At 30.5% G+C, this 72089-nt stretch overlaps 2 protein-coding genes across 2 annotated transcripts in view; both read right to left on the bottom strand.

Moving 5' to 3' along the window:
* Positions 1-9989, bottom strand: part of LOC107450544 (solute carrier family 2, facilitated glucose transporter member 12) — a 49154-nt gene extending 39165 nt beyond the window's left edge. Inside the window, exon 1 of the mRNA XM_043041244.2 lies at positions 9867-9989. Within this exon, the coding sequence (XP_042897178.1) occupies positions 9867-9882 (16 nt within the window). The 5' untranslated portion in view covers positions 9883-9989. The remainder of the gene's footprint in view (positions 1-9866) is intronic.
* A 16137-nt stretch (positions 9990-26126) lies between these two features.
* Positions 26127-68817, bottom strand: LOC107441251 (uro-adherence factor A). Its single transcript, XM_071183741.1, has 10 exons — positions 68662-68817; positions 64052-67515; positions 43069-43116; positions 42762-42789; positions 39899-40285; positions 37940-37995; positions 37684-37781; positions 36597-36726; positions 35154-35326; positions 26127-27400 (listed from the first exon to the last, which is right to left on the bottom strand). The coding sequence occupies exons 1-10, from the start codon at positions 68667-68669 to the stop codon at positions 26180-26182; spliced, it is 5613 nt and encodes a 1870-aa protein (XP_071039842.1). The 5' UTR covers positions 68670-68817; the 3' UTR covers positions 26127-26179.
* Positions 68818-72089: the final 3272 nt, after the last annotated feature.

The following is a 72089-nucleotide window of genomic DNA, read 5'->3' as shown; positions in this document are numbered from 1 at the left end:
TGAAATATAACAAATTAATAAAGAAATATGTGGCTTCATATGCTATCCATTAAAGTATTTTCATATTTTCCTTCAATCATATCTATATAGTCGAATATATATTAACCGCTACTAATTTTATGAGTCGCATTGTCAGAAAGTTCTCCATTATTTTTAAAAGAAAATATTCGTTTTTTTTCATTTTCAACTTCTAACTATACAACTGCGCAATCACCAAATTTAGTGTTTATTTTTCTCAATGATATCAGATCATAGATTCCAGGCTTCAAATATTTTGCATTTGGTTGTTTTTTCTGAGTCTATTAAAGTCTGCCATTTATTAGAGAACATTTTTGTAAATATTTATAAAATTATTCTCTAATAGAGCCTTTTTCGTATACCTGCCACGTCAAAACAAGCCTATTAATTATTATCGTTAAGAGGGTAAAACATTTTACAAAATCTGTATAAGTTGTGTATAAAATATACAAAATTTCATCGCGTATGTGGTAAGCAATATACGCACAAACAAAAGCATTTTATAAGTGAATTTCATACAGAACACTTAATATTAAATTTGTTTCATAAAAGTTTATTTTTATGAGGATAAAAGTGTTTAAAAGAATTTCCCCTTATAAATGGAGAGAATTTAATTCAAAAACTGTCATTGAACTTAGAAGTTTTTGAAAGAATTTAATTGTTTCATAAAAGTTTATTTTTATGAGGATGAAAGTGTTTAAAAGAATTTTCCCTTATAAATGGAGAATATTCAATTCAAAAACTGTCATTGAACTTAGAAGTTTTTGAAGGAATTTAATTGTTTCATAAAAGTTTATTTTTATGCGGATAAAGGTATATAAAAGAATTTTCCCTTATAAATGGAGAGTATTTAATTCAAAAACAGTCTTTTAACTTAGAAGTTTTTGGAAGAATTGAATATGAAAGTGAAAAAAGGAAGTAAAAAGAAATTGACTTGATTAAACTAATAGCAAAATATGTAAGAACAACACATGAATATAAACCAGTTTTAGTTGATTTATGACATTTAAATGTATCAAATTATTTAGGAGAGAAAGAAAAAAATATTTATAAGCGAACCAATGAAGCTAAATGAAATGAAAGAAATATTTGATTCTTTTGATAAAAAATTCTATGATAATGGTTTTAAAAATAAAATTTAAAAAAAAAATTACTCAAGTAAATCTTGAACATTTCTTTATTCCAGATTATGAAATGGTTCAAACAAAATTTCAATATATCAAAAAAAAAATAAAAGGTGCATCGAAAGTATTATAAATTTTGATTGGAACAATGTTACAAAAGACTTAAAGCCATTGGAAATATTGCTGGAAAAGAAGACATTATTGTACACAACTCATTATTAAATAAACCCTTTTATGTCCACAAAAGAAGCTTTTGAAGATTATTTAGAAATATTAAGGAATAATATAGAATATAAAGTTTGTTTTTAATGTCATAAAATTGGCAAAAGGAGGTAAGCATCTAAAAATAGTAATTATGAAACAGTTTCAAAAAAACATTATTCAAATCAAAAATGACGATAATATATGCTTAGCTAGATCTATAATAATCCCTTTCAAAATCTGATTTGTTAAGTGATAAATTAAATTATAAAAAAAAATTGACGAAAAATGATTTAAAAAGTATCAAGGATAGCAGAAAATTACAAAAAACATTGGTAGAGAAATTACATGAATGTGATATTCCTTTAGAAATTTGTAAATTAGAGCAAGTGAAGAAGTTAGAAATTTTTTTAGATATTTAAATTAATATATTGTGCAGAGAAAATTTTAATGAAATAATATATAGTGGCACTAATAAACCTAGCTGTATTTACTTATTGAAAAATTGAAATAATTTTTATGTTATAACTACTAAAAAGTATTTTTTAGATTATTATTATTTATTATATATTATACTATTTCTATCTATTATATTTTATCTTATCTGCTATATTATCCATTGCTAAATTTTTAGATTATTATTATCTATCTATTATTATTGCCCATTACTAGAGATATTCAAATTAACATATTGGGTAGATAAAATTTTAATGCAAGAATATATAGTGGTACTAATAAATCTGCTTGCATTTACATATTGAAAAATTTAAATCATTTTGATGTTATAACTACTATCAAAGATTTTAGATCAAATCTGCATAAATGTTTGTTAAAATGCGATAAATATTTTGTAAAAAATTCCGATTCTGAAGGTGTTTTGTAAGAAATGCTTTAGGCAATTTAAAGCTAAAAAATGCTTAGAATATGCCAGATAAAGAAAAGAAAAGTGTGTGTGTTCGAAATGTAAAGGTAACATAAGTAGAAAACTACTGAAAAACATAAATGCGGAGAAATCAGTTGTAAAAAACGGGTAATGATTGATTATAAATGTTTTATGACAGCAAAAAGACATGTTTGTAATAGAAAAGAAAGTGTGATGCTTGTAAAAATAATCCATTAATTTTATAAATAACTGCTTTATAAATAACTGTTAAAAATGATAGAAATCTAAGAATCAAGACTAATCAAGAAACAATCAATTTGGTTATAAGTCAGGATTACAAAACAAAGGTATATTTAGTAATGAAAATGAATTTTGTATTTGGTTATTTCATTCATATGGACTACACAGTTCATCTTGGCAAAGATTTTCAATTTCTAACTAAATATTGTTATAACAATAAGATTAAAGCGTTCACAATTTATCAAGGAAACAAATTGATTTATATAGAATTATTATTTTATTTTATATTAATATAACCCTCGTTGAACAGTCGACCCAATTTTTTGGTTCTACTAAAGTTCTACTCCGTAGCCTTGTAATTTTGAACCCAATCCAGAAGACCAGGAAACTCCTGGATTAAGTATTGGGAGAAATTTGCATTCGTGGAGGACTTTTTTTGATGGAACTAACCAGAATTTCTGTTAGATGGAGAGAAAGACCACGAGAACCTCCCACAGTTAGCCTGACGGCAAGGGGACTTAAACTCATGATCCGTCTATCACTGAGGATATTTTATGTCAGCACTGTGGTCAGTGCAAGCCGGAAGCGGAGTTCGTATCGACCAGCCATCGCTGGGATTCGAACCCGGTTCACCTCATTGGAAGGAGAAGGCTCTATCCCCTGAGCCATCACGGCTCTAGGGATTATTACAATCCCTGATCAAATTCTTAGATGCACTATAAGATGCTATATAAAATCTTAATCATCAGGAGATACTATAAAGCTTTATTGTTTTTATGCGGCTGAAACCGGTTTGCACTTATTAACGTTTGTGTCTCATTTGGTTAACATTGTAATGAAATACGCTAAAAATAATACAAATATGAAATGTATAAAAAAATCTCCCAAAGCCCATTGCATGTATATTTGAATAGAAAAGTATCGGATATAAACTCGTGCAAAGAATGCAATTATCAAAACACTGCAGTGCGTCTGATAATTAGGTCTATATATTATAATATACTAATATAATAAATATCCTATATTTATATAAATATCGTCTCATTTATCCAATCGTCGAATATATACTATATATCGTCTAATTTAACCAATTGATGCACGAGCGTAAACAGGTGCAAACCGGTTTCTGCGGAGTAAAAGCAATAAAGTTTTATAGTATCACCTGATAGTTAAGATTTTACGTAGAATGTTATAGTACGTCTAATAATTTGGTCAGGGACTATATGTATGGTTATTTATCGACTTAAATTTCTTTGAACAATAGCTATTGATGGAGATATTATTATTCAAAAAGATCAATAAAGTAAAAAGGCTTTGTTCGATTATTTGTTTAAATAATGCAACATATGCTTTAAATGGGGGGAAGAAATTAGATAAAAAAATATTAGAGGAAAACACCGTATATCAATTTAACTGCGAGCATGAATGTAAAAAATTTTATAGAGATTCAACAAGCAATATTCAAAGTAATGTATGCATGAAAGATTTATATGATAATACACAAAAAATTAATAAGAAAATAATGGATTCAAATTAATAAAGATGATGGAATGTGATTTTAATGATGATAAAAATGTTATAAAATATATTAAAACTTGGAAAAGAGATGTTTTAGAATATTTAAACCCTAAAGATGCTTTCAATGGTAGAAAATGCGAATCAACCAAATTAAAATGTGAAATGAAAGATAAAGAAAAAGGTAAATATATAGATGTATATTCTTAATATTCTACTGTAAATTATTTTGTTGACTATCCAAAAGATAATTCTATCAAAATATATAATTCTGAAAAATACGATGAAAACTGGTATGGATTAATCATCATCTAGAAAATTATATGATCCTGTACTACCATACTAGGAAGAAACATTTAGTTTTGTGAATCATGTTCTAAAACAATACAATTTTAGCAGTGTAATGAAAAAGAAAAAATTTAAAGAATGATATGAAATAGGAAATAAATATCGTAACTAATTATTTTTATTTTTTGAAGCGAAGGCAATTCGCCTTAATTTATTTGAATATTTCTGTATAAACATTTCGATATTTATAATAAAACTTTTTATCGTATTATTTTCAGACATCGAACTCTTGATAAGATTAAAAACGTCACGTTGAATCGGTAGTGTTACGTTGAAAAACTTTATGAATTAACAATTACGTCATTCATGAATGAAATAGTAAAAACAGAAAAATTATTTTACAACTCAGAAACAACCTTGAAAAGAGTTTTGTTTTGAATAACTTTATCAGTTTCGCACTATCAGTGAGACGAGCAATTAAATTTCAAAGTGGCGCGTTATTGGTCCACATCATTACATATTCCGTGGCATTTACGTAACTTCGACTAAGGATTTCATTGTGCTTATTGCATTTTTGTAAATACCAGTATTAAATTTTCTTTCCACGACTCTAATAGAAATTATCACAAAATTGTACGAATTGAATAATTAAAAGAAATAGTTATTTACATTATACATTTGTAACGAAAGAAAATACTGTATTTAAGTTCATCACATCTTATAAAAACCCCAGGGGCAGCCTGGTTGGCAGGGCACTGGACCCATGTCCTAGTTATCGTGGGTCCCATCACCACCGGACCGTGTAATAAATAGTGATTGATGTAAGTTAAATCTGTCGAGTTACAAAGTCCTCCATGTTCCCATAACAAATCTGGGGGTACTGATTCGGGAGTTTCCTTGTCTTCTGGATTGGTTCAAAATTGCGAGGCTACGGAGTTGAACATTAGTAGTCGTAAACCTAAAATTGGGTCGGCTGTTCACTGACGGATATAAAACAAAATAAACATAAATAAATGTAGTTATATGTCTTGAGACTCTAATAAAATCAATAATAAATTTATTAAATAGAAATTTAAAAGCTAACTTGTTTAAAGGCAAAATTTTCATTAATTATCCAAAAACATATTTTCTGATATTATCTTGCGTTGCTTTTTCTTTTTTGGAATAAGCAAGAGGAAGATTTGGATTGTAGTAGAATAATTCGGCGATATAATTTTACTTCATTTTCTGTATTTGCTGTGAAGTAGTAAAACGATAGTTTTATGATAATATGGGATGCCTTTTCACAAAAAAGTGGCACTTGACCAAAAGTAATGAAATAGATGATTATTTTAAAAGTTTGAATGTTAGATTGAACACTATTTAATGTCATATAATATTAGCTATTCATTACTATTAGAAGATAAGATTCATGAGCACGGCAGTATTATATTGCCAATTGTTAGATAATATCCTATTAGGGCTGTAAAAAAAGCTATTCTATATGAACAAAATCACGGCAATAAAAATAAATGCAAAATTTGCGTGTCAAAATGCGAACAAGAATAATGTTTTTTTGTTCCTGTAGAACCATATTTAAGAAGACGTGTAAAAAATGAAATGAATAGAATGTATATAAAGGATGGGACTGTGAACATTACACGAGACACTTTATTTATTTACTTAAAGGGTCCTAATTGCTGATTTCATTGTATGTTAATACAATGAATAAATCTTGAAAAAAACATACATTGTATTATTTGTAAATAAACAGGTCTTTTAAAAATGCCTGCCAACATTGGAGAATAAAATAACGGAGATTTTATTAGCGACATTTTTAGGCTACAAGTAAAGTTTCGATGCATAATGATGTAAGTCAAAAAGAGGAAATTGGAAATAATATAAACACTTACATTAAGCGAAGTAAAAAATATGTATATAAATCTTAATCTTAAGAAGATTTTTTAAAATCATTTATAATTACTTAGACTATTTTATTTTATAACCATCGTTGAACAGCTGACCCAATTTTTGGGTTTACGACTATTAATGTTCAGCTCCTTATCCTTTCAATTTTGAACCCAATCCAGAAGACAAGGGAACGCCTGGACCAAGTATTGGGAGAAATTTGCCTTCGTAGAGGACTTTTTGGGGGAACTAACCTGCATTTGCGTTACATAGGAAAGCCATGAAAATCTCCCTCGGTTAACCTGGCGGCAGGGGGATTCTAACTCATAATCCGTCTACCATTGAGGATAATATACGTCAGCACTGTGGTCGGTGCAAGCCGGAATTCGCATCGACCAGCCATCGCTGGGATTCGAACCCAATTCACCTTTTTGGAAGGTAAATGCCTTGAGCCATCTGTTGAGGAGTAAAAGAAGTATTTTTGCCATCAGTGGATATTTTATCACCAAATTGTTTTTTAAAAAATTTATTTAACAAATGCGGAGAAATTTGAGCAGTCAAAAAATACAGGAGGCTTTGTTAAAAAACAGGGTATATGAAAAAAAGCATGTGACACCTTGGAAATGGTTACATTTTAAAGTAGTTTTTTTTAAACTAGTAAATTTAATATTTGAATCGTAAGAAACACGGCCCATATCATGTCAAAAACTACAAAATTCGTTAATATTCAAATTTAGTAGTATTCTTCATTAATACATTCATATATTATTAATACCTCCAATGTGATTCGCGAAAGCATCTATTTGAACTAGTTGAAAGTTGTAATGAAATAAATACCTTATTTTAGCGATGTCCCTGTAATATCTAACTCAGTAATGTTTCTTCCGTCAACAATGGAAAGATTTTATTTTTAGATGCAATTCATATTTTAAAACGGTATTTACGGAACACTTTGCGCATCGACAACCTATGAAAAGAGTGTCTTATATACCAGTGAATTGCATTTTTGTAGTGGCATCCCCCACCAGAAGTATAGATTTCGATGAATGGATACCACTAGTTGATTCATTGCTGTTTTGTGTGCTGTATTCACATCACCGGGCTGTTCAAGGTTGCCATTAGTGGTTGAGTCAACGATGTGTGTGATCGAGACTGAGTAGCAACAGCATGAGGATAATGTCGCAGTAGCAAATCAACTTTTCAATGTGGACCATCCATCGAAGTAGTCGTGTTTAAATCAAAGTAGGAGTTTCAGACAAAGTAGGTGAGTTAACATCACGTCCGAAGGTCACCAATGTGGGGGATATTAGCTATCGACAATGTCAACCTTCATCTATGAAAAGGTTGGTATTCTTGTAGTGGTACTAGATGCCTACTTGAAGTAAACTAATTAAGAAGGGTGTTCTTTGGAGAAAATCGAGCATCTTGAAAAATAATAAAATGTTTTAATTTTAAACACCATCAAACTGAAATGAATGCGTTTACAACGAACAGTTAGCTTAAATATTTATAACATCTCTTGTAAATTAAATTCCCCTTTTTGGCAAATTAAAATGGTTCAAAATCAATGAATAGTTTTGTAGTTTTTGTATATCTTTATGATCATTCAGTGTTGGAAAAGTATGAAAAAATTGTTTTCATAAAACTCTTATTCATAAAGAAGTATTGATAGAGAAAATTTATTCGAACAGTCATGAATAAGGGCTTTCGAAGAGCATTATATTTGGAAACACTTCATTGTATGCAAAATGAGTGATAATTTTATCAAAGCGTTCTGCGTACATTGAATCTAAATGGGTCCTGCATTTTATATATGAAAAAGACGTAGATCAAACACAGGTATCTCACAGAAGGCTTATTTTTAGTAGACATCTTTTTCAGTGGATTTAGGTCTACAGTGGACTCTTTCTTAAAAAATAATGCTGTAACTTGTTTATATTTAGAGAGAGAACACAAAAAAAAATTATTTTATACATTCTAAAACATGAAAAATTAAATTTTTGTTTTTTAAAATTGTCCATTTATTCTGAAGTTTGAATAAGCTCCTCGCGCTAAATTTTTTCGTAAATCTAAAGATTATTTGTTAATTTACTCTTCAAATTGTAGGGAAAGAATTTACTCATTTTTGTACTAATTTCCTTACGGAGTAGAAAAAGCAAGTTTCGGCAACAACATGAAAATCGTCCCTCTATCAACGTAACATTGAGATGACTATAAAATATGCTGTGGCACCTTATTTTGAAATTTTTTCTTAACAAGTCTAGAGAGTGTGTCAAAAAGGTTTCATGGAATAGTCATCAAAATTACAACGCATGGAACTATTTCAATTTCCAGTTCGATGCAAAATTTTTGTTTTCAGAAACACTACATAAAACACTCACAATAACAAGTTTTTGTAATAAAAAGCAAAATAACACTAACACTGTCAAATTTTTTACAAATTCTTATGGTTTTAATAATTAATACGCTTTTTTATATCATTTAATTAATATAAAATGGTCAAAATTAGAAAATAGATTTTTCGAGAGATTTTCACGATTTTGGGAGTCCACTGTAGCCTTAAAGGACTTGTACTGTAGTATATCTACCACTACAAAAATGTAATTCCAATTCACTAGTATATAAGACACGTTAACTCGATTCTATGGCGGGGTACCTTTTCATATACGAAGGCTGACACTGTCGTTAATTATCATTCCCACATTGGTGACCCGGACGTAATGTGAACGCGCCAAAATTGACCGAAACTCCCACTACGATTTGAGCACACCTATTTCGATGGATGACCCACATTGAACAATTGACTTGTTACTTGTGGTTGCGACATTATCCACCTCCTCGCGGTGTTGCTACTCAGTCTCGTTCACACACAACGCATACACTCGACTGCTAAAGGCAAGATAGGAGAGACCCTAACCGTGAACATAATACAGCTCTTCTCAGAAAACAGCAATAAATCAACTAGTACATCAAATTCTATCACCGATATTATTATGCTGGGGATTGTCGCTAGTTATCATCTCCATAGACTCATAATAAAGATTTTGAAAGATCCAATCCTCAAATATGGAAACACATGTCTCCAAAGATAGGAATGAAAAGCAACTGAAATGTCTGGTGGTATAACTAACTGTAGGGGATCGCTATTAGGACAGGCGAGGTGCGTGCTATTCCTGTTTCCATAGGGGGAGTTCTTCCCCTAGACAAACTATACTTAAAATAAAAGTGTTACATTATTTGGTAGAATATTTTTGCAAATTGTTCGGGAATGTACTCTGTAAACTAACACGTGATGTCCAAAGATTTTTCGAGTCTTGTTAGACTTTGCAAAATATTTATATATATTTCATTTTTTATTCTAAAAGCGGTAAATAAGGTATATTGCTTTTAAATGTTCCGAATATTTTAGGGAAAAAATACGAGAAAAGGAAATCCTACTTGACCAGCGAATTTTGCTAAGTGAAAAAAATTTCAAAAACTACCAAAATGATGATTTAAAATAGAATTCATTAAAAATCGTTTCTTAAACAAATAATATGTTTTATTCAGAATATTATATCTTAAGAGGACAGCCAGTTGTAAATTAACAAATTTAAAATAAATTAAAACTCTTATTAGAAATTTTAATGTTCTTTTAATATATTATGTGTCTACTAAATAGGTAGAGATTAATTTATGAAGGCATTAAGAAAAATGAGAGAAAGTCTTACTTTGTTGGTCGGGCATGTTTTCTTCTAGACATGGTGTATGTACACAGCTTTCGTCTCTATCTTTTCTTGAGTAAATAACACAAACGATTTACGACGCTGATAAAGCATACAATGATAAAGCATTTTATTTTTACTCAACAATTATGGAAATCTTACTTCTTTTCGAGACAGGGAGAGAAAATTATACTTCTAATCCTTTCATTTTCAATAATAAACGAATGGAGGATCACAATTTTTCATTCTTTTTTCTAACAAAATTACACTCCCGGGCCAAATTATTAGAGGCATTATAAGATTCTATGTAAAATCTTAATTATCGGGTGATACTATACAGCTTTATTGTTTTTACTCGACTGAAACCGGTTTGCGTTTGTTTATGTTCGTGTATCAATTGGCTAAATTAGACGATATATGATATAAATTCGACGATTGCATAAATTAGACGATATATTTTATAAATATAGAATGTTTTTTATATCCGGCATTATATTAGTGTATTAAAATAATTAGACCAAATTAATAGACGCACCGTAGTGTTTTAATAATGACATGTTTTGCGCGATATTTTTATATTTAAATATTCATGTAACGGGCTTTTATTCGGGAGAATTTTTATATAATTCCCATCTGTATTTATTTTTAACATATTTCATAACAACTAGGAGGCTTCGCACAGCTCGCTGGCCCTCGCCAACCCCGGAACTTTGCAATCCGATGCTCGCTTTGCTCGCTCATTGGATACGTTCTTAACGTCTAGCTTTTGTATACTTTTTTGAACACTGAAGTTCCGAAAACTTTTCACTGTAGAAAATTCTAAACCTGTGCATTTCAATATTAATTTGAAATTGCAAACAGTTCACATATTTTTCTTAATCACACTATTCTAAATTTCAGTTGTTGAGAAAAGTAACTGTTGTAAGTTTTGTTTTAAAGTCTTTCCCACCAGAGGGCTAAAACCATGTGTTGTAAAACAATATGATATAGTACTGGGATGTAAAGCATCGGCTTCGAAGAAGATAATTTTGTGAGAATTTTTTTGATAATTCGGTGAGAATTCACCCGATTAGACATATGATGCTCACTACGTGCTCTTGCGCGCTGAAGCCCATCAATTAAAAATGAAAACTGTTGCCAACGCGAGAAAAGAAATATCATCGGTTTTATTGATACATACGTATTAGCGTTTTATATAATATAGATGTTAACCAAGTGATAGACAAACGTAAATAAGTGCAAACCAGTTTCAGCTCCGTAAAAACAATAAAAGTTTATAGTACCTGATAATTACGATTTTACATAGAATCTTATAGTGCGTCTAATAATTTGACCAGAGACATCTATACAACTCTGCTCACATCGAATATTTGTCGGTTTATAGATTTTTGAGAAATATCTTTTTGGAGTCATTCTTTACGTTTAAAAAAATTTTTTTAGCATCATCCAAATCGATTTTCATTAGTTTAAGTTGTAATAAAGTTAAATTAAGAAAATCTAAAGACAGTCAAGAATGACATCTTTTTATTGACTCAAAAACATCATTTTATTGATTTACATTTTTGGAAACCTATAGAAGTTATAAAAATAATCAGGCACCATTCTTCTTATCTAGTAAAGCAACCCTTTTATTCTCAATCTTTCTAAAATGTATTTTTCTGTAAAATATATACTAGGAATATAATATCCGTAAAGCATGGAATAACTCGAGAAATATTATCAAAATGTATATTTAGTGATCCCTAACCCCTTTAAAGTATACATTTCTATCGTAAATTTGACTGAACTTGACAGCCGTATTTAACACTATAATCCCTGCTCCACTACTGAACTACTGAAGGACTCGAGCTCAGTATTACACTACTGAAGGACTCGAGCTCAGTATTGCTTTCAAAATAATTCCTATAATAATTAAACATTTTAAATATTTTCATCGAGTAACGGGTGCTTATAGAGATTTTAAACAATTTGTAGCCCAGTTCTATTTTTATCGATGACAGCAACATTTTTTGACCTAATTGCAAAAACCCGTAGTTCATAGAGGAATACTTTTTTTTTTGTTGAACAACCAGCAATAAAAAACGGGGGGAAATAATAATCTTGAGGTGAGGTATGGGGTTTAGTATTATTATTTCATTCATTTGTTTCCTAATACGATGTTTATTTCTTGTATAACTTGACCATTTTAATGTTTTTCGGACACCCTGTATATTTAAACGAGTTTTTTCCCATTATTCGGGTTTTAATGCCGATCTTCATTAAAAAACGAGGGAACTGAAAATTGTGTTTCTGCATCAATGAAAAGTCTTTGAATTAAAATGTTGAATACTTCAAGAAACCAAATATGATTGATTAGCAAACCAGTAGTTTTCTATAAACAGAAAAATAATTTCAGTCCAAGAAATGACTTCCCATAATAAACCTCTGATGGACTCCGATTAAAACTCGTTGGGCAGCACTGGCAAGAGGAAATATTTTAATTTCTCCAGGAAATTTAACGATTTCTATTTTAGAACCGCCGTTGAACAGCTGTTTCGGGTTTACGACTACTAATGTTCAACTCCTTGTAATTTTGAACTCAATCCAGAAGACAAGGAAGCTCCTTCATTGAAAGAAAGCCTTCTTGGAGGACTTTTTGGTGGAATTAGCCCGTATTGGCGTTACATGGGGAGGAAGACCACGAGAACCTCCCATGGTTAGCCTGACGACAAAGGGACTCTAACCTCTGATCCGTCTACCACTGAGGATATTTCACGTCAGCACTGTGGTCGGTGAAAGCCGGATGCGTATCGACCAGTCATTGCCGGGGCTCGAAACCGGTTGACCTCATTGGAAGACTCTATCCCCAGAGCCATCGCGGCTCTTAACGATAGTTAAGAAATATTTTAAAATTAAAAGGGAGAAAAACATAAAGTAAAAATTTATCTAGAAGATTTAGCATTGAAGGTGAATTTTAAGCTACGTGTTCTTAAAAAAAATTTTTTTGATATGTTTTCTTAGTCAATTATACAGGGTGATTCTAAAAAGATGGGCAAAATTTTAGGAGGTGATAGTACACAGCCAAGCAAACAATTTTTAACTTTTATCAAACAATGCATGGTCGAAAGCAAAGCGCAAAGGTGCTGGCGCATTTGGAAAGTTGTTGATGCAAGCGTGAAAGCTCTATTCCCGTTGCGAGTTACTGCGCTGTGAGTTGTTATTTGCATATTATGGGAACAAGAACAGCTCGTATGCTAATTTTTCGTCACGATTCATACATAAAAGCTGCTGATTCGAGTGCTATAATGTCAAAAAATATTTAAAAAATAATTGGCTTTTTGTGGGGACAGCTGAAGGCTCTTATGTATGAGACTCCCATTGAATCTGCAGAAGAACTTGTCGCCAAGCTTTCGGCCGCTGCAGGGTAAGTTCGTGATGGTGTGTTTCAAAATGTTCGCCTATCTTTTCTTCGCCGTTGTACTGCGTGCATAGCCGCTGCCGGCCACTGTTTTGAACACTTATTGTAATCACATGCCATTAAATTTTGCTTTTATAACTTAACTTCATCGTTCTTTGTGTGTTTTTGCCTCATATAAGAACATAAACTTTGACGCCCTCTAGCGGTTTTGCGTTTTGTTTTCGACCATGCATTCTATGATAAAAATTGTTTGCTTGGGTGTGTACTATTACTTACTAAAGTTTTGCCCATCTTTTTAGAATCACCCTGTATAAGACACCGAATAGGAAAAAAGATATAAAAATTGATGATCAATGATTGAAATATCTATTTAAAGTGTTGTGATCACATTCTTCGTCAGTCTGAGTGTTCGCCATTCCAATGAGGTGAACCCAGTTCAAAACTCAGCGAAGTCTGGTCTATATGAATTCTGGCTGACCACAGTGCCGATACAAAATATCCACAGTGGTAGACGGATCATGGTAGAGAGTCCCATGTGCTCTCCGTGTAAAGCCTCCGGTTAGTTCCATCAAAAATTCTTCCACGAAGGCTCTCCCAATACTTGTCATCTCAATTGGGTTCAAGATTGTGGATATCTCTAGTCGTAAACTCGACAGAAAAAAAAGACTGCCCAACGATTCAATAAATCTAGTCTGTTTATTTCAGAGGATTGGACAGACATATAATTATTTTTACAGCATCGAAATTTTTTACACCAATACTATATGTAAATAGAGACGTCTCTATATATGATACATTAAAAAAAAAAAAGTTGTTAACTATAATTGTAATAAAGTAATTTTAGTTAACTACAAAGAAAATGTAGTTTTTCCGACACTGCTATTCATGTTGTGAAACATTACTTTGGAAGTAATTCTCAAAACAGCGTTTGTGGGGAGTGAGTAGTTAACCTATGAAAAGATACTCCACCACAGAATGTTTGATATCAGTAGGAACTCAGTATTTGGCCCGAAGTCCCACCAACTGATTCGTCGATTCTAGTAGGTCGTAAACTGTTAGTCATGTTTCCTATAAGAAATGGGATAAAAAAAGTATATCACAGCGGTGAACTGTGACGTCAGGATAGAGAAAATCCTGGGAGAGAGTGAGTCCCCATTCAGTTATGGGACTCTGGAAGTAGGGAACGTAGAAGCTTAATAAGCTCTTCGTCCTTCAAAAGTTCTTTCATCTCCTTGAAGAGCTGCAAAAATCTGGTGGCGTTGTCGGTATAGCTTTCACGGGATGAGACTTCCTTGCTTTCGGCGCTTTCCTGGGTCTTGCACCGCAGCCCGTAAAACAGGCTGGGTGCTCACCATTACAGTTGACGCAGGTGGCTGGGGTTGTCCTCGGCTTTGTACACTGGTACGCATTTCATGCAGGCGGGATTGGTTGCAGGGCAGTTTCGTTGCGTATGTCTAAATTGTTGACATCGGTAGCACTGGATCTGGTATTTTCCTCCTCTGAAGCGTTCAACTCTGACTGTGGCTTCTCCAGAACTGAGCTGATGTTAAAAATATTTCTAGAAGCACTGTTGTCCGATTGGATGACCAGAAAAATTGGGAGGGGCCTAAGCTCCTGGCCACTCCTTCTTTTAAGCTGTACTATCTTCTCTGGTAGAAGTTCAAAATTTTTGAGATCTTTTTCCAAGACTGGAATTTCCGTATCTGATTTCAGTCCTCTGATGAGAGTTTTCAGTTTTTTAGGAAAAGTGTCCATAGTTGTGGTGGGAGTAGCTGTGGTTTCTGCCGAAGCGGCATTCACCTCAGGCTCTGCCGGTACTGGGTCCGCTGGGATGGCGGGAGCTGGGCCTTGACCGGTTTGCATCGTTTCCGATGGAGTAGTAGTCTTGGTCTCCGGCTGGGTAGAGAAATCTGAAGGAGAGCAGTTGCCTTGGATCGTGAGAGTAGACTCGATAGGCTTGACTTTGGCTTTCTTCTTCTTTTTCCTCTTTTTAGCTGGAGGTTCTGTGGTGTTTTCAGTATCGGAGGCAGTGCCCACGGCACTAAGTTCCATTTTATCTGTCACTGGGGTGGGATTGGGCTCTGGGACTCGAGTGATGATATCTTGAGTTGTCTCGGGTTCCTCTTTTTCCTTCTGTTCAGGCAATGGATAGTCCTTTCGGAGTTCGTGATAGTATCTACTGGCAACTCAAATGACACATAGTATTCTTTTAAATTCGTTGTAAATATTACCATATTCACATGATTTAAGAAATTCAGTGAATAAGTCTTTTGTAGAGTTCACCTCTTCCAAACTAAATTGCATGTAGAAGCCTACAGTATCGGGATGGTTATCTGGTATGTATCTCCGAGGAATCTTACTAGCTGCAATGACTACCTCAAATGACGGGTACTCAAAAACATCGATGTATTCTCCATCCGAGTCGGCCGGTTTAGATTATGGTCGGCTAGGCGGTAACACCTTTCCGCCGCGAGCGGTTCTGTTGTAAGGCATAATTACGGAGCAGGGGAAACACATCTTTACTCGATCACGTCTTGAGCGTCTCCTCTCTCGCCACCACAGAATTGAATGTCTTATGTACTAGTAAAGTGGAATTTTATTTTTGTAGTGGTAGATTCATTTCTAAAATAAAGAAACTCTTTGAAATGAAGGTTTTTGTAAAGTTCAAGTATAATATTTGAACCAATTTTAATGTAAGATAAAATTTATGGTTATTAACGAACATTCAAAGCTTTCAGACAAAATCGGTCGATTAGCTTCTGAGAAAAAGTTCAGAACAGTTGTGACAAAGGGGGAATGAAATCATTTGTATTTTGTAATTTAAAATGACATAGTGACCCGGACGTGATGTAAACATGCCTATCTCGACAGAAACTCCCATTTTGTTTTGAACACGCCTGCTTCGATGGACGATCCATATTGAATAGTTGATATGCTTCTTGTGACTAGGACATTATCCACACTCTCGCACTGCTGCTAGCTACGAAAAATTCTTATCCTTGCTGACTTTAGGGCGGAATTCAGCTAAATTTTCGCAATTACGATGGCTCAGTTAAGCCAATCAAAAGCCCGTATTTTTTTGTAAACATATTGCATTTTGCAATACGTAAAAATAAAGGCGTTTGATTGGTCAAATTTGCACATCGTAATTGCGAAAACTTCGTAGAATTCTGCTCAAGAAAGCCATGAATTTACGAGATATAGAGTTTTTTGTGTTCATATGATAGATTAATGAAGAAGTCAACATAAAACTGACGGATTTTACACTATACTGAAATTTTGTTTTAAAAAAGTGCATTAAAGAAGGAAACGTAAAATAAACTTTCTATTCGATTTGGAGGCCCCTCTGACGTGGGGTCCCAGGGCAACTGCCCCGTATGCTCCTGCCTTAGTTAGGCTCTGGTAGTAGTAGGGAAGGATCTTTCGGTATTTCTGGTATCTTTTATCAAATTCTTCTACTGAAAATACACCCACCGAAAATTTATTTTCTAAACCCCAGGAGAATTACACAAACAGCTTTATGATTACAGAACTGCAATAAATGATGCAACTACCGAAATAATAATTGTTTATCCATGGCACTGAAACACAACTCCTAAAATGTATATTTCATGCTTGTCTAACAAACAAATACCAGCAAGAATTTTAACCTGGGAAGACTGCTATCTCATAATGTTCAAGCTAAATAAAATTTGACTTTCATGTATTTTTTACAAGTATGTTAATGTTTACCTTCAAATCTTGCATTACTTACAAATTATTATGTGTAAAACAAACAGTTTGTAAAGAAATAATTCCATACGTGGTATATTGTCAGAACTGTTTTCAAATTTGGGTTGTTTTCATAATACAATGAGATGCAGTTCCCCATAGATTTACTTGGGAATGTAATCCTAGTGAATATGTAAAGAAGTTTTACTTCTACCATGCTTTGCAAAGCATGGAAGAATCATTATTGTGAAGACAACAATCATCCAAATGACACTACAATCGAAGTGTTTCCATCTAAAAATAGTGGAAAATCTTACAACTTATCCCCATGAATTCTTAACTCGAATGCAAAAAGGGAATTATTATTTCTTATAATTTGTTCAAAAAATAGGTTGAGGGATTTCACCAGTTCTCACGCTGGGAAAATTTAAAATGTTAATTCCAGCATAAATGAAATTAAATAATTAAAATGACAGATGTAAATAATAAATTTAAGAATGCATTTCTTTTGAGTAATACATTAAGGAAGAGAATTTACTTAAAGAAATAATATAAAAAGATTTGTTATATATATTCTTCGAGATACATTGATTAGATGTTTATTGTTCTAACCTCACTTACACTATGTTTCCCAATAAGAAGAATGTAAAGTACACTTTTTTATTTACTCTCATTTAATCACTCTGTTTGAATTCTGTGTTAGTGGTTCCTTTTCAAGATTCCATTTTATTTTTAATAGCACACAAAAACATGCTTTGGACAAAGAAACTGTTTTACAGTAAGACTTTGAAAGTTTTTCAAAATTTGAAAGCTAAAATTTAATGTATTTCTTGTGGAACAGATTTAAATTTTTATCTACCCCATATTGAAGGAGAATTTATAAGAATTGATGGCTCAGGTGCAGTTTTTATAATTATATATTAATGATATTCTAATACTTATTGATGATTTGATATATGTATATATTAAATTCATTAATGTATTTACTTTGAAAATATGAATGAAATTGCCTTTCAATATTGAATTTCTTAAATGGAACCTGTTTGTTTAACCAATCCAGCATCTCAAATCTACTTCTGTGATTACCTTAAACATATGCCTAATATATATATTAAATATTCTAAAATAGTTATGGCAGATGAATTTATTACTTAAATAAATAAATGAAATAATTTTTTCCGTTTTATCGATATTTAAATATTAAACTAATATTTAAAGTTATTAAAACTGAGTTTTTTTTTTAAGCTCATTTAAATAAACCGGAACTAAAATAACTGAATAAATTAGTTATTCTGATTTAAAACTAAACTGAATAAAACAGAATGAATAAAGTATCTTTCCAAAAATAGACTTTTCATACATGCTTATTTAAATATTAATAAAAAAAATTAATATTTTATGGGTTTGCTATGGCTAACAATAATTAAAAATACCAATTATACCCTAAAGCTGTTGATAAAGCCATAATAATATTTGTTGCAGTTGTTAACAAATTATCACTCACAACTGTGTAATCAGAGGCTATGTAATAACAACTCGTGTAGATTTTCTTAATTACATCGCAACTCTAGTTTGGAATGACTAGTCAAATCCCAAATATCAGAATTTTTGGAGTAAATCTGCAGCACTATCTACGTATGTTCAAACTAGATTACAACCTCAATGCAATAAAATATTATTGTAAAAAAATCAATCTAATATACATATAGCAAAACTCGCAAGTGTGAGATCCTTAAAATTTATCCTCAAAGGCTTTATGTTGTTCAGGGGTAATTGTGAGCCCAAGTCAGAATTCCGGAAATTTTCTTGAGTTAAAAAAAAAAAAAGTTTAAATTGAAAAAAAATTTAAACAAGGTTTTTTCCTTTTTCTCAATATTTCTTAGTTTATTTAAAATATATTTAAATTTTACACATACCTATGATGACCTGGAGAAGTAATTAAAATTTACAAATATGTCTTTCTTTCTTGAGTTTATGATTATAGCAACTATTTACTGATAAAAAATGAATATTAATCATGAACATAAGCTTATAAAGTATCTCACTGGCTCTCCCTTACAAACAAATAAAATAAACTGTGTTTAAGTTCCACCTTTGAAAATTTGATTTCCGGAAACTTCTGTGATCAATGATTTTTTGAAACATCTGGATCTCCGGATCACTGTTAGCGAAAAATCTGGATTTTTTCCGGAGCACAATCAGCCCTGGTTGTTTAAATTTAAGTGAAATTTTATACACAGTGGAGTCACAGCAATTTTCCTCCATTGTTTACTTTTTAAAAATAAAACTTAAAATAATCAGTAGTGCCTGCTACTCTGCTGAAGGGTTTCTGCTTTGGGGAACAAGTGATTAATATCCCAATGTTCTTAATTAAATAAAGATGAGGGGAAAAAAAAGAAATTCTATTTCAACTTAAATCCAGTATTTAGTTTAACTTCTAAAGGAAGATCCTAAAATTAATCTTAAGAAGTAATTAGAAGCATAAAATGCATTTTAATCATTGATGTTCATATATTGAAAGGAAAAAATTTTCCTTTCAATGAATTTCCTTTCAATATATTAATATAATATTTTTTAAATGAACTTGGACCAATAAAAGTAAATTCCGTCTTATTTTATCAATAGAATAAAACTTTTTATCATGTTCTTGAATAAATAAATCAAGTATATAAAATTAGTTTATAAATTCTCTATCAATATTAGACTCACTCAATTTATCCTCTAAAAAGACTATGTTGTGAGATTTGTTAACTTATTATTGTAATTTGATTGAGTACTTTAATTTTTAATGTTTTATGTTAGTAATGATAAATAAGTTCCTACAAAAATTAATGTCTTTTTATTATTGCTATTTTTCTATTATCATGTATACGAATGAAAAATGTATGTAGAACGAGTTTTCAAATTATTTTTTTTTAAGTCCCAGTTTTTCAAGCTCTTTAGTTTTGAAAAAAAAAGCCATAATTTAATGCCTTGAATGTAAAATTAAGCTACAATAAAGTACTCGAATTATTTCATTTTCAAACTTAATATGATTTTGATATGTCTTATTATTTAAATAAGACAAATCAAATTATGGTTAAATACCTTGAGCTAATTATTTTCTTCCTATTTATATATTGGAAGAAGTGTAACAATATTTTATACTCATACTACTTTAGTGATGATTTTATCATTTAATTCAGTACTACGATGTTTCAAAAATATAATATTGATTAATACCCATGATATTTATGAACATAATACATTCTTAAAACCAAAAAAAGAAGGGTTAACTTTCTGTTATACATAAATAAAACTAGAATAGGTAGAAATAAAGTGACACCATTCATGCTTTTCAGTAGTTAAGTGTTTTAATTTTTTTTATATTCTTAACATATATTTAACCTTAACACATAAATTAATTTAAAGTTATTAACTTATAAGTCACAAATGTTTACTGAATTTGAAGACTGACTTGGCAAATTGTGGCTTATAATTTTTAGGGTTCCTATTATACAAATTTATGTACTAATAATTACTAACTGTATGCAAAATTGTTCACATAACTAAATATTATTCTTAACTTAAATCAAACACAAATGATCTAAGTGTGAAAACAATTTATTCGAATTCTTTATGAATTAAGGATGAATATAGGAACTTCTCCTAATTATAAGATAATTGAAAATAATAAGACAGTTATCATGAATACAAATCATAAAAGCAATCATTACAAAGCCATTCATATACATAAGTAGCAACATTTAAACATGTGGCAGTGAGCACATTAGGATCGAATTAACATTAACCCAACACATAAACATATATTGCAAATCTGTATTTCAATTTAACATCAAAAATTAAAACAAGCTCAAGCCTAAGTTTAGCAACATGATAAAATATTAAACATTTCAACCTTATTATTAATTTTTAAGTTAGTGCTGGCATTAAAATACTAAAACCGGAATAAAAATGAAAAAAAGCATAAAATGCACCATGAAACACAAAGTGAAAATAAATAAATTATCGGTCTTTTAGTATAGTATCCCGAAAAGGTTTTCATGACTACCTTTTTGTATTTCTTGGTGGTGGGCTACAATTAGCATGGTCTGTGGAGAAAAAGTATTTTGTCATCTACATAACTTATAATTTGAAACGGCACATGAACGTTTCTGTCTCAAAAAGTAATTTTTATTTGTGTGTAGCTCGAAAATAAAATTATTTTAATAATCTTTTTACTCGAACGCATTTCTTGTCAGTGATTAATTTCACACCCTCACTTGACCAATTGGATAATGCTTGTAGGTAAATGAAATCTATTTATAAATTCACTAAATAATTGTTTCATTTTATTTCTTGAAATGAATTCTGAAAGCTGCTAATTAATAGTTTGCTTAAACAGGTTTGAGTCATATTTTTCTTTTTATTGTTAAGGTACTTTTTTGGCTTGTGGTATAAGAAAACTCGTTCAAAATATATCAATTGCAATATCTTCTCTTTTTGAACCAGTATATTTGCTAAAAGCTGTACAGATGCCAGTTAATTTTATTTTAGAAAATTGATGACAAGAAAAACACTTTTAGATAAATTAGTAATTTATTTCTAACTTATTTTTGGGGGGCTAAGCCCTCTGTTCGCTGCTGCTCACCAATCCCAACGATTGCTTTGCAATATTGTTCCCTGGCGTAAAAAAAGTTTTTTCTACGAAAGTTTAAGAAATTATTCTCATTAAGTAATAAGAAATCAGTCTGCTTTGTCTTCACTTCTTATGTTCAAACATTTCCTTATCTTTCTATTAACATCTATTAGTGAACACAATTTTGCGTATAGCAACCATTTTTTAAAATAACATTTAAAATTAAAGGTATATTGTAATTAAAAATTTGGTGAGTGCACAATCGTAATGAAAATTTTTTATTTACCATACAGGCTGTTATATTAAATACAATTTGTGTATGCATCACATTGGGCATGACTCTTAATCATTTAACAAATCTGTGCAACTGAAATTTATAAAACTATATTGATTTAATATGCACCACAAATAATTGTAAAATGTAGACACCGGTTTAAATAAGTTTGCCTAAAAATGCATTGTATTAAGTAATATCATAGAATTACATTATAATGAAGAAACAATTCTTTCAGTTTTTAACTCTTAATTTAAAAAGCAATCAAAATAAATATTACTGGTAAATACTTTTAAATTATGAATGCAAATATATTTTATAGGAAAATGATTCTTTTATCCTGATGACAACCAAAAATATATGAAAATTAATAAGGGAAAACTGGATGTGATCTTCCGTTAAAAAAAATACAACATTAAATGGAAAACTTTGTTAGACCATTCTGTTCGTATTTTATAGAGATTTATAGCACGTTATTGAAAAGGTGTATTAAAGTAACAATTTCTGATTTAATATTGTTCCCATTTCTAATCAGATTTTTGATGCATTTGAAGCATAAGACTTTTCAACTATTTCCTCGAATTTTGTACCATCATAAGATTTTTATATATAGCTTGATATTTTCTATTCTAATTAATAGAAAGGTGTTACGTAATATAATTCAACAAAAATACTGGTATAATAAAATTTATAGTTTAAATTTTATCAAGAAATTGTTGTTACAAAAATACAGCAATACATAGTAGAGAACTTGAAAGGATAAAAGTGTGCAAGGACTTCTAAATAAAATGGAAATTTTGTGAAATATGTAAAACACGTATAGGGAATTTAGATATCTTTTTTTTTAATATAATAATTAATAAAGAGAATTGAAATACAAAAACTGTATTACACAAATATCAAAATCAAGAGCAACATTTTTCATTAAAAAAAGAAATGCAGTAGGGAACCGATTATCTGGAACGATCGAGACCATCGTTATTCCGGATAACTGATTTTTCCGGTTTTCTGAAGTCGTTTTTTTATTGTTAAACCCAACTAAGAAAAAAAAAATCGGAAATAATCTTAAAAAGAAGAAAAAACAATAAAGTAATACACTAATGATTATTTCCAAAATGATGGTAAGGTAAACATCTTTCAAAAAAGAAAGGAAAATCCTAATATCTTATGAGGAGAAAAAATTTTTTTTTTAAAAAGAGGGGAAACTTTATCGAATTTCATTCCGGTTTCCTGAATTCCGGATAATGGGTTCTGTACTGTAATAGATAAAAAAAAAAAAACTTTTTAACAAAATTGATATTTTTATTTATAAAAAATAAAATAAAATATAAGTATAATTAAAGATAGTAATTGAAGTCTCAAAATGATTGCTATAAATGAAATGGCATTTTCATTCAATTTAATTTCGAAGTGAGACATTCTCAAGTAAATGATTAGCTAAATGAAGAATCAATTTTGCTTGGAATTGTTTCAAGAGCTGTGCGAGTTGGTTGAAGTTTATCTAAAATAGAGAGAAATTAGAATTTTTGATTAAGCAAGGATCTCTGAATGTTGTGCTCTATTTGTCAGGATCTTGAATGTTATGCTGCTAGAATTGTCCTTTAAACCTACCTTATACGTTTGAATTAAGTAATAAAAGATAGTCTGTAGAACTTTGCCTTAATGACAAAGAAAGTAACTATTATTTCTTAAACATGCTATTTATCACTATAGGCCATTCAATGCAATGGCCAACCAAATAACATATAATTGACAAAAAAAAAAATAATAATAATAATAGTTTTTCGCCTACCTCTCAAAATGCAAAATAAATGTGTATTAATTAAAGTACTTATAACTGAGATAGACTTCTCAAAATTGAAACAATAAATAAAAAACTGAATCATATACATAGTGTCATACTTAATAGTGTCAATAGATAATAATGTTTCGGATTAAATTTTAATTACTCCCTCTTTTTATTTTTTAGCAGTCATATCCATAGTACACACAAACCAATGGCAGTTTCATTTTCACAGCCTATTAGTGTATATATCGAATAAACAACAAATTTACAACAGGTCAATTTACTATTTTACAGACCATTTAACATGTATATGATAAGACAAAACATTTTTTCACATAAAAATCTTGTTTTGAAATTCGATCTTTCACTTGAAATAAGAAGGCAAGTAACTTACTAACACAACAAAGATGCAAACTTTATTGTATTAATAGTGTTAGGTCATGAATTAAACATGAGAACATAGCTGCCAACCTTTCCTGAGATATCACATAGAAAATATAAATGCAGGTTATTTATTCATAACCTAATAGTTTTCTTGCAGAAAACTATTAGGTTAGACATCCTTCATGGTAATACTATAAAGAAATGGTATAAGGGATTAAAAAAAAAATGCAAAAATTTGTTAACTTTCCAAATTGGTATAGGATTAAACTATTATTGTTGATTAAACAAACATACTTAGAATACTATGAGTGTTCTATATCTTTATTTAATAAATAAAAATATAATTACAAATTTCAATTCAAATCTCCGATTGAAAAAAAACAGTTACTTATTACAAGGATTTAAACTAAATGTGTAGAAAAATTAAGAGATAACATAAATGAAAGATAAAGGCTGGGATACATAAACTAATAGCATGACTTCTTGCAGAAAACTGACCTCCTTCATGTTAATATTATAAAGAAATGGTATAGGGAAAAAAAATTTCAGAAATTTGTACATTTCCCAAATTGGTATAGGATTAATTAAACTATTATTGTTGATCAAACATATTTAGAATATTATGAGTATTCTATATCTTAATTTAATAAAATTACAAATTTCAATTCAAACCACTGATAGAAAAGAAAGGTACTCATTACAAGAGTGTAAATGTGTAGAAAATTTAATAGATGAAAAAAATTCAGAAATTTGTTCACTTCCTAAATTGATATAGGATTAATTAAATTATTATTATTGATTAAACATACTCAGAATATTATGAGTCTTCTACATCTTAAATTAATAAAATTATCATTGCAAATTTCAATTCAAATCGCTGACTGGAAAAAAAGATTCCCATTACAAGACATACAAACTTAATGTGTAGGAACATTAACAGATAATATAAATATTAAAGATAAAAGCTGGGATGTTAAAAAGCAATAAAATCAATCTTGAAAATGGACCATTTTAAATTCCCAAAAAATTATATGCTAATGATAATTTCAAACGATTGTTGTCCTATCTTTGTTGGCAGCTATGACAACATTTTTTAAAAAAAATCAAATATTCATTAATTACAAGCATTTCTTACATATAACTCATTTCTTGCATGCAGATAGACTTATAACATTTCTTCACAATACAAGTGGATTATGTATTCATATTGATATGGCAAACAGTTTACATTCATAGTGTAAATTAAGTGTTTTCTTTAAGTAAATTAAATTGTTTCAGACACAAAACACTGAATAAATTATAAGAAAGCAAAGATCTAGTAAATAGTAAATTTATAACTGTTTTACTTCTTAATCATTAGAATTTTTAACAAAAAAAAAAAATTCAAAACAATTTTTGAAATATTTTTCATAAAAGTAAAATTAATATTGTATAATAAAAACTTCAGAATAATAGTTATAAACATAACATAAATAACAATTTAACAGAATTTGAACAATGGTAATTTGCTATCAATTTTCTTGATCTAAAATAAAATTTTAGTTTCACAACAAAAAATTTCAATGAAATAATTAAAAATAGAACAAACATATTAAAGCTAAATAGTTGCAAAATATTTGAAATAAATTTTATTAACTGAAACTTATTTTGAATAAACATATTACAGCACATGTAGAATTTTTTTTTAATTTCAAAGTTCAACACAAATTTTTAACTATTAACATTGCAATTACAATACAGCTCGATATAAACACTATTATTGTTTTCACATACTTTAAAACAAGTATTGCACACAGGATTTTATGAAAACAGAAAATCTTTATAACTAAAATATATACATTCAAAATTCACAGTCATCAATAACCTTTAAATTAACTAATTTCATGACTTAAATTTTTATCTTCCTTTTAAAATATAAATATTTTAATCTCATTTCTATATTACACATAATCTAAACAAACAAAGACTATAAATTAAATTCCATAACTACTTCAACCACTGAACTAAATTATACAATCTTGTATATTACAATAAACTTTTTTCAAATATAAAAAGTCTGAAAAAATATGTACACGTGATATTAAACTCCTTAAAAAAATGTACATAATCTCAAAAGTACCTTTCCAAAACAGCTAAGAGAACTCAAGGGTTAAAGTTGTTGACTCTCTCTTTTGCAAAAGTCTTCGCTTTTCTGCTCTATGTCATCCTGTCTATCATGATTAGGCTTAACACCCATGTCAGCAGAGTAGGCACGAGGACGGCTTGCAACAAATTCTGTCAACGAAGAGCGGGCATCCTCGCTTTTCCTCCTGCTTTTTAGACAAGGTCGAGGCTGATCCTCGTTGAGCATAGGAGTTTTCTTTTTGAGGATTGGTTTCAGCTCACCATTTGGGTAACTAGCATAGCAGCACTCCTCACTGAAACTAGTCCGTTTCTTGAGAATGGGACGGGGTTTCGACGAACCCCCTCCTCCAGGAGAATCTTCATCAGTACTGACCTTCAGAATGGGACGGATATCAGGGCCACTATTGCAGCTCTCATCTTCACTCGTTGATTTCTTTAAGATGGAGTGAAGGTCAGATTGCTGCCACAGCTCCTTCTCCTCAGAACTCTCTCTGTGTTTTAATATAGAAGGCAAAGTTTTAGAGGATTTATCCTCCGGGGGTGGTTTGAGAATACTATGCAGTTCCTTCTTTTCTTCAATGTATTTCTTACGAAGTATAGAACTAGGTCGCTTTTCACCGTCGGAGCCCACGGAATCACAATTATCATCTGAGATCCTAGCAGCCTCAGAAATGTCCAAATTCTCCAATTTTATAGTACTATCAGCTACTTCTAAGTCATCCTCTCTTCTGCTATCGATGTGTTTAAGTTCAAAAGAGTCATTTAAATTCATACAGCTCAGGATGGGTTCAGCTGCCATCAGAGCACTGGAACAACCATTCTCATTTTCCTTCTCCTCCAAAGATGTATTTTGAGCTTTGTTTTCAGTTGAACTAGAGTTTTTATCACTATTTAATACGCTGCTTTGATGTTGACTAGCATCAGTGTTCTTTAGAGGTGAATTGGACCTATTCACAGGCGGAAGCTTAGACGTATATTTTTTAATTCTCGATCCAGCCAGAGTTCTGAGGCGCGAACCGAATCCAGTCAAATCTCGAGAGTCAAATTCTTGAGCAGAAAGGCATACTTTGTTGGTAGTATTTGCTTCATCTGTTAAAGATTCTAATTCCCCAGCTGAATGTGATAGTTTTTGTTGCTGCAAAGTAGCTGAATGAGCCCTTTTATGCTGTCTAAGTTTTGAATGAGGGCTGTGTGAGGATTTGGGTAGTAATCTAGCTTTAGTAAAAGGAGGGGTATTTTGAAGCACCTAAAGTGAAGAATAAGAAACAACATTAAATTTTTTCACAGGAAAAATGTTTCATGGCATGAATGTAATAACTATCAAGAAAATATTAAAATGTACAAAATGATATAACTTAGTGTTAAATGGGAATTTAACATTTAGTGTAATAACTCTTGCTAATAATATTATAACACTTTTGCACAAGAACTCACNTCTAGCTTTAGTAAAAGGAGGGGTATTTTGAAGCACCTAAAGTGAAGAATAAGAAACAACATTAAATTTTTTCACAGGAAAAATGTTTCATGGCATGAATGTGATAACTATCAAGAAAATATTAAAATGTACAAAATGATATAACTTAGTCTTGTATAATTTTACGATAAACGCACAGTGTGCAAAAAAAGGGATCAACCTGAATAACTTTTGGTCTAATGATCGGACTTTCACGTTCTAAGACTCAATCTTAAAGGCTCAAAGAGGTGACTTCAAATATGGTAATTGATATGTACAGAGAATATTTCAAGTTAAGAAATCAGACAGAAAAACGTACGTTAATCAACATAAATTTTTTTTGTCTGATTCCGATTTCTGACCCCAAAAATATAGGGAGTAGCCACAATCTGGGAAATATGGTCCCAAGTTAGGACCCCCTTAATGTTATTGTTACCTTTTGTGTATTTCACAGTATCTCGAGAACCTTGGAAAAATATTTGCATACAATTATAAAATTCATTCATCCAAAAATAATTCCTTGCAAAAAAAAATTTAGTAAATATTTATTACTTTATTTAAGAATAGTCAAAAAAAAATTTGAATTGTAAGATATACCATTTTTGCATTATTTTAAAGAGTGTAATTTTATATGGAAAAATACAACATTTGGGAGAAATCGGTCTAAAATTCAATTTCTCAGGAACCATTTGATTGATTTGGCTCAAATTTTGAAATATAAAGTTACATTCTTTAAGATGATGCAAAAAATTTTATACCTTACAATTCAAAAATTTTTGACCATTCTGAAAGAATAAAGATTTACTAAAATTTATTTTTTGCATGCCATTATCGTTGAATAAATGAATTTTATAATGATGTGCAAAAAGTTTTCAATTTGCTTAAAAAGTTCTCGAGACATAGCGAAATACACAAAAAGTAAATCTAACATGAAGGGGTCCAAACTTAGGAGCGCTCTTCTTACCAAACTGTTGGGACCATATTTTGGTGCTCAGAAATCCGAAATGGTGGGATCTTGTGATGGCAGATCAGCTGGGTTAAGAGATTTGGGAGCTAAATTCCATTTCTCTCGCAAACTTGAAACTGAGAGATCTGATTTCTTGGACTCTGACGTAAAAAAGAAAAAGGTCAACTTTCATTCCTTTTTATCTAATAAAGTGCATTTACGGAATATGACCAGAAATTTTTTTTTGAATATTTTTAAGTCAGATTTAACTCGATTTGCTAGCCTAACTCCTATTGTACAGGATAAAAGTTCAAGTATAGGTATTGTGACTGGTTTTTAAAGGAGCTGCTGGAGATCGAGCTTGAATGAGCTAACAAGACGTCAAGTTTTCGCTTTTCAGAAATACCCATGTAACACAAAAAATATGTAAACTTAAAAAATTTCTAGACTTTTAAAATCGTTCATGAGACATCTGGGAATCATAATATCTTTCGATTGATTTTGTTGTTTTTGTCATTTTCAAACATTTTTCTGATAGAAGATGGTAGTTCTGCATCCCAAGTGCATTTTAGCTTCCAGCACTGCTGATCTTCGGTCTTAATGTTACTGGGCATGTGTAACCAATGGGATTGAACACTGGGTGAACTTCAGACAGAATTTTACGCTTTCGAAGAGCCAATCAGCTGACAGTTTTCATTATGAGGGCTTGGGACAATAATAACTCAATTCATATGAGTAGGTAATTTTAATCAATTGCGCTAACCCTCAGCATATTTGTCACTTTCTAGATGACTAACTGCGTTATTATGTTAAAGCTAATGTTATTGCAATTATTACAAAGTTAATAATATCATCACAATTATTACAAAGCTAATAATGTTATTTTAATTTACAAAATTAATAATGTTCCTTAAAAATTGTAATAATAGTGTGATTTCAATTCCTCTGAAAATTTGAAGAAAAAATGGTTACATTAATCTAATTATGCAGGCTCGTTTCAACGTGTGAATGAAAAAACGTTTTACAGATGACTAACATTTTCAAGTAATGCAATATCACTGCATTTGATGATTTATAAATTATAAATCTAGTAATTTGTACAAATGTTTATTGAACACATTGAAAATTTACTGTATGTTATGATTGCCAACGATAAGAAATACATTCGAAAACATAGGTGCACAAGAATTTTAAAAGCAGAAACAATTTTCCTACGAAAAAAAATAAATTTACAAGACATTTTGTAGCTCCTAAAATAAATTCTGATACTGTAGAATTAACTGAAATAATTTTTAAAGACAATTTCCTATTTCATCTTCTCCCAGTGCTATTGGAAACTTAAAAGGATGATAAAATTTATTTATTGTGTTGATATTCATACAATTTATTAACAGTTCCCTTATTAACATATTATTTATTAACAGTTTCGTATTAACATATAATTCATTAACAAACAATTATACACCGAAAATTTCAAAAGTGCGAAAAATGTCTAAAAAATGAAACAACTCTGCTTTTAAACACACCTAGCTTCTGCCTGAATAATTCTTTGTCTCTATCACAATTGTACGAATTCCTAAGAATTATGATAAACAGTTATTAGTTGAGCGATTTGGTAGTTAGACACTGTAGAGAACGATGCTTTTTAATACAAATGTCCTTGCTTCTTTAGAAAAATTTATGTGTTTGTTGACGTTTCAATTGAGAATTTGAATTTCTCTTGAAAACAGCATTTCAAAAATATTTAAAAAAAATTTACTCTGAAATGACATTATCTCAGACTCAAGTTTTGGGATATGTAAAATCCTATCCAATATTCATCTTTTTTTAATCATTATGTGGCAATTGATAAGCCAGGATGGTATAAAGCAAGTGACTTGAAAAAAAATTATGAACTTAAATAATAAATATATTTTAACTTGATTCACTTTTTTAAACCATAAAAATCTATAACATGTTGATTGTACAGTTTTAAAAAGTATTAAAAAAATTTCACAAAATGTTCAATTTTTATAAATTTTAAATAGGAAGTGCAACCAAAAGATATTAACCTATATTAAAGTTTTTTTTATTTTTCAAAAGCCATCTTTTCCACTTTAAATATATATATACATATATATGACAGAAAAAAACTTTTAAAAAAATCAGGTTTTTAACAAGATTGAAGTCTCAAACTTGGACCCTCATCAGATATTAGGAAAAACTAAAAAAAAAAGTTTCATTGCGATATTTTGTAATTTTTAGGGTGATTAAAAGTCATGATAAATAAAAATTTGCCAAAAACAAGGAGAGGGCGTGACTTGAGAAATTCACCTGGGAATGAAACTCGGTATATTAGTAATGTGCCTTATGGGCGTTTCACGCCTTAAAATAAAGTGCACTAGCAAGCTGAATTCAAGAAAAAATCATTTGAGAATTTAAGAATACTTTACATGCCAGTTCATGTCGATAATAATGCTATAGAAAATCTGACTGACAGCAAGACGCTTCGAGTTTGAATTGTACTGTGGGCTTTTCTTTCCAATAGACATTTAATTCGTTTTAAGATAGTATTAATTTAATTTTATTTATTGTATTTTTTAGATTAGATATTTTTTGATTGAACTACAGTAATAATTTATTATTTCAATGGTATATGCTGAAGCCGGTATGTATGCTCAGGGTGGCCACTCAAATGAGGTTTCAAATTTCCAGGATTTTTTCAGGATTTCCAGTAAAAATCTTAAAATTTCCAGGTCAGCGTGTTTTTTTCCCCCCTGCTAAAGTGCAGTATAGATACATGAAAAGTGTCAACATTAGTGTATTAGTCAATATAGTGTAGTATTTCATTTAAAATTTTATTTTTTAAATATATCATCTTGAATAGATCTGGAAGAAACAATATGTTTAGCTTGCAGAAAATAACGCTTTTAATGAATAAATTTTTTTTAAGTGTTAAATAGTTTTTGCTCAAAATGTACCAAATAGCAATGATCCAAAACAACCTTGGATAAATACTGTTTAATATATTTTTATTAAGCGAAAGAAAATAATTCCAGGTGATTAGAAATCAATAAATTCTTATATTTATTTACATTTCAATATAGAACCATTTTATACTGTATTTTATACAAACAGTGTTCTTTATAAAATTCATTGAAATAATTTTCTTTAAACCAATATCATAAGTCAAATGTTTAAATAATGTTGTTTGTTTCAAATTAGCACAATTATTTTAAGTCATATTCAGTATTTGTAAACGAAAAATTTTCAATTTCTTGTTGCATATTCTATAGGAAAAAAAACTGGATACAATTCTTTAACTTTTATTCTTTTTTTCCCCGTTTCTTAATGGAAATTAGAATGTATTAAGAATTCCAATCTAACATGGTTTCCTAGTTTAGATAAGTTAATTGGTTTTGTTTTTACACCTGGGCAATTCCATGGTGTTGGAAAAAAATGAACATTAATTTCTTAGAAAAACTATCTTACAAAAACAAAACTTTGCTGAGAAAAATAATTCATTGGACAAAAGCTTTCAGAAAAAGAGTGCAAGATAAAATCTCTAAATTATAAACAATTATTTTTTTGAGAATTTTATAAAGTTAAAAATACTAAAACATTTTGAATTATTTTGTTAAAAGAAAAAAATACCCCCCAAGCAGAGGAACAAACTTCAACAATTAATTGAATTCAGCCCACAGAATAAAAAAAGACTTAAAAAAAAAAAAAANTCCAAACAGTGCTCTTTATAAAATTCATTGAAATAATTTTCTTTAAACCAATATCATAAGTCAAATGTTTAAATAATGTTGTTTGTTTCAAATTAGCACTATTATTTTAAGTCATATTCAGAATTTGTAAACGAAATTTTTTTAATTTCTTGTTGCATATTCTATAGGAAAAAAAACTAGATTCAATTCTTTAACTTTTATTCTTTTTTCCCCCGTTTCTTAATGGAAATTAGAATGTATTAAGAATTCCAATCTAACATGGCTTCCTAGTTTAGATAAGTCAATTGGTTTTGTTTTTACACATGGGCAATTCCATGGTGTTGGAAAAAAATGAACATTAATTTCTTAGAAAAACTATCTTACAAAACAAAATTTTGCTGAGAAAAATAATTCATTGGACAAAAGCTTTCAGAAAAAAAGTGCAAGATAAAATCTCTAAATTATAACCAATTATTTTTTTGAGAATTTTATAAAGTTAAAAATATTAAAACATTTTGAATTATTTTGTTAAAAGAAAAAAAATACCCCCCCCAAGCAGAGGAACAAACTTCAACAATTAATGAATTCAGCCCACAGAATAAAAAAAAGACTTAAAAAAAAAAAAAACACTTGACGTTTATGAACAGAAGCAAATATCATAATCCTTTCTTCCACATTTTTGCCTTTCTTATACTACATAGTCCCATAACCTCCAATGAGGTCAAAGATTTCTCCATTCATTTCCCAACATAAAAGAGTTAGAAATGGCATTCTAGTTTAACTGGGTAATAATAAAGAGAATTTTAATGCAAGAAAAGTATTGCTGAGTTGTTGATATTTCAACTTCTTTACGATAAATTTACGTCTAAATAAAAGTGGATATAATGGATGGTAACATAATTTAAATTAAAAGAAAAATTCCAGCTTTTCTTTGAAATTCCCTGACTTTTCCAGGTTTTTACCAGTATAAAAAAATTCCCTGATAATTCCAGGTTTTCAAGGTGGGTGGCCACCCTGATGTTGTACTAGTAGAGCCACTTACATTAATTAGAAAAAAAAATTACTTCTTTAGTGCTTCATTGTGCCTACAGAGATAAACCATGATATCTAATAAACGCATTAATTATTAATCCACAATTCATTCTCTTAGTTGTTATTTATCTAAAATCCGATCAACATTATTTCCACAAGCACGTAATCCGAACCAAGCAAACCCAAATCAAAGACAAAATATTAATAGTATATAGGTAAATTATATATAGTGCTATAATAATAGTATTCATAAATATTGCTTATACAGTGTAACGTCCCATATCCGGACGTCCCTTTTCCGGAAGGGTCAATTTCCCGGACACTTTTTAACAATCAAAATAAACAAACATTTCTTCATCTTCCCCACTCTCTTTAAAAAAAAAATAAAAAAAAGTATTTTGACAGGTTTTTTCCTTTCTTAGCTTCTAGTGATCTATGCATTAAACCCATAAATCAACAGAANACCCTAATATCTCCTCTAAGTGCTATAATGGTCAACATTTTGAGTCATAGAACTGGTTTCCCACCTGTGTGTCTAACATGTGTTGGTCTAACTCTGGAGACAGGGTTTTTTTTTTTTTTTTTATACCGAGGATGCATACCGATTTATTTTTTGCGTCCCAATTTTTCGATTTTATTAAAATGTTTCGATATCAAAGATTAAAAAGTCGGGAAATTTATAAACTTTCTTCAAAAATTTACGCGTCCCGCGGGACGCGTAGCGATCATTTTTTTGCGTCCGATTTCAATTTTTTGCGTATTTTACGCGCTATAGCGCGTAAATGTCTTCCCTGTATTACAGTTATCTCTTTTATAATTTACGCTCAATAATAATTTAAAGAATTAAAAATGCAAGTGAAAAACAGTTAGAATGTAACAGCAGTGCAATAGATCAACGAAGCGGTTGACAAATTCCCGAAATCACCCTACGAATAGTTTTTTAAAAGGATCCATAGAAGTACGATTTCCCCTCCCCCTTTCTTCTGCTGTAGGTGTGAAGAAAAATAACGTTTATTAATAATACATTCTTCTAAAACAAATTTGTGGGGCGAAATGCTTAAATGATCTAGTTTGAAAGTTAAGTTTATTCCCACTTTCATCTGAAGGTCAACTTAATTATTTTTACTTTTAGAAATATACAATGAACTATTGTTTTTATATTAACAATTGTCTTTACAAGATTTTGTTTCATTACCCTTGCAGATTTCTTAAACATTTTATTAGATTTTTTCTGTCCATAAAAATTTAAAAAAAGTGCCACAATGCTGTACAAGACCAGTACATTTTGGAGGAATTATTTCAACTTTTTAATTATTATAACCATTGTTTATAAATATTATTACATCTAACCAATATCATTTTATTAATAGATTGAAAATTACTGTGAAAAACGTCTTCAGCACGGATGAACACCAAATGGCTTGCTGTTACGCAGGTTTCCTACCGCTAAGCCACTGCAGTGTTAATGTTATTAAGATTTAACTAGTATATTAATTATGCTTAAATCTTAAAATATGTTTTCTTTTCGTGTACTTTATTATTATTCAAGGAGTGAACAACCTCAAGAAAGACTACTAACATATCAAGTACCTCAAGGTGAATTTCCGAAATCAATGTAAAATAAAAGAGCAATAGTGTACCAAAAAATTCTTTAAAGAACAAATAAATATTTTGAACAAAATTTCAGCTAAAATGCTGTATAAACACGGAAACTGTAAAAAGATTTTTAGAATACATTATTTTTATAACTCTTACACCAGAAAAGGACTATAATGACAATGGAACAAGGTTTTAATAGCCATTAAGCTACTCTCGTATATTTAAATATTTTTTTTTTAATAAAATATTTAAAAATGCAATTAAATGAAATATTTACTTCATTGGGGGCTTTTTGTTGAGAACTATACAATGCATTAACAGATCCAGGAGCAATATTATGTTTTCTTTTACTATGATTAGTCTCTAAATTCTGTTTAAGCTTAGTATCAAATTCTTCATCAGATGAGCTATCTTTTGATCTATATGATGATTTTCTGTTCTGGGACTTTCCTGGAAGAAAAAAAAAGAATTTTAGCAAAACATTATAGTAATATTAACTAATGAAATTTTGAAAGGTTATATTATAATCATAAAAAACAACTTAACTTTCTCTAATGCAATTTTATAACATTTGAATCTTGTTTAGTTATTATGATGCACACTTGGTAGCAAAACTAGCATGGCCGGCAGGCACCACAGATTTATTTTGGAATTGCAGACAAAAAAAATTTTGTTTTTGAACCTAAAATTATGCTAAAAAAAAAACTCTCTTCTGTATTTTTTTCTTCCCCTTTTAACCGTCATGCAGAGCTTGCTTTGATATAGCTGTCTTTTAGGACAATTTGTAAAAGTGGGAAGTTAGGCTAAACTTCCAAGTCCTTGGGATTTAAAAATATTTGCAAGCTTCCCCTGAGTTCTATTTTAGTTTTCAGGTAATTCTTTGAAACCCAAAATTTCAACATTTGAAACACAAAATCATTCTTAAAATTATTTTTAGTGTTAATTTATTTTAATATCCTAAAAGTAATTAAAATTTTACTGTAATAGAATTTTTGTTTTAGTAATGCAGTAATTTCTTCATGAACTGCAATGTTAGATACTCTTGCCTTCTAAAACTCACTAATTGCAACATTTGAATAAAATATTTTAACACAAACTCTGCAGATAAATTTTAGAATTCACCATAATCTTGCTGCACATCAATACAGAGGGTTCTGCTACTGGGAATGCACATAAATCTAAATTTTAACTACTTTTCTCACCTTCTTTAAAAATCTACTAATAAAAATTACAGATATATACCTGCTAATATTGGCAAAATAAACTAACGGAGATTTTTCCAGCGAAATTTTTTAGGCTATGAGGCTTTTTTAGGCTACACCATGCTTAATCATGTAAGTCAAAAAGAGAAATTCGAAATAATATAAGCACTTGCATTTAGTGAAGTAAAAAATATGTATATAAATCTTAAAGAAGATTTTTTAAACCATTATTTATAATTACTTAAATTATTAACACTCAACATACTACATTACTAGCAATGACACTATCTTTTGAGGAATAAGAGAAGTATTTTCGCCATCAGCGGATATTTTATCGACAAAATATTTTTCAAAAATTTCTTCAACAAATACAGAGAAATTTGAGAAAATATGGGTAAATAGGAGATAATTGTAAAATACAGGAATCTTTGTTAAAAAACAGGATATTTTGCAGATATCAACATTAAAATTTATAAATCCTCTTTATGCACTTCTAAATCAAAAAAGTAAGAACGAACCATTATAGGCAAGAGGAAAGTCGATGAAGTCCATCCGATTAAGACTAGATTTGCGTTTTGAGCTTTTATCTTTATAGTGCTGATATGGTCGATCAGTTTCTTGCATTTGGTCATTAGCATTCTTCATAACCTGTATAGTATACAGAATAGCTATAGACAAACTAGCAAAATAATAATAACAATTCTAGAGTAAAAAGTCAGTCAACATTTATGCTGTTACAAATATGCTATATAAATAACAAAAAATAATAATAAAAATTCCAGCTATTTATAATCAGAATTTTTTTCACTTATTTACTAATAAAATTATATCTCAGGATGCATTAAGGGAAATTGAATAAAAATATCTGGTGTTATGTGAAATACTAGTTATAGTTTGTAAAGAAAATATAAAACTATTAAATGCCATAAATGAAATGCTAATAATGCATAATTATTCTAAATTCACGGAAGTCAAATTAATGCACATAGTTTCATACAAAATTATTAACTTTCAGTTTTTCCAGTTAGAGCTGAGATATTTTGACTCATGGAAACAATAGATAATTTTAAAATTTATCATGGGAGTATAAATATCTATATATAGATAGAATGATTCTACTTAAGAGATAATTTATCTGCAATTTAAAAATATAATAAGTATTCAAATTACTTGTTTTCTTAATGGCATAGACATATATTTTTGGAATAGCAAATGTAGTTATTTAAGTTATATGTAAGTATTAGACATTTAATCTTTTAAATTTAGAAAATTATTTAAAAAAATTATTTTATTTAATTGAAAAATTTTTGCATAGAAGATAATTCTAAAAATAGTTTTATATGCTACGAAAAAAATTGTAGAATTGTAATTTTAACTAAAAAAATATATTTTTATAGTATTTTAAAAACAAATATATGTAGAAGTCACAGAATGAGAAAAGAAAAATTTGTATTTCAATGCAATAGCAATATATATATTACTTTTTTAACCATCATAATTTCTATTTAATAGCTAGTAAGTTGTTTGTTATGAGGTTCTAAAAACAAGAAATATAATCAAGGTAACTTGTTTTCTCTTTTGTGCCACAAGTTATTGCAAGATTACCTTAGCATTCTCATTGTACATGGAGAGGCAGTTTAGCTCCTTTTGATTTGTTCTTTTGTGATCAAAATGAATATCATTATCTGAGTTTAACACCTTACCTAAAAGAAAATTGTTAAGTTTATAAACAAAGCGGTACATTGGTGATATCATGAGATAAAAAAAATGCTAAAGAAATTTTTTAGAAAAATCCTGATAAACTAAAAAAACACTTAATGTAAACATAATTTTATTCAAAATATCATTAATTCTCACTTACCACAAGCTGTGTCAGGTACAGAAGACTTGTTTACATTTCTTATCACAGTCTCATTTCTATAAAAACAAGTTATTAGTATTTGCAAAATCAAAATTGAATACATAGATGTAGAAAAAGATTTAACCTTTTATGTAGATAAAATAATAATAATAAAAAATCACCAAAGTTATGAAATTTTACTGAATTCCACAACTATGATTGCCAATGATAACTAAATACATACTTACTAAATTAAATAGGTGAATAATGGGAAATTAAAAGCTATAAAAAATTATATGATTTTAAAGCATTTAAAAGCTGAAAAAATAACTTTAAAATTTATAATTTTGCTATTCATTATTACTTAGAAACACATATTCACTTAATTTTTAAAAACAATTCCACAAATGCTTTTTTAGATAACAGAGATTTGGTCACTATAAAATATTGTGAAAATTAATGTAATAATTATATCAAAACAAAGCATTTTTAACTAATATTAGATCAAGGTGTTGAAATGTACTAAGTGTATTAGAAATTTAGAGTGCATTACTCATAGACCCTTGCCTTACAATCAATAATTATTTTTCTAGAAGCTTTGGAGGAAAAAATTATCTTACCAAAATTGCAAAATGTAGAGGCACTAATTCAAAGTTATTATTTTTCTTGTGCGTCTCGATATAGATGTTGCTTTCAATCAATAAGAAAGGATTTCGTAGTGTATTCAGAAGTGGCAACTTACTAAAAGTCTTAAAACATTAGCTATGAAAACTAATTCAAAGGGTCAAAAGATTTAAATTTGTTCCCAGTTTATTTATTTTTTATTAATATATTCTTTAATTATTATTATTCTTTAATTTTATTAATATCTANGAAGTGGCAACTTACTAAAAGTCTTAAAACATTAGCTATGAAAACTAATTCAAAGGGTCAAAAGATTTAAATTTGTTCCCAGTTTATTTATTTTTTATTAATATATTCTTTAATTAAAATATATCTAGTTAAGGAATTTGTTTACAAATCAACAGTATAAATTTATATTTAGTAAAAAAAATAATAATAAAAAAAGAGAAAAAATTATAAAATTAGTTTTTCTGTAGGGAAATAGGTATTTTTTTTATCAGCGGCCTGCAAGTAAATCTAACTATTTATTTATTATTATTTTATATTTTGCGCTAAAAGCAGTTGAATTTAACTTGTGCCTGGATAATGTAAAAGTGTCAGGAAAGTTAAAAAACTAAACTAAACTCAGCGGCCCTAGAGGGCCAAGGCCTACTGTGCCCATTTCAGTTTTCTTGACCTTGGGCTGCAGGAACAGATGTTCCGGTCAGGTGGTCAGCCGAACGTGGAACCCCCAGTGTTTAGTTCCCAAGCATACTTGGTACTCATTTATCAACCCACTGAAGGGATGAAAGGCTGAGTCAACCTTGCCTGAGTCAACCTAATCAAAACACTAAGACATTATTAATTGAAATTGATATAAAAACTGAATTTATTGTGCCTTCCTGAAAGCTAATGTTTTTCTGTTACCCTCTTCTAAAGAATGTTGTGTGCATCTAACGTAATGCTATTAAATTAGAATCCAATCTATATTCCGTCTGAAAGAGTAATTACAAATGGTGGAAAAACACCTGACAAAACAACATATTCGTACATACATGGTTCTATTTTATATGGCTAAATATTTTATATTTAGCCATATAAAATATATATTTTATATGGCTCTATCAATCTATAAATAATACAAGCTACATGAAAAATAAGCAAAATTCAGAACAATAAACATGAATAATAGAACTTCATTTTTAGTATGAGGCTACAAAATAAAAAATAATAGCTTCATTTCTTAAAATCATAAATTACAAAAACAATGCTGAAATATTAACAGCACTTTTTTGTTATTTTTTTAAATGTTAAAATGTTGCATTCCTATTCAATATTTACATAGATGGTTCTAAAAATAAATATGATAGTAGTTACCTATAGCAGGCATTCATGGATGTCATATCCTCAAACCCAACAGACCTCCTTCTAGCATGAGTCCGTAAAGACCTCAAAGATAACTTTTCATTTTGCTCAGCCAGATAATTTTGTTTAGCAGTGGTTTTAAGTTGATTCTGGTCTCCATGCAATGGTGACCTTTTATTTTCATCTCCTTTATCCGAGAAATAATCTGCCTTTTTGGTATAAACTGGTATGAAAGACGCATGATTCAAGTGAGCATTGTTATTTTGGCGAAAATCAGCATTTTCTTTTTGAGCTGTTCCATCTGAAATTACACTCCTCAAGCCTGATGCTGAGCTTGATACTTCATTTTTAGACTTGGAAGCTATGCACATCGTATCCATTTTGGAAGGAAGAAAATAACTACAAAAGATTAGATCAATTAGATTGAAATTAAATTAGACAAATTTAGAAAACTAAAAATCATCAGGACCGAACCAAAATTGCGAACCTGCAACTACCATGCTTTTGGTATAGTGCTAATGGCAATGCAATGAAATACAAATTTATAGAAGATTATAAAATTTTATGCTCTAGAACCATGACTCAAATAACAGTTTTTATAAACATGCTAAACATAAAAAATTAGCTGCCTTTGGAACAACAAGTTTGTTGAGTTTTAATAGAATTGGCTTAATATAGCCAAAAATCAACATTCTTTGGCAAGCTAGCAACATTTATTTTTAAGGAATTCTCCTATCAAAATGAAATAAATTTTCTCCATCATAAAAATCTGTGTAAGTCTTTTACCCACAAGAATATACCGATCTAAGATAATAGGAATACGTTTTGAAACATAAATTAAAGAAAACATTAATAAAATCACAAATCATTAGTATTTATATGGAAATATTTATAGTCTTATCAAAAGTTAAAATTAATCTGAAACCTTTATTAAAAACAGAATTTTATTTTCCAATTATTTATTTATTTATTATGACAAGAAAAGGTTTTTTTGCTATTATAAAACAATTTTGAGACCCAGTATTCAAATACTAACCTAAGTCTTTCAAAGGTGTAACTAACCTAAGTCTTTTAAAGGTGAGTAATCTAATACATAATCAATATATAATTGTTAACAATCAATGACCAGTTTCCTTTCTTAATCAAAAAAAAAAAAAAAAAAAAAAAAAAAAAAAGATTTGCCAATGACAATTTTATTTGAAGAATACAAAGGTCCTAGCATTAGAGTTAAATATACCTAAATGACTTAATGAGAATAAGCAAAGGCATAATCAAAATTAACTGAGATAGTTATTATTAGAATTTCACTAATGATTGATAACTCATGTTAACCCACATATTTGTTGCTAGCATGTCTTTTTAAACTCTTAAAGAAAATGAATGTTGAACTTTAACTTTAGCAAGCTGTAAGATATTCTAATTTTCCCTAAATTTTCTCTGTTTTTATTTATTTATTTACTTTTTTTCAACTATTCATTTTGTAACCATGCTGTTGTAATAACAGTATATGCATACACTAATATTAAAAAAAATGTTTTTTTTTTCTTCTTTTTTTTAATGCAGTATGTAAACAATATAAGGAAAAGGAAAATACTACAAAATAATACAAAAAATATTAACAATTTAACAATTTATAGGGGAAAAAATCTGTGTTAAGCATTAAGAACATTCAAAAGATAAGAAATGGAAAGCTTAACTTGTTACAACAAATTTCAAAAATGCATTTTTTTCTCTAAAAACTAGAAAGACTTCTTAGACTAGACCTTTCATCAAATTTCATAGTGATCATTTCATTTCATATTTTTTGATGACCACATTATTTTATTCAGTTGCAACAAGGTGACCATTAACCTTTCTTTTAATCAGCAAAATTTAATGAGCTACATTAAAATCTTTATATTTAAACTATGGTTTATAACAAAATTGATTCATAATTACTAATGCTCCTACTTTTGAAAAAATCCTTATGTCACGCAATTGGTTCATGAAATAAGTGTCTTACTATTCTAGGTGATTAATTATTCAAATTGTTAGATTTTTCATTGAAAATGATATTTTTTAAAATGTTACTAAGGATAAAACTTTGGAGTGCTTTGTAAGAAACAGTATAAATAATTGTAGTTTTAATACAAAAATTATTGAAATTGGAATTGCTAAGATGTCGTGTTTATGCATAAGATCAACTTAAAAAGTGGCTAGCTCAGTGGGTATACAGTTTGCCATAAAAGTTAACCTCTGCTGATTTTCTTTTTTAAGTTTCTTATGCATAATTACCCTATTCTCACCAATTTTAAGGGCAAGTAATGATATAGAAATCTTCCGTTTATTTTCTACACTTTTTGAAATACTCTAAAACAAAATTGGATACACAAGGCTCAATCATGATGTCTTTAAATCATAGGTACTAAATGTGAAAGCTAATTTTACCATATTTTAAATTAAAATGAATTCAGTATTCTAAAAATTCTTGACATTAGGGATGAAAACTATGTTTGGCATGACAATCCTATATCTAACAAAGAGAAAAACATAAATCAGTGTCAAACTTTTACTCTTGAATGGCCAGTTCTTGATTATGGAATGCAAAAGTAAATTCAGAGATTGTTTATAGGCAATGTTTATAAGAACGAGTCAAGGAATAATTTAAAAAAATACAGAATAAATAAATAAATATTACAGTAATATAATTAATATCCATTAATAATGAGTAAAATGTTGATTTCAAAAGTTTTGGCATATTCTATATTTGAAACACTTTAAAGAAATTTTAACAAATTTTTAACTTGATAAAAGTATGAAATTATTCAACATTGGAAAAAAGTTTACCATATCAAAATAGATAATAAATAACAAATAACACTCAACATAAACATACCTGTTTACTCTTACATCTTCTCTACACCCTGCAAATTAAAAATTCAAAAAATATAAGGAAAAAGAAATCAGACATTAAAAAAATGAAATCAAAACAGTAACAATATTATGAAAAAACAACATTAGAATATATTTTTAACAGAATGGTAATAACAACTTACTTTAAAAATTATCTCAAATTAAATAAATATACGATTTGCATGATGTAGTAAACAATAAGAGTTTACTGATTTATAAATATCACAGAACATTGGTGACTGAAAAATATTATTACAGCTAAAAAAGTTCATTATAAAAACACAACTCACAACAACACAGCTGAAAATAATTTTCGATATTAAACTTCGATTTGTACGATTACAATTTAAATGATACATTAATCTCGATTACGATTAAATGACAAGAAATAGAGTAAGGCGTATAGCTAGGCCACCGTGCCGTTTAGCACTTGAGTACGCCATCTAGGTATTAAATTTATTTCCTGTCAACCATATCTTTCTTTACTTTTTAAATTTAAAAAATACCTACTTTCACCACTACGATTATACGATCAATTTAGTTTTGAATCCCGCATAAGATCTGAATTTTAAAAACAAGTCATACAACATATCTTTTTTCAACGGCTTCAGATTTCTGATCTCAAAAATATAGGGATAGCCACAATTTGGAAATATGGCCCCAATAGCTTGGTCAAGAGAGCAGTCCAAAGTTTATTAATGTTTATTTTATTTTTTTGGGTACATGGCCATTTTTAGAAAATTTTTTAAGCGAAATGAAAAATTTTTGCTCACAATTGTAAAATTTGTTTAGAATTCGTATAAAATTTTTACGTCAGTCTAAAGTATCTAATTTTACGAGGCAAAATACAAAATTCGATCGAAATCGGTTTAATAGTTCCTAAAAAATCGAATTTTAAAAAGTCGTATATTCAAAAGTCTTTTTCTCAAGAACTATTCAACCAATTTTGCACAAATTTTGTATTTTGTTATCAAAAATTACTTACTTTAAAATGATGTAAAAAATTGTATACCTTACGATTGCAAATTTTTTCAACTATTATTAAATAAAATAATAAATATTAACTAACTTACATTTTTTGCATGGAACTTTCTTTGGATAAATGAATTTTATAATTATATTCAAAACATTTCAATTCGCTTAAAAAGATCGCGAGATATGGGGAAATACGCAAAAAATGGAATTAACATTATGAGGTCCAAATTTTGGATCGCTCTCCTGACCGAAATATGGGGACCATATCTCTCAGATTAGGGGTATCTCCTATATTTTGGGGGTCAGAAATCCGAATCCGTGGAAAAAAATGGTATGTTTGTTCAGAAAAAGTGAGATTTTGTAACTGATTTCGTAACTTAAAATATCGTCTGCGCTAATTAAATAGCATATTTGAGGTCACCCCTTCGAATCATTAAGATTGAGTCCTGTCCTAGATCGTGAAGATCCGATATTAGATCCAAAATTATACAGGATGGACAGTTTTTTTTATTTTTTTTTTATTTTTTCTTTTTTTAGTTTACTGCACTCTTGCTTCAGTTGCTATTCTGGTATTTTCCTTTTTACTCGAATATACTTTATTTCTTACCAGAAATACCGAACTTCATAAAAAAAAACTGCCTAAGGAAAAATATTGTTTATATCATTTACTAAAACAAAAATTATTTAAAATTATTATTACGATAAAAAATAAAAAAAAAATAAAAAACAAGGGAAATTTTTTTTTTAAAGTTCGGAAATTGAACCGTGAGGTGTGTTATTCCCAACACTCGAATACGCCTCACTGGTCAGATTTATGGAAATGTATTAAAATGTTTCCCGCTTTTATATTTTTCCCATTTAGATTGTGAAAAATATATATTTTTTAAATTTCTGCGATGTTTCCTTTAATCACTATGTTTGATACAGTATTGTAATCCATATAGTTTCACAGTTTAAAAATTTTAGCTGGTTTGAAAATCGAAACAAGAATTAATGTTCTTCCAACTCCTATGGCTATCCATACTCTATTGAAATGCATGCCTAGTATTGCTATAAAAAAAAATTCTACTATGCGCAGGATATGATTTGAAGACAAAACACTGGAGCGTCCTCGAAATATGTTGCGATTTGAGGACAGCTATATATTTATGGAAAATGTGTGCAACAAAGTTGTTTTTTTTTCTTTTTTAAAAATTAAAAAAAAAATTCTGTTTAAGAAATATTTACACTGGATGTGATTTTTTTTTCTTGCGAATCGGAGATTGAAGTGACTACTGGTGGCACAGAGCAAAACTCTCTACATATGGCATCACTTCACATGCTTTCACCTCAGCGTGTGGATAGTCACAGGAGAAGGAAGTACCCTAGATTCCATCTTGATTTTCAAATAGATTAAAAAATTTTATGTTAGGAAAACATATGAAACTGAAAACTGCATTAAACATCGCTCTAAAAGGAAAATATTTTTGGCAATTAAATACGAAAAATAATATGGAAGGGGAAAATATCGTAGTACATTCCCATACAACTGAGAAAAGGAGAGAGATGGGGGTAAGATCAAGACATGAAAACGGTCGCCTAGATTACGTATTCTAGAATTGCGATTGCGAATAAAAACCTGGTTAGCTGGTTTTTCACAGGCAAGTGTGCATGCGAAAATAATTCTAAACAGACAGATTAACCCATGAAAGTCTAACGCTTTTCTCCGACCTGTAAGGCGCAAATTCGGATATTATTTAAATAAGATAACAAAGTCTCTTAAATCAAAACAATTAAATTTTCATATCGACAGAAATAAAAGGGAATATTTTTTTTCTATAAAGAGAATCGGTTATTTAAATAACTAATTTACAAGTTTTGGGCTAAATATTAGGTGTACTTAAATAAGTGTCTTAAATAAGTATAAATAATACACGTGAATACTTGTGGTAAAAGTCTTTTGCCCAACTTTTAAAAAACTGCGTCTTTAAACACAAAAAAAAAAAAAAAAAAAAAAAAAAAAAAAAAAAAAAAAAATCCTAAATTTTTTTCTTCTTATTTATTAAAAAAAGGATTATGGATCTTATTCTATTCATATTGTCGTCAATCACTCCGCCGAAAGATCGCATCACCGAATTCATTTCCCCAATATGATCACTTCACTGACAGCTTACATCGAAGATGTCATTTCACCTTAACGATCATTCCACAGACAGCTCCCACCACCGACTCGATCATTTTCCCGACAGCTCATATTGGCGATCGAAATGGGCTGCAGGTGGTGTAGAGCAGAACTCTCTACCTATGGCAACACTTCGCATGTTTTCCCCACTAGCCTGTGGAGAGTCATAGAGGAAGGAAGTACGCTAGCTTCTCTCTTGATTTTCATTTAGATTAAAATCTTTTGAGTTGGAAAACTATATGGAACTGAAAACTGCATTAAACATTGCTCTGAAAAGAAAATATTTTTGGCAATTAAATACGAAAAAATAATATGGAAGGGGAGAATATCGTAGTACATTCCCATGCAACTGAGAAAAGGTGAGGGATGGGGGTAGGATCAAGACATGGAACCGGTCTCTCTCCAGGTGGCGTATTCGAGCGTTACGATTGCCAATCACCTACCTACTCGATCATTTCTCCGACAGCTCATTTCGCTGACTCGATCACTTCGTCAAAATAATCAATTTTTACTTAAATTTTTTGTCAAACTTTCTTTATTAATTTTTCAAATTTTTTGCTCCGGGAAACTTTTTGAAATCCTTTTATATTCGATGTGCATTATTTTACGGTAAATGCAGAACAAATAATGCCTGGTGTTTTCTACACTAGAATGCACTGCAAGCTCTTTGCTTCCTATATTTCCTTGTTACTGTTTACGGTTTATTATGAAGCCATATGGCTCACAACGTGATCATTGTGATACGAGACTCTCTTCAGTAGTATTTCTTGTAAATGTGAATTTGTTATCTGATTTAGTATGGATGGTGTTTTCAACAGAAATGTAAACAGTAACAATCTCGAGCTCGGCACCTACTCTAGTTCCGGTTAAAAAGTTTGCAGCTGCTTACAACATGTTATTCTGATAGGCGATGTTTTCAAACGGATAATTTTGTTTTCAATAAAAGAAATAAATTCGATAATTTCTGAGCTCAAATCTGCCATATTTCATAAGATATTAAAGTTAACTAGGAGGCTTCGCCCCCTGCTCGCTGGTGCTCGCCAATCCCCGGAAGTGCTTTCGCAGTTCATTTCGGATTGCTTCGCAATCCGATGCTCGCTTTGCTCGCTCATTGGATACGTTCTTAACATCTAGCTTTTGTACACTATTTTGAACACTGAAGTTCCGAAAACTTTTCACTGCAGAAAATTCTAAACCTGTGCATTTCAATATTAATTTGAAATTGCAAACAGTTCACATATTTTTCTTAATCACACTATTCTAAATTTCAGTTGTTGAGAAAAGTAACTATTGTAAGTTTTGTTTTAAAGTCTTTCCCACCAGAGGGCTAAAACCATGTGTTGAAAAACAATATGAAATAGTACTGAACACCGGATGTAAAGCATCGGCTTCGATGAAGATAATTTTGTGAGAATTTTTTTGATAATTCGGTGAGAATTCACCCGATTAGCCATATGATGCTCACTACGTGCTCTTGCACGCCGAAGTCTATCAATTAAAACGTATTAGCGTTTTATATAATATAGATGAGCCATATGATGCTCACTACGTGCTCTTGCGCGCCGAAGCCTATCAATTAAAAATGAAAACTGTTGCCAACGCGAGAAAAGAAATATCATCGGTTTTATTGATACATACGTACGTGTTAGCGTTTTATATAATATAGAAGATATGTAATTCTGGTGAGTTTGAAGTGAAAATTTGTTTTAGTTTTTTAGAGATATATTGTTAAAAAAGGTGACATGGTTGCTAGATTTTGAATAACTTCGCTTTTTGACAGTCTTGATATGGCCTCTTTCCATAAGTTTATTACCGTTTGTTCTTGTTGCAAGCTGTGCACCATCTTACGTTAGTGTTAACACTTTTAGCAGTGTAAACACCAGTATTGTTAGCATTGTAAACACAAGTAATAAGTAATCAAATACATTGTTTGAAAGAATCTCAAAACACAATGATGCCAAATGGCTTTAAAATACAACGGAAGCAGTAACCCGTAAATTTAGGCGGTACCGAGCTTGCAGCGTTCCCTGGTGTAGAAAACACCATTCATACCGATAGAAATTTAGAAAACTTCCGGTGTACCACTCCGCTTATGGTACACTTACAAGGCGATGTGTGAAAAGGTTTACTTAATATTCTAGGAGGTTTAATTATTGTAATTTGTGTTCAAATTTACACTTAATTTTATCATTTATAAGAAGTTCCCTGTAATTTACAAATTTTAACTGGTTGCGAGCTTAAAACAAATTTAAGGAAATTAATATCAAAATATAAATAACGTGTAAGGTTTGCCATGTTTCGTGTATAATACCTTACTTGGCTATAGTTATGCAAAATATCGCCATTTGTAATTTTTTGAGTCGCATCATAGCATGCTTGTGGAGTTTCCGAAAACATTCGTAGTTTCTTACGTTGAAATTTAAATTTAAAGAACACGTTATATTGTAAATACGGCAAGTATAATAATATTGGATGGTGCGCTTTTTCAACTTTAGGCGTAAAAATCAATCGGAAGTAGTAACCCGGAAGTCTTACGATGAATTTTAACCTCTTGCGCCATCTGTGCTTAGCTTTACAGAGTCCACCATCTATAATTTATTTTTTCGTAATTTTTGTTGCGTTAGCCATTGAAATTCAGCCTTTACAATAAAATTTTTTGTATTGCCTTCATAAAACCCCAAGGGTTCCGCGACGTTCTGGTCAAAAATAATTTACAGTATAAAAAGTATACTTTTTACAGTATACTTTTTACTCAGCAGCAAGAAAAGTTTACGCTAATATTGAGTGTTGTATCGCGGTTATATTACAACAAGCATAAATCGATTTTAATAATATGAATAGCAGTAATTATGTTTGGGTTTTAGTAAATTATTAAGCTATTAATTTTCTTTTTATAAAGTTCTTCCCTATTGCAAATTAAAATTTATATTCTGCGGTATATAAATATAAATTTATATAGAAATGTATATTTTATGATTGTTAACAAAGTAACTATATAAAAGAACTTATATTCGACTAAAAGAACTTATATTCGACAATTTAACCAACTACATGCTGATTAGTTTCAGTCCTAGTACAAACAAGGGGGAATTAATACCTCAAACTCTGATTAATTTTTTTTTAAATTTAATTATTCTCCTAAACATATTTTTAATCATTTTTCAAATTATTTTTAAACAAAATAAAAAACAGAATGCCACAAAAAACCTTTGATAAAAGGATTGGATTTTCAAGCTTTATGATGATTCACAGATTTTAATTAAGTTAATTAAATATTGCAGGCGATATATATAAGTTGCAAAATACATGAAAACATACTTTCTGTAGAGACACACATCTTTTTTACGGAGCGAAGGCAGATTTTTCAATCAATTTATAATGAGTGGTCCAATTTAGAAAATCAAAATAGTTTAACTTTAAAAATAGGTCCAAATAGTTTAAGTAGGAGAGTGTTCGGGCCTCTAATTGTTAATTTTAACTTTTAAATACTTCGATATATCTCTTAACTACTTAAGCTAATCAGAAAAGATTTGCTTAGAATTTTTTTTAAAAATAATTTCTTAAAAAAGTAATTTTTATAATTAAAGCATTCTTGCAATAGCCCGTTGTGGGTTAGAGGGATCATGAAGGTTAATGCTCTACAGTTATGCGACCAATAGCATGATTGTGCCGATGTTGTCAGCATTGCTCGTAGATCACCTCTACTTCACAGAAAAGTTGGAACTCATGGATCTGAAACTGGGTGGGCTTCAGGTGGGGATCGTAACTTAGTCCTGAATTTCCCATCCGAGTTTATGCTCGTAAAATCTGTGGAATCGAAAGTCGCTATCGAAGGCATTCGGTGAGTAGTACCATGAGTTCAGGGATCTGGAGAAAATTTCCTTCACCTCCAGATCTGTCTAAATTAGGAAGTGACCTCACGATTGAGTGGTGCTGCCATCTATCCGAAGAATTCTGAGCTAAGACGTATTTTCATCTTTGAGTTGCTATTTTGTCAAACGAAATATGCATCTTCCTGACTTAATTCACTGAAAGCGAACTTTGTTTGTTCGAGTACCTTGAAACAACAGAGTAAATTATTAAAAAAATAAACTGTTCAAATATTTTGTAAGCATGTTTTTTGGCAGCTTTGATTTGAGCAGAATATTATCTAATAGTCTTTTGCGTTTTCTTTCTGCGCACAGTGGGCCAGCATCCAAAATTTCGTGGCCAAAATTAGTATTTCGATAAAATTTGTTTTAAAATTTGGGGTTTTTTATTTAGGGGTTTCATGTGCAGGTAAATTGAATTCATAATTGAAATTTTGAAATACACTAAAAATACCCAAAAAAAAACAAGATGACGGCTGAAGTAGCAATATATNTTTTCGTAATTTCATAATAAAAAGGAAAAGCAAATTATATTTCCAAAGTAATATTATAAAATAACGCGAACTAATAACAAAATAACGCTAAATCATGAAAAAAAAAAACATAATTTTTCTTTTTCGGTATATTTAGTCAATTTTTGCAATATGGGCAAAATGGGACAGTTTTTTTCGAAAGAAGAAACATCAAAGAAGATAACAAAAAAAAGTTTAGCTAATAACCCCGTGGAACTTTTTGGAGATAAGTTTCGAAAGTGATTCAAACATTGTAAAATGTCAAATGATAAGATATAAAATATAAGTTTGTCAAGAGTGTTAACTAATCCCACAAATTTAGAAATTGTACCATAATTTCAGACTAATTACTCTGATAAAAATGCAACAGAAAGGTGAAATTCCTATATATATTTCTGAAATATAAATTTAAAAGTTACTTTTAAAAAAAGAAAATTGACATATTTTTTACTGCATTGTACTCTCGTCGGTCCAAAAAGTAAATTATAATGTTTGGAATGATTATGAATACTTAATTTGGACGATATTAAAGCTGCCTAAACATATTTTAGTTGAAATTTAATTTTTGACTTTTGGCCAAAGATCATGGTCTTCTGGCCTACTGTGCTGCGGTTAAAATTTTTCACCATTAAAATTCTCTGAAGAAATTTTTTTGAAGAATGACGTTAAGACAAGAATGACTTGAAGAATGTAGAAAATGACTGATTGAAGAATGAGACCTCTTTGAAGAAAGTTTTCAAACTTTTTCTATCTCTAAATTTTAATTTTAATTTAAAATATGAAAATTTTCCATGTATTACATTTTTTTTTATCTTCCTGCTTTAAAAAAAAATTGAAAACCAAAGGAGATTTCAATAAAGTAAGCATTGCTCACGCCCCTTCACCGCCTGGTTAATAACAATAAACGAACCACAAATCCCTTATGTGCTTACGCAAACGTAAATTAAATATTGATCGGAGACAATAAAATATTCTTTTATCTTTAAATCAAATTAAAAGTTTTTGTTTAATTAGTTTTAAATAATTGGCCACTCCTTTTTAAATTTTTATTGGACTCTGTGATCACTGAAAATAAATTTTATAATTATAAAACTCAGCTTAGCAAAAAGTTAATTTAAAGTAATTAGTGGCAAAGACAAATTTAGATTTTGAAGGAACAAGTATACTTATTCGCTAATGTAAAAGCTACTCAAGACTGAACTTGCTCACTCATTACCTGAATTTTATTTGTCGTAACTACTCAACTCTCTTCAAGCATTACGAGACAAACTAATCATTTACGTTGCATAATATATTAAATTTCGACAATAAGAAGAGTGTTCCAATTGCCTTGCCAACAAAAGAATAAGAGAAATCATATTTAGAGATCTAATTCAATTGTTGTGAAGAGCTTTGTTTTTACTGTGTTAGGGATGCCTTCTTGTGGGGAAATGTGTTTTGATGTGTTTTGTGAGTACAATCTGCTAGTTCATATTAAATATAGATATATTAAGCACCATCAGCAGTCTTGGAAGAACTAGTATGATTTTGACGTTGTAAAGAACGGAATTATGTTCTTGATTTAAAATTAATGAATACAATAACTATATTTACACAAAGCAGCATTTGTTTCAAACTCGATTATTAACAATATTTTCATTGATTTTAATATTATAATTAGGAAGTAAGGATGTTTAAGTGATTATAAATAACATCTAAAACTTATGAAAATATTGATAGTTTAGGATTTAAATTCTCCCGGAGTTTTTTAAAGCTAAATCGAAACACAAAAAAATTTTTTAATTATGATAAAACATATTTTAAATAAAATATCTCAATTCATAAATTGACTTAGAATATTCATGAATTGATTGAATTGAATTGACTTCATAAATTGACCAGAAATGTTGACTAAGTTTACCAGGCAGCTTCAACCATTATGTATATAGAAAGCGTTGCCCGCTTACCAGACGCAACACTTTTTGTGACGTATGAATTGATACGTTAGAATTGCTGATCTAGTTCAGTCATGGTTAGGTTCAGGAAGGCGAATATATCGAACACAATGAAATGTATGCTTAAAAACTTCACACTGATTAATAAATTTTTTACAGCCCAAAGTGTTAAAAATGCATAAATTTTTTATTTGTAATTAAATAAATTTCGTTTGTGTATAACATTAATTTTATTGGTGTCTTTCGTCTCCTCGAGACAAATTCTTTATTTTGGGAGATTCGACTAATTGCATGATCTTTATGTATGGAAACTAAGGATAGCGTTCGTTTTCTATTTTCAAAATTCGTGTTAAATTCACTATCTTTTCAAATTTTAAAGAATGCCTTTTAACTTAATAACGTACGAATTTGAAATTATAAAATATTACGTGAGCATAATTTTGGCAATTTTGAAATCCTCCTCCAACTTATCAGCAAAATGAATAAACCACAAACCCCTTCTCATGCTAACATAAGGAAGTTTATAACACCTCCTGGATTTTCCTTTGTCATTTGCTTGCTGTAGAAATATAATAATGTGCATTACAAACTAATTTTGGGCTTAAATCAAACAAAAAGGTGAAACTTTGCAGGGAACAAAGTTTACGTTTTAATTCATTTTATAATTTCTTGAGTAGAATATTCTTTAGGTAACTTTTGTGCTTCCTTTTGTATTGAAAAATGTTGACCTCTGAAACTCAGCACAAAAAAAATCCTCTCCCCCCTGAATTCAACTCTTATTTCACATTTGAAATTTTTACACGAATATTTTTTATGTTCAGCTTTTTATTTTGATTTTTAAGAAAATATTGAAAATAAAAGGATTTTAATATCTTATGAAAACATTGCTCATACCTCCCCCTACCCTTATCAGCATAAATAATAAAATCACGAACCCCTCTTCCCCGTACGTAATATTCAAACGGCCCCAAAACTGAAACAATCACTGAAATATAAGGACAAATATAAGAAATATTGTTAGATAAGTGTTCTAAGTTTATTTTTCCTAAAATGATTTAAGCAACAATGCCGGAAAAAGAGAAGAGTTAATTTGAAAAACAGTTCTTCTGCTATTTTCTTTAAATTGTCATAATTTATTCTTAGTTTTTGACTTAAAAATTGCATCAAAATATCAAATAATAGTTTTGAAAATGTTTTGTTTTCACTTAAATAGATTAATTTAATCGAAACCGCAAAAGATTGTGTTCATGACGAATTGTCGTTACAATGAGTTGTGCTCTCGACGAATTGTCGCTGATGCAAATGGTGCCCAAGAGAGTATCCTAGCGAACAACTGCAGTATGACAAATTGCCTCTGCGACGAGTTGTGATGAACACGGTTAAATGTCGCAGCGGCTGCTCAGTTTACGATGAATTGTCCCATGGCGACGGCAAATTGTGCGGGAAGATTTGTTGCTACGATGAATTGTGCACGACGAAATTTTGCAGAACTGTGATGTCTATTTTATAGCCGTCGTTGAACAGCCGACCCAATTTTGGGTTTACGACTACTAATGTTCAACCCATTAGCCTTGTAATTTTGAACCAATCCAGAAGACAAGGAAACTCCTGGATCAGTACGATTTGTTACGGGAACATGAAGTGCTTTGAGACTCGACAGATTTAACGTGCATCAGTCACCATTTACTACACCGGGAGTCTTATGCCGGCGGGGATCGAACCCACGAACTCTTGGACATGGTCCCAGTGCCCTACCAACCACGCTATCCCGGCCCTTACGTAATTGAGCATTATACGCAGCCAATATCTCCTTTTTCCAGAAAATCGCAGACAAAATAAGCACATGTTTCACGGGGTTGTTGCCCATGAAAAGAAACCAGGGCAGTCTGCACCCTTGAAAAACCAAATATAAAGTTCTATGACATCATCTATGATTCTACATTTTTACACCAGTTACAGTTCCTTTTTCTAAATTATGCAAGAATGTGCATAGGTGGCTGGACACATTTCTTATGGGCCCCAGAAAGAAATCTATTGCTGGTCCTTTCCTCAAAGTATTAAAAAAAGTAATAATTTTCACATTTTGTATAATTTTTGAGAAGGCTTTATTAAAAATTATTCTTACGTAGACATAAAAGTACTCTCAACAATTTTATTTGAAAAAGAAACTAATTGAAAAATACTGCATTGTTTGCAAGGAATTTTAACTAGTCCCTCGGCAGTCCGAAAAACATGCATTTTTTTTTGTAATTCAGAACGACAATCGACACGGCAGAGAAGAGAAAAAAATCTCTTTTTAAAAGACAGAAAATTAAGCACTTTTTGCAAACCTCAAATAAAAAAAAGCACCTTTAAGGGCTTTTTAAAAACGCTACGCACCCTGTCTTGAAGACGTCCAACACGATACCTTCAAATCGTTAACTCTTGGTTGCGATAAAACCATGATCGATTTCTCGGACATTGGAGGTGAAAGCGGCGTTGGAGGTTTGATCCCCTCCTTATCCAGGTCCTGAAAACAGTGTCGCTGAATGAATGGGTAACAGGAATGCGTAAATTGTCTTGCTTTCAGGACACAATCTAAATGCGAGGTCCGTATAACATTGCAAATCAACTAAAACGGGTCTAAATCCGTTTTTTTAAAAATATTTTTTTGTTAGATTCAGTAACCTCTGTTTCATCCATTTCAACTCCGAGGGCTGTTACATTAATGTAATTTGCGTGCGTATTATTACTGTTGTATGCGTTATAACAATCTATCTTATTACCCAATTTTATTTAAGTTGGTCTTCGAGTTCTGGGGCTGTAGACGAAGCATGAAAATTCTTTTAATTTTAAACACTAGTGTAAAATACTTAACACGTTTCATAAATTGAGCTCACCCTGAGTATTTTTTCTCTTCAAATTAACTTGGAATTTTGCCTAGCCAGAGAGAAGAAAAGTTACTTATAGCGGAAGCACTGTGGTTAAAGTTAAAAATGTATCGATATTAGTTAATATAAATAATGTAGAAAGTCAGAAATACTATTCAAGCAGAAAACGAAAAAAATATATAAGATATGTGTGTTAGCAAGACAGCACTTCTTCAGGGGACCTGCCAACACACAGGAGCCTTCTTGTCAGTGGTAATACCAAAAACTGACAATGCCCGAGGTCCCATAATGGATAAACAAATAAGAAAAACCAATTACGTAATGAAATATAAAAACTAAATATTACGGGAACAGGAGCAGAAACTCCATAATATATCAATATCATGAATTAAATAATATATTAAATTACAAAATAATTTCCATGAATATTTTAAGGAGTTTCTGGTCCTGATCCCGTAATGGTTAGTTTTTATATTTCTTAATGCTTAATTTTGCAACTGCTTTTTCTTATTTGTTTATCCATTATGGGGCCTCGGGGGCACTGTTAGTTTTTGGTATTACCGCTGACAATAGAAAGGCTCCAGTGTGTTTACATGCAGTGTGTTCCCTGAAGAAATGCTGTCTTGCTAACACAAATATCTAATATATATTTTTTTCGTTTTCTGCTTGAATAGTATTTCTGACTTTGTACAAAAACAAATTTTTTATTTTAGCTACTTTAAGCGCTTTTCCATTTTGATTTATTATTTTACATGTTATTTACATCATATTGCCTTTTTCTAAATTTGTAAATCAGATTCATACTTTGATTAGATTTATATAAATATGATATATATTTATAATTTTTAACCTTTCGCGATTATGTACAAATGAAACACTAAAACTTTAAAATTCATTCACTTTAAAACCAATTCAAAATTTAAGAAAATGCCAAGCGTTTTTTTTTCTCTTCATCTTAAGTCGTATAAATACATGGATGCTGAAAAAAAATATATAATTTTACTGAGATTAGTTTTTACTTCATATGGAAAAACCGTCAATATAAACTATTTAATGATTTCAATACATATTCGAAATTTCAACCAAATGAGATTTCCTTGCTCATTTTTATATCTGTAAAATACGAAAGGCTGCAAAAAAGAAAATCAGTTTCACAGGTAGTAGTTTGTGCTAGTCTAATTAATGTGGCGCAAAAGGAAAAAAAAACTTCAATTTACGCATAAAATAACTCAACTATAAATTTGTCCCAATAATATTTTGATATCAAAATGTCCTATATCTCAAGAAAAGTGTAAAATTTCACATTGTTTCACTTAAAATTTTTTTGAGTTATTACTGTTAGAAGTGAACTAGTTGAAAATTTTCATAAACAGCGACTGCAGTAGCTTTTTTCTTTCATATAAAGAGAGGTAGTTTTTAATTAACAAAAGCATTATGGTATGTTAAAATAATAATATTAATTAAAAGGAATTATCAATTCAGATAACGGAATGAAGGCAGTTTTAAAAAGTTAAATTTATCTTTCAGAAATATTTCTGTGAGACATTTTTTGTATTAAAATGTTGAAATGTGCTTTTTTTAAAAATTATAATGAAATGTTTTAAGTAGCGTTTCTGAAGNCCCCCTGTCAGCATAAATAATAAAATCACGAACCCCCCTCCCCCGCACGTAATATTCAAACGGCCCCAAAATTGAAACAATCATTGAAATATAAGGACAAATATAAGAAATATTGTTGGATAAGTGTCTAAATTAATTTTTCCTAAAATGATTTGAGCAACAATGCTGGAAAAAGAGAAGAGTTAATTTGAAAAACAGTTTTTCTGCTATTCTCTTTAAATTGTCATAATTTATTCTCAGTTTTTGACTTAAAAATTGCATCAAAATATCAAATAATAGTTTGGAAAAATGTTTTGTTTTCGCTTAAACAGATTTATTTAATCGAAACCGCAAAAGATTCTGTTCATGACGAATTGTCGTTACAATGAGTTGTGCTCACGACGAATTGTCGCCGATGCAAATTGTGCTCAAGAGAGTGTCCTAGCGAACAATTGCAGTATAACGAATTACCTCTGCAACGAGTTGTGATGCTCACGAGTAATTGTCGCAGATTCAAATTGTGCCCAAGAGAGTGTTTATATCGAACGATTGCAGTATGATGAATTGCCTCTGCGACGAGTTGTGATGCTCACGATTAAATGTCGCAGCCGTGATTGAGTTTACGTTGAAATGTCCCATGATCACGGCAAATTGTGCGCGAAGATTTGTTGCTACGATGAATTGTGCACGACGGAATTGCGCATAACTGTGATGTCTATTTTATAGCCGTCGTTGAACAGCCGATCCGATTTTACGACTACTAATGTTCAACTCCGTAGCCTTGTAATTTGTAATTTTGAACCAATCCAGAAGACAAGGAAGCTCTTGGATCTATAACCTCAGAGATATGATTTGTTATGGAAACATACAGGGCTTTGAGACTCGACAGATTTAACGTGCTATGCTCACTCACTATTTACTACACGGGGAGTCTTCGGCCGGCGAGGATCGAACCCACGAACTTTTGGCCACGAGCCCTACCAACCAGTCTATCCCGGCCCATCTGTGATGTCTATTGACATCACTGGACATTATACGCAGCCAATATCTCCTTTTTCCAGAAAATCGCAGACAAAATACGCACATGTGTCACGGGTTGTTGTCCATGAAAAGAAATCAGGGCAGACAGCCCTTGGAAAACCAAATATAAAGTTCTATGACATCAGTCACAGTTTCTTTTTTTAAATTACGCAGGAATGTGCATAGGTGGCTGGAAAAATTTCTTATGGGTCCCAGAAAGAAATCTATTGCTGGTCCTTTCCTCAAAGTATATAAGAAAATAAAAATCATTTTCACATTTTGTAAAATTTTTGAGAAGCCTTTATTAAAAATTATTCTTATGTAGACATAAGAGTACTCCCAGCAATTTTATTTGAAAAAGAAACTAATCGAAAAATAATGCATTGTTTGCAAGGAATTTTAATTGGTCTTTCAGCAGTCCCGTGGTTCAGGACCATTGTCCCCGTTTTCTACCTCTTACAGGGTGCGTAGCCAAATTTTTCAAAAACTTAAAAAAAAAAAACCTTGTAAGAACTCAAAAAATATTTTTAATCACTTTCCAAAAAAAAAAAAAAAAAAATCAATCATAATTAGGATCTGTGCAGTAACAAAAAATATTTTCTCCTATCGTTTAAAGTATCGTAAAAAAACGTAAATCAAAAATAATCACCTTTAAGCACTTTTTAAAAACGCTACGCACTCTGTCTTGATTACGGCCTTGCATGTAGACGTCCAACACGATACCTTTGTCGAAACCATCAAATCATGACTGCGATATAACCATGATCGATTTTTCGGACATTTGGAGGAGGAAGCTGCAGGTACTCGGTTCCCACCACGTACAAGTACGTAACACGGACTGGCTACTTACCCTCAAATATCCAGTAAATTGCCCTTATGTAAGAAAATTTAAGTGTTCTCAGTAATCCTCATGTAGGATAACCTCACTCTCCTCCAGTTTTTTAAAAGAGCCACTGTGACAGGTATGGGTACAAGAATTAGAGTATGTCTAGGACATTCTTGGGAAAGCACTTGCTTGATACCCCAGGTCCTGAAAACAGTGTCGCTGAATGAATGGGTAACAGGAATGCATAAATTGCCTCGTTTTTTGGACACAATCTAAATCCAAGATCCGTATAACATTGCAAATTAACTAAAACGGGTCTAAATCCGTTTTTTAAAATTATTTTTTTATTCGATTCAGTAACCTGTTTCATTCCTTTCAACTTCGAGGGCTGTTACATTAATGTAATTTGCGTGCGTATAATAACTGCTGTATGGTTATTTTGTCTGAGTTACAATAATTTGTCTTATTACCCAATTTTATTTCAGTTGGTCTTCTAGTTCTGGGGCTGCAGACGAAGCATAAAAATTATTTTAATTTTAAACACTAGTGTAAAATACTCAACGCATTTTATAAATTGAGCCCATCCGAGTATTTTTTTTCTTTAAATTAACTTGGAATTGTGCTTAGCCAGGGAGAAGAAAAATTACTTGTAGCGGAAGAACTGTGGTTAAAGTTAAAAATATATCGATATTAGTTAATATAAATAATATAGAAAGTCTAGAAAATACTATTCAAGCAGAAAACAAAAAAAAAATATATAAGATATGTGTGTTAGCAAGACAGCACTTCCGCGCGGGACACACTGCCTGCCAACACACATGAACTTTTCTGTTGTCAGTGGTAATACCAAAAACTGACTGTGCCCCCGAGGCCCGATAATGAAATAAGAAAAAACAATTACATAAACAGATATAATAAGTTAGTTTTTATAAAAAAATATAAAAACTAACCATTACGGGAACAGGACCAAAAGCTCCATAATACATCAATAAAATCCATATCATGAATTAAATCTATATATATATTTCTCTTACACGGCGACAAAAAAAGCCTCATTACAACTCCCCGAATGGCAACGGCCATGATTGCTGCCAAAAATGTCACATGCCAAATCTAGCTGAGGTGGCTCAACATATAGAGCTTTTAAAAACGGAAACTGAAATAACCAGAGAGAGCATTCTCACCAAATGTTTAGTTTCTGCAAGTTTTTCTTTTGTATGTCAAAGTTCTGAGACTTATACTTATGTTTTTAACAAAGTTGTGAATCGTTCACGGTTATTATTTTTTAAAAATATGTTTTGTTTATGCAGGTTTTTCCATTGCAATTCACTTATTTCAATTTTAGTAGACTTAATTATAGCCAAAATTTTAACCTTTTTAAAGAGTTAGAAGTTTACAGTTTTAGAAATTTTATCTTAAGATTTTATACTATAGCACATTTCTAATAGGTTTAACGAATTACATGTCATTTTTCTGAATTCAAATTTATTTTAATGACTTAGTATTTACTAAAAAGATGCAATTTTTTTTTTAAAAAAGTTGTTATATGGATTTGAATGATTGTTTTGAATTCTTAGAATTTTGTGCATTTGCAATGTATGCATTTGCAATGTTAGTAACGAGCGAAGCGAGCTTGGTTTGCGAAGCAAACCATATAAGATTGCGTTGCAATTTTCGGGGGTTGGCGAGCAGGGTGCGCAGCCCACTAGTTGCATAATAATTTCCATGGATATTTTATGGAGTTTCTGGTCCTACCGTAATGGTTATTTTTTATACTTCTTAATATTTTATTTTGTAACTGCTTTTTCTTACTTGTTTATCCATTATGGGGCCTCGGGGCACTGTTAGTTTTTGGTATTACCGCTGACAACAGAAAGGCTCCTGTGTGTTTACAGGCAGTGTGTCCCCTGAAGAAATGCTGTCTTGCTAACACAAATATCTAATATATATATTTTTCGTTTTCTGCTTGAATAGTATCTCTGACTTTGTACAAAAACAAATTTGGTTTCAGCTACTTTAAGCTCGTTTCCATTTTGATTTATTATTTTACATGTTATTTACATTATATTGTCTTTTTCTGAATTTGTAATTCAGATTCATACTTTGATTAGATTTATATAAATATGATATATATTTATAATTTTTAACCTTTCGCGATTATGTACAAATGAAACACTAAAACTTTAAAATTCATTCACTTTAAAACCAATTCAAAATTTAAGAAAATGCCAAGCGTTTTTTTTTCTCTTCATCTTAAGTCGTATAAATACATGGATGCTGAAAAAAAATATATAATTTTACTGAGATTAGTTTTTACTTCATATGGAAAAACCGTCAATATAAACTATTTAATGATTTCAATACATATTCGAAATTTCAACCAAATGAGATTTCCTTGCTCATTTTTATATCTGTAAAATACGAAAGGCTGCAAAAAAGAAAATCAGTTTCACAGGTAGTAGTTTGTGCTAGTGTAATTAATGTGGCGCAAAAGGAAAAAAAAAACTTCAATTTACACATAAAATAACGCAAGAACTAATTTGTCTCAATAATATTTTGATATCAGAATGTTCTACATCTCAAGAAAAGTGTAAAATTTCATATTGTTTAACTTAAAATTTTTTTGAGTTATTGGAGTTGGAAGCACACTATGAAAACTTTCATAAACAGCGACTGCAGTAACTTTTTTCTTATAACGAAATGTAGTTTTTAATTAATAAAAGCATTATGGTATGTTAAAATAATAATATTAATAAAAAGGAATGATCAATTCTGATAACGGAATGAAGGCAGTTTCAAAAAGTTAAATTTATCTTTCAGAAATATTTCTGTGACGCATTTTTTGTATTAAAATGTTGAAATGTGCTTTTTGTAAAATTATAACTAAATGTTTTAAGTAACGTTTCTGAAGGAAAGAAAGAAAATCGTTTCTGCAAAATGTATTTATGCGTGTAAGCATTAAAACACTGTGCAATAACGTTTCAAATATTCTTGCCATCAAATTTTAAACAATAGCTCCAAAATTGGAAAAATTCTAGAAACGCACACTTAAGATGTTTATCATTGTAAAAAACATTTCTTCCAATGCTTCATTCATGTCATCACAATATTCCTTTTTCTTCTATTTTGAAGGAAAAAATTACGACATAAATTTAAATGGGATATTTTGAATCGTAAAGGAAACAAATTGTTAATTTTTCTTTTTGTAACTAAATTAGATTGTTTTGAAATATGAGATACACAAATCATAAATTTCACAAATCAAGTATAAATGTACGAAAAAAATATACATGCTTTGTATTTCTATGAAAACAACATTTTGTTTCTCAACAAATTTACTGGGCAATATAATATTTTTTTACTGGCTTTTTGAAAAATCGTTATTTTAAATCAAAACTTAATCATATCCTAGTTTGGTAAAGAAGTAAGCATATTTGTTACTAGTACAGTAATTTTAGAAATATTCATTATTCGTTTTAGTGAAGTAAAATCAAATTAACAGTTATACAATTAGTGAGAATTTGTTTCAGAAAAAAAAATATTAAGGCAAATTGTGGAATATTATACTTTTTAACTTGTCAAGATAACGACGAAACGACTTTTGAACGACTAAAAAGACAATTGTAAAGTTTCAGACATTCAAAAAGTGAGTTATCTCGGAATTATTGTCTCATAATTTTTCTCGGTCATAAGGTCATCTCTCTGAGTTTGAATCACGGTCAGAGTATCTTAACGATTTCGAACAATAAAATTTGTAAAACTGTACAAACGAGAGATGTTATTGTCATATAGGAATACAATGCTAGTGTATGTAGTATAGAAGAAACATGAGAGCTTTGACCCACTTTTCTTGAAAACAAATTTCTATTTTTTTAGCAGAATAAAATTTTAAAGTTAGGATTATTTGGTAATTTACTATGTTTGCTAATATTCTACTATGTTTTTCATTCGTTTATATTATTATTTATTACTTAAACTATAAACTACCCCTTTTACAGTGGGAGAAATAGCAGAGATGTCACAATGTTCCGGCTACTAAACTGCGCAGTGGGGATAACGAAAGATCTGTCAACGTTCGGACTACTAAAGGATTCAATTTCTCAGTTATGGTAATCTGTCGGAGGCCTTCTTTTTTCTAGGTGGTGTTGCTAGTAGGTGGTTTGACTAAATAAGGGAATAAGGACCCTGTGCAGTTGAGTCGATCATCTGGTGCTGCAGCAGATTTTCAGTTGTCTGCGCATGAATTGGGACGATTAACAATTATTTAGTTAGACAAGGCTGGTTTGGGCCGGGATAGCCTGGTTGGTAGGGCACTGGATCCATATTCAAGTGGTCGTGGGTTCGATCCCCACCGCCCGAAGGCTCCTCGTGTAATAAATGGTGATTGATGCACGTTAAAGCTGTCGGGTCACAAAGTACTTCATGTTCGCATAACAAGTCATATCTCTGGGGGTACTGATCAAGGAATTTCCTTGTCTTCTGGATTGGTTCAAAATTACAAGGCTACGGAGTTGAACATCAGTAGTCGTAAACCCAAAATTGGGTCGGCTGTTCAACGATGGTTATGAAATAAAATGTAAGGCTGGTTTAACCCACAGAAATTAAAAAGATAGTGAAACCTATATAGCAGTAAATAACTATTTAAAATAATGTTATTATATTCAATTATTCTTTTTTTTAAGAAGTATCAAAAATGTATTTACTCATGAAGGAAAAAAAAAACGAATCTGAACAGAAAATGTCAAATGAAATTAATTTTAGTTTATATTCGTAAACTGAACAACTGAAGAGAACTCTATTATTCGCTTTTATTTTTTGTTTGTTTTTTGGCTTCTTAATATTTTGTGAAGTATTTTTTTTATGTTGTATGAGTTTCGACTTTCTCTTTGACATACCAGAATCCTTGATTTGGTGCGATGGGTCAAATCTATTAGACATTTAGTAAACACATTAAAATAGAAAATAAATGTTAAGAACAGGTTTATTGGATCGCAGTACATTAATGTATATTTATATCTATATATAAATTTTAATGACCGGTGGAACAAAAGTAAGAAATTTGCTAAAAAGAAATATATATAATTTTTTTAAAAAAATTAAAATATCGCATGCAAATCACATGATTTTACCTTCAGATTTTATGACTGATAGACAAAAGCAACAAATGTTTCTGCTCTATAACATGTTTCAAACTGGGTGATCATTCGCTAACTATATGTTTCAATATGAAAAAGATTGGATGGGCCAAATCTTACACGTTTCTCCTCCTTCACAAATTAATGTTTAATGTTATTATTATTTATTATTTTTAAAATAAACTAACTATTTTGTATCATGCAAAAAAACTTGTGCATTCCAAGGAATAATAAAACAGACAAAAACTACAAAAGGCACACACTCTGTTTGAAAAAAAAATATACGAATATTCTGTATTAGTATTTCTTAAAAGGAAATGCTAAAAAGATGCTGTTAAAAGAGATACATAAAATTCACACAAAAAAACTGTTAACTGGGAACAGGCTTCAAGCGAATAATGTCCAAATGTTGCATTACACACATCTCACCTGCAGCGATCGGAGATGATGCAGAAACAGATTCCTTTGTTTTTGGTAGACTAGATTGTTTATTGTCTGGTACATCGACAAGAAGACTGTTCAGTAACTCCTCTAATCCATCGATAGTTTTATCAACGCTATCGTTAGTGCCAGGCGTAAACATAAAAGACTTGGCGACATCGCATTTTGGCGACGCATATGGCGAGTTAACAGCAGAACTCAATCGCGAATATTTGCTAGTTTCGGGATATGAGTCAGCAGGCGTAGAATCCATGGATACCCTAATATGGCGTATTTCTTCGTGTCTTGAGCAAAACGGTTTGGCCGATTCGTTTGTTTTAATCAATTGGCTGGTAAAGTAAGGAGTTTCGGACATTTTAGAATCATTTTTCCAAGGATCTATTTTGACAGATTTGTAACTGTTTAATGGCGAATTATTCGCAGACTTAGGGTTGACTAGTTGAGAGCGGCACTCGGACAGATTGTCAGTTGCTGATTTGCTAGTAGGAGAGTTCATTAGGTTGGATATATTTTCAGAGAGTTTTTGAGCAGCCATTTTTTTCCGGTGAGAGTTATCTTGCTGCAGATGCAAATTTTCATAGAACTCTTTTTTGAGCCTTATTGAAGAGGTATAATTGTCGGATGATTTGTTATCTAATTTATTAAATCGCTGGCAATTTACAGATTGAGGATACTTGCTATCACATGACCTCAGTTTTTCTTCAAGAGAGCTCAGTTGAGGCATTAAATCTTTAAATAGTTCGTTAATAGAGTTATCTTTGAGTTCTTCAATATCTTTTGGCTTAGTTGTATTTGAGGAATTGTGTTCTTTTAAAAATAGGTTTGAGTTTATATCTTTTCCGCAAGGATCATCAAAATACGTATTGCTTTCATGAATAGATAGTCGTCTTGAGGGCACATCTTTATTTTTGGGAAGGTTTGTAGATTTTTTAGTGAATAATTTAGAATCTTCTTCACTAAGGGATATATTGGATAGACTATTTCTTTCTGATAAATTATCACTGCTTAATTTCAAACTCAGATAGACATTTTCTAATTCAGCCATCGCACTGTCTAGGTTCGCTGTAGCTGACGAGCTTTTAGAAAGGGAATTTAATTCATCATTAGAATGCTTAGAGTTAAAGGATAGTTTGTCATTAGCATGATCATCATTTGGGTAGGAAGATTTAGTCTTGGTTGAGTTCATCACATTTCTTTCAGCAGAAGGTTTACTCTTATCAGCAATTTTTAGATTATTTTCTAAATCTTGGAGCTGCAAAGCCAGATCTTCATCTATGTTATCTTTTTCTTTTCGCTTTGAATTATATTCTATTTTACATCTAGATGCTAAATAGGGCATGCTTTTATTATCAGAGAGCATTTTTCTTCTTTCTTGTGAGCCATTCAATAGTATTTTACTTTCTAAATTCTTAAAATCGTCCTGATTATTAACATTATCAGAATTTCTTCCATTATTTAGTAAACCATGATGTTTGAATTTGCAAATGGGTTTACTTCCAGGCGATAAGTAACAAATACACGCATCTTCTTTACCAAAAGGAACTTTCCATTTAGCCCAAGACATAGAACTAGAACTTTTTTTGTTTTCGAGACTATTGAACATAAACTCGCGCCTTCTTTCATTTTCTTCAAACTTGTTTATCAAAGATGAATTTTCATTCCTCAGTGGGATCAAAGGAGAAATATCAGGATTCGAAGAACAACTTTTGTTCTCAATATTTTTGATTTGACTTAAGGAACACGAATGGTTACTATTTGTGGTTAAATTTGAGCTACCAGCCGTTCCGAGAACGGAGCAAAGATCATTCAGCACTTTTTCATCTACAAAATCAAAATTGCTACAAGTTTTTCGTCGCGCGTTAAATAGTTCTCTTGCTTCAGCAGAGTTGTTCTGAGATTGGAAGGAATTCTTAGGATTTCGAATTTTCACCTCCAGTTTAGGACTTTTATCAGACGTTTTGGTTTGAGCAAAAGAAAGATTATTTTGTTGGAACATATTCTTTTTATCAAAATCATTTTCCGTGTGTGACTGTGTTGTGGTATGGTGCTGAAGGAAGGATTTGTTCATGATTGAGATGCTCTTTGGCGATCTGGGAGGCGGGGTGGGAGCTTCTCTTGACCTTTGAGTTGGCGATGCACGTTGGCTAAACTCAGAGCTCCCTAGTCTGGAGTCTGAAATGATACTGGATATTAGAGATTTCTTCTCACATAGATTTACATGTTCGATGGATGTTGATTTTTCTTGCGAGAGAGAGCTGAACTGAGCTAATTTTATTTTATCAAAGAAGTCGGATCCACTTTTCCGTTTCTGTTCTTCCTCTTCAATATGTCTAATTCGCTGCTGTACAAATCTTGTTACATTTTCTTTGGATGGAAAATCACTGAAATAATATTTCTTTGACGCGTCAGGAACATTAGGGGATGGACAGTAGTCTGTTTTAACCTCCAAATTATTAATTTCATTGTTCAAACGATTGAGTTTTTCGAGGTGTAGTTTGATACCATCATCTTCAGGATTCAAACACAAACTTAAATTGTTTTTTCGATCGGCTTTTTTAATAGCCCACTCACCATGAGATCTCCGTCTCAACCTCTTTTCGTTTCGATACGATCTAGTTTTGACATCCCGAACGGTTCTGTGAATACCGCCGTCACTATTGTATCTGGTCAAGTTTGTTCTAGTTTCGTCTTCTGAGGAACTATTACCATATTTTTCACGTTCTGCTTCTACTCGTGCTTTTATAGCGACCAGCCTTTCTTTTCTCGTAAGGCTATCATTGGAACTACGAGATGACCTTTCCATACTGTCACTACTGCCAATATTAAGACGTAGCGTATCCACCGGACTACGATGTCCCTTGGAATGTTCATTCACCTTGAATGAACCCCCGTTGGTGATAGTGCGAGTCAAAACACCGTAGTCGGCATTCAATTTTGATTCTGTGTTCGCCTTCTTTACATTAGACTGCGCACTCGTTTTAGTTGTCTTGAGCTCGTTTAACTTCGTGTCGTTTTCGTTTGTTTTTGCCTCTTGTTTAGAAACCTCTTTCTTAGGTTTGGACGAAGGTTTTGGTTTCTGGTACTCTAGCGAAGAACATGAAGTGTCTGAACTTAAATCCGTTTCTCTGCACTTAGATCCTGTTGAGATGGGGAGGCAAAAGATATTCTGCCTGGATGTTTTCTCTTTTGTGAAGATCTTGCTTTTGCGACGAACTCTCTCCTTCTGCTCGAGGGCAGCGAAGATAAGTCTATGATCGATTCCTTCTCCTCCTGCTCTCGCGTAAGATGGAAGACTCAAGCTCTTTTGAACAGGAACAACGTTGCATTTCCGCTGAGGACCGCTCAGGGTGGCTGCCTCCATCACCATGCCAGAGGCATCGTATTTGACTGCCAAACTGAAAATAAAGGGAGAGAAAATTATAAGTATTTTAATACATATATAATAGCAAAATAATGTTATGGAAATGGAGAAAAAAAAGAGCACATTTAGTCCTTAGACTGCGCCTCTTCTGGTCTGTGTTAACTAGGGGCCGTTTGCATATTACGTAAGCATGTTTATGGCAACCCTGACCCACCCCTTGTCAGGAAAAAACAACCAAATCACAAAACTTTCTCCCACGTTTATGTAAGAAAGTCACAACACCTTAACTATGAATTTTGCTTTAACTTTGATTTTTGTCGTAATCTAATTTTAAGAATTTTAGGATAAAATTCAAATTGAAGATGCAACTATTCATAAAACAAAATTTAATTACATAACATTTTAAAACTCCATGAAGAAATTTTTTTTGATTTTATTTTTTTCTCAAATTTAACTTTTATTTCATATTTAAAATTTTTCCAAGAGTAATTTTAAAAAAAATTGCTACATTTTCCTTATATTTTTTTAAAAAAAAATGAAAATATGAGGATAAAAGGTTTTACGTAAGCATTGTTAAAACCCATTTCCCCTCTTGTCATTAAAAATAAGCACAACCAAAACCATTTCCCTCTTTAGTGCTTACGTAATATTTGAACTGTGCCCAATGGAAATCTATGCATTATATGAATTCTAATTCCCTATTTCTTAAATAGCTATAGTTTATATTCATGAAACTCGGTAATCAAATCTTAATTCTTAAAGTTTGCGCAATTGTACAATATTTGCATGGTTTGATAATTAAATTTTGATACTAAAGTTTCAATAAAATATATTTCGGTGAATAAAATGAAACCAAAAATATTCCAAAATTTTAATTAGTTATTCAATAATTAGGAATTGGCTTTCAATTCTCCTTCGTTTCAATTTTAAGAAGAAGGCAAAAGATACAATCTGACTTTAAAGACACCATTAATTTCAAACTGTTACTTAAACGCTTTAAAAATAAGTAAATAAAATAACAATAAATAAAAACTTATTTTTGTAAGATAGACGGAAAGATTTTCGAAGCCTTAATTAATTAAAGTCGATAATAAACATAGCAAAATTGAGAGTAACTGTTTGAACAGCTTTAGAAGAACTTTCCATATTATAAACACTATTATTTATAATACTTACTTACTTTCCCATTTTTAAACTGTCGTGCTGCACATTTGCAAAGGATTTTAAACAGTCTGAGAATTAATCAACTCACTAACAAATATTTTATTAAAAAAAGAAAAGTACTTTAAATCAGTGCAAAATATTGAATCCAAGTTTAATAATTTAATTATCCATCAATAAAACAGTTTCCGCTTCGTTATTTAAAGGAAACAATTTATTTGCAAAATAAACATTTCGTGATATGGCATTGTTTAATCTGATATCATTATTGATTACTTGAGTTATAAAATTGATATTGAAAGTAAATAAAGATTAATCCTTGATTACGCTTTCAAGGAGAAATTTGGGATAAATGAAACTTTTGTTTCAAAATAAATCATTAGTTAAATAACAAAATAGTAATACTTTTTAGAGCGCGTGCTCTGATTTAAATTAATTGCAGTTAAACCTCATTAACCTTGACAATTTTATGTAGAGTTGTCTAACAAATTGATAGCAAAAATATGAATAAAATTAGACTGAATTTACACTTTTAACTCGTTTTTACTTCTCTTCTCTCCATTTTTTCTCGATAAAAGCTCTTATATCCTGATGTTTATGTATAAGAAAATCCGTTTTTAAAGAAAAATAATGTAAATTGGCATTGTAATTTAGCGCAGCTCACAGTCTATTGCAACAGAATAATTTCTAATTTGAAAAGCATTTTGATTTTCTTTGTTCCCTTCACGTGAAAATTATATTTCAAAATGAGAAAAAAAATTATGTTTTGATTCGCTTTTTTTTCATTTAGGAAAAAAAATCAAAGTGAAAAAGAAGACATTTTATACGTGTATTGCTTCATTCAAAATAATTATTTTAAAGGGAAAAAAAGAGCACATTTTTTAGGTTTTTATGGAAACTAAACGAAAAAGACATACTCGAGATCAACATGTCAAATATTACATCCCGTTCTTACATCACTTTCTTCAACTCATAAATTAAAGTAATAGTAATAAATAAATAAAAATACAAATTAAAAAAAATTTCAAAATTTTTGATGCACCCAAATATATAACCGTACATGATTCTGAAATAAAATTCAATAGTTTTAGTCCTTAATAAATGTTGTAAATGTTTTTAGAAAAATGTTATTTATAATATAGTACACCAAACAATCTTGGACTTAAGACTTGAACAGAAAAAAAGTTTGCTCTTCAGGTTAGCAAGTAATAGTTTTTCTCTTGTTATTGAATAGGAGAATGGTGTTTTTCTTTTGTTATTGAATGGTGTTTTTCTCTTGTTATTGAACAAGCGAATTGCATAAAAGATAGGGAATCGGCTTGTCGAGAAATAACACTTTCACAAATTTGTGCATTTACTAGAGATGAGATGAGCCCGGGTCCATCGCGGACTCGNAAAAAAAAAAAAAAAAAAAAAAAAAAAAAAACGGAATCGTGACAAAATTTAAACAAACGTTTAGATCCGTAATTAAGTATAAAAAAAGTAAACTTTTAAGGTATAAAAATTTAGACGATCTGCTTTTATCTTCTTCTTTTGTTCGGTGCTTTTGCTTTGTTCTCAACCAGCAACATGGCAAACAGGCTAGCAGAGCAAGATTCTAGCAAAACAAGAGGCTAGCATTAATGGTCAAATAAGATTTATTTAGCTCAAAATTTTGATTTTCCTTTTTAATTTTTTGTTTTATTCATATCGGAGTTTAAGTTGGTTCAGATATTCTCTTCGCTTTTTCCTTCACAGTTTGGCGATAGAAAAGTTTTAACTCATTTCCTTGTTCAAACATCAAAAGCCGAGATCGCAAAATTTGCCCTTTGTCCAACGTATATCTCGGGTACGGGTGGACTCGAATTAAAATTCTTCGGACTTCCAAAAGCGAGCCCAAGCTCACCTCTAGCATTCATCAATTAGTGCCCAGGTANAAAAAAAAAAAAAAAAAAAAAAAAAAAAAAAAAAAAAAAAAAAATCTACAAAACAGAAATATTAGATAAAGCCATGAAGCCTCAGTGACATTTTTCCTCAGCATAGTTACTCACACTGACCTAGAATAATGAAAAGCGTCAAAGCGCATATAAATAAGTTTCTATCTACAAATAAATTCCATTCCGTAACCTCTGACCCCCCGCATCAATGGAGCGTTATGCCACATCTGACTGCTCAGGAAGTTGATAGGAGGGAGAAAAAAAAAACTCTTTTTTTTTCATTCGGGAATTATTTTGCGACATCCCCTTGTCGTATCGTGTCATTCTAGGGATGTTCGAAACGCAGCTGCGAGCTCTCATCGTATCATATAGCTTTCAGGCAAAGGAGATCTGGACAGTATCTCGAGTATCGGAGAGTTTTATGAGAGAATTAACTTTGCGGGAGGCCCCTGCGCAAACAACATTCAACACTTCCGGAATGATTTGTTACTTTGCTATGATGTTATCAAAATACATGACCATAAACGTTGAATGAAATACGTTTATTGGATTATAGGTTAACGGGAAGGCAATTTACATTTAAAGAAAAGAATAAAAGAGTATTGTTCGATGTTCAATTATCATTTTCTACACTTATAACCCTTTGACGCAAAATCTTTATTAAACGCATTGTTGTTACTCTTTTTCATTATTTTATACTAATTTAGGTCAAAATAAGTGGAAAATATTTTATTTTATTTTATAACCGTCGTTGAACAACTGACCCAATATTTAGGTTTACGACTACTAATGTTCAACTCCATAGTCTTGTAATTTTAAACCCAATCCAGAAGACAAGGGAACTCCTGGATCGAGTATTGGGAGAAATTTGCCTTCTAGAAGGACTTTTTTTGATGGAACTAACCAGCATTTGCGTTACATGGAGAGGAAAACCTCCCACGATTAGTCTAACGGCAAAGGGACTCTAACCCGTGATCCGTCTACCAGTGAGGATATTCTACGTCAGCACTGTGGTAGATGAAAGCCAAATGCGGAATTCGTTTCGACCAACCATTGCTGGGATTCGAACTCGGTTCATCTCATTGGGGGGCCTCCCTGGCTGAGTGGTATCGCTGGTCCAAACGCTCTGTTAAGCGTGGAGGTAGCGGGTTCGAATCCCGCCGTAACTCTGGATGTGATGTCTTTCTCTGAATTGTTCTATCTGTATTTTCTACTTGACAATGACTTATAAGCCTATATTGAGCACACAAGTCAGCAAATGTATATAATTTCAATAAATAAAAAACATCTCATTGGAAGGCGAACGCTCTACTCCCTGAGCCATCACGGCTCAAGTGGAAAATATTGAACGAAACCAGAATATGGTAAAATTTACCGGGTTTATGGCTCTATGGGAACACCAAAAAGCTCGGTCATTTTTACCGAAACGCCTTGGTAATGATTTTGGTAAAATTAACAATGAAATATGGTCTGATATAATATGTGATAAACTTTGGTGAAAGCGTGGTAAAATCTAGTAATTTTATCACGA

This window comes from Parasteatoda tepidariorum, chromosome 7, assembly GCF_043381705.1.
Source record: "Parasteatoda tepidariorum isolate YZ-2023 chromosome 7, CAS_Ptep_4.0, whole genome shotgun sequence".
NCBI lineage: Eukaryota > Metazoa > Arthropoda > Arachnida > Araneae > Theridiidae > Parasteatoda > Parasteatoda tepidariorum.
The sequence above is the reverse complement of the archived record's forward strand: the minus strand, read 5'-3'. Positions and strand labels throughout refer to the sequence as shown.

Bases quoted from the DNA above. Each gene is read 5' to 3' on its own strand.
- LOC107441251 (XM_071183741.1), bottom strand. The intron at 40,286-42,761 runs GTATGTTTATGT...AATCTTTTGTAG, and splicing joins GAAGATGTAAGAGTAAACAG to TTATTTTCTTCCTTCCAAAA. The intron at 36,727-37,683 runs GTAATCTTGCAA...TATACTATACAG, and splicing joins TGTACAATGAGAATGCTAAG to GTTATGAAGAATGCTAATGA.